The sequence below is a fragment of the Homalodisca vitripennis genome, chromosome 2 (genome assembly GCF_021130785.1).
Source record: "Homalodisca vitripennis isolate AUS2020 chromosome 2, UT_GWSS_2.1, whole genome shotgun sequence".
NCBI classification, from domain to species: Eukaryota; Metazoa; Arthropoda; class Insecta; order Hemiptera; family Cicadellidae; genus Homalodisca; species Homalodisca vitripennis.
In genome coordinates this window covers 97312101-97384189 of record NC_060208.1, presented here as the reverse complement: position 1 = coordinate 97384189, position 72089 = coordinate 97312101, and positions in this window count along the sequence as shown.

The following is a 72089-nucleotide window of genomic DNA, read 5'->3' as shown; positions in this document are numbered from 1 at the left end:
GGAACGTTTTATAAAAGTAAGTGATTTCCGGCCATATATGGATCAAATATACCAATTTTGATCATATTTCGTATGTAGAAGAAAATAAAAGAATAAGAAGAGTTTGATTTCATTATTGATACATATTTATCAAACAGCAACTTTTCATGGCAGAAACTTGTCATTATTGCCCTCTTTTAATTTCAAAGTAGTAAGGTGTATTGTGTATGGAATTATCTGACTTGTAGGACACCGAGTCATAAATGAAAGAAACTATTGCAAGAATAAAAAATAAAAACCACTTCAACAAAGAAGATTGTGTGAAGCTACTAAACATCTGACAACCTGTGGTAAAAGCATATTGATCATTGTTTTATCATACTGTTGGTTGATAGGTTAATCTTTGCCCAATCATGATGTAGCCCCGCCTCATTCAATTCACTTTAATTTAGCAGGTACTTTAATATTGGCAGTTTCAGTTGAACACTTTTTGACTGATGATGGGTCTTCACGAGGCCGATATATTTCAAGAATGTAATTGTGGTGACAATGTACGAGTATCGACGCGGTATGAAACGGGAAACTTTAAACGGGTGAAAATAATAGTATTTATATGTTAACCAGTTATAAGTAGGATAATAAAACCAATACCGACAAAATTACAAGACACTACAATTATTTATTTTTAAAACTTCAACATCTCAGGCAGGTGTTTGGCCTATAAATAGAGTTCTTATATATATCCTAACATATTCAAACAATAAAAAAACTTTAAATATGTAAAACGCGACTGAGACTGTATTCAAGGTAGTTATTAGAGTGGCGATGAGTTTATTAATCAAATCCTAGCAACTTCATTATCATACGAAATTGTTTTATTTAAATTGTGAAACTGAAGTAGCGTTATCATTCAAGAATTAGAATTACTGATGGCTTTATACTTTATCGTTTATTATATTATTAACATTATGTCAACACAGTTATTAGTCTATATTAACACATATAATTAGATCTACATTTCCTATAAGTAGATCTTATTTATATTTTTTGATCTCTGTGAAATGCTCTTTTAAGGACTAATTTAACGCTCCCGGTGGACTAATTTAACGGTGTCGATGACAGTGATGGTGTAAGAAATTGCACACATTTCTAGCTCGGAAAGTAATAATTTAATTCATCTTTTAATATTTAATATCCCGTAATGTTAGTATATCATTGCATTCACTGCTGTCTAAACTAACGATGTATGGGAATGTTGCATGTGTTTTCCTCCTTAGTGTATCATTGTGACAATATTTAATATCCCGTAATGTTAGTATATCATTGCATTCACTGCTTTCTAAACTAACGATGTATGGGAATGTTGCATGTGTTTTCCTCCTTAGTGTATCATTGTGACAATATTTAATATCCCGTAATGTTAGTATATCATTGCATTCACTGCTTTCTAAACTAACGATGTATGGGAATGTTGCATGTTTTTTCCTCCTTAGTGTATCATTGTGACAATATTTAATATCCCGTAATGTTAGTATATCATTGCATTCACTGCTTTCTAAACTAACGATGTATGGGAATGTTGCATGTGTTTTCCTCCTTAGTGTATCATTGTGACAATATTTAATATCCCGTAATGTTAGTATATCATTGCATTCACTGCTTTCTAAACTACCGATGTATGGGAATGTTGCATGTGTTTTCCTCCTTAGTGTATCATCGTGACAATATTTAATATCCCGTAATGTTAGTATATCATTGCATTCACTGCTTTCTAAACTACCGATGTATGGGAATGTTGCATGTTTTTTCCTCCTTAGTGTATCATCGTGACAATATTTTCGTCCAATAGTTGATGTTACGGTTTTTATCGTAACCTGCTTCTTGGTAATTGCGTGCTTGTGTGTAAACAAGCACAAATATTATTACTTATTAATCGCTATTAATACCTTATGTTGCTTATAAAAATTTCGAGAGTGTTATTTTAAAATTAAAAACTTAGTTTATAATCGCTGTTTCCTAATAATAAGCAAAGCTTTGACTCGATATTTCTTCATTGTTTTTACTATACGTATCGTAATTCTATTGATGTTTTATTATATTTAAGAACTTATCGCTAAATTTAGAAGTGCTTGAGGTTATTCATACTTTTAGAATTCTCGACCTGTAGGTAATATGGATTTTGTCGATATTATCCATGTGGAAGGAAGCTGGTTTCCTTGTACTCTGTAGCAATGAGAGTTTGTGTGCGTTGTTCCGAGATTCTAACTAATCTTCCCGATAGCATCTTTAATTGCTAATTTCCACATATAAACTTGTATAAATTGCACGATGTTAATTTATCACTGATAAAACAGATATTTTAAGATATCTACTATAAGATAAACTACAAAAGAATACGTGGCCAGATCTCTTGTTGGACACTATGAAATTGCCAACATTTTATGAGTATTACAGAAGAAACTATTTGTCATGAAAAGGTCATTCATATTATTAAAAGCTCCAATTGAGAGCATTATATTAATCTTCTTTTAGAAAATAACTTTAACTTCTGACATCGCCTTTTCTATTTGTTTCGAAAACAACAATGACTTCTAAATTTTATGTAAATGATTACAGGGAAGTGATTACAACGATCACAACATATGACACGATCAAATTCCTAGACAACAGTTACACATTAGTTTAGAAATATTCCGTCACATGCTATTCAATTATCTACTCGGTCTATTATAACACGTAATAACTCGATTTTTCGTCTGGTGTATTAGCAACGAGCTATGTGATTGAAGTTTAAATATTTTTGATTACTAAACATATCCTAAACTATACCAAATAGATAAATATTAATGAGATATGTATATTTTAACTTAATATAAAGTGATTTACAATATTCAGTACTATTGGATTTATTTATTAATCTTACGACTGAAGGTAGGAAGACTATGTTACCCTGATATAGTTTATACTGATACAGAACTGTAAACGTTTCAGAAGAAAAGTTACTCTTGGGAGTTTACGACTTTAGTTTTTACTGTGAGAGTACCATGCCAGGGGATCATACATGCCAAAATGTCAAGAAATATTACACTCCCGTCAAGAAAAAGTTTCGCTCTGTCTATCAACACGATACCTCGAAAACGAAATGACCTGACCTTACAGGCTTGCATGAAGCTTCATTTCTAAATAGAGACAACACTGAGTTCTACGATAGTGCATATCACTCCATGGGATTTGGCTGAGCGTTAGCGAATATTTTTATATTGGTGTTATGGATAACCATGATAGCAACGAGAAAATACCATAATACATAAAAGTGTAAACAAACTGAGTACGGTAATATTATTTTAACATCTAACATGTTTATTTATGGAGCAGAATTAAAACCGTATACAGTTAAAAAGTAAGTGTTAAAAGTTGGATTTTTTATTTTATTTCAGCGCACTCTTACGTTGTAGTACCTTCTCTAGCTCAGCGGAACTTTTATTAATTTAACACTGCTATGAAACCATACTTACTGTAAGGAACAAACATTTTAATGTATAATATTATGGCAAGATAACACTAATTGGATTTCATCAGTAAACTTTAATTTGGTATGAAACTTCATTTCTACGTAAACAAGAACGAGTTCTATGATGGTGCATGTTTCAATCGTGGTATTCGGCTGAGCTTAATTAAAGCCTATCACTCAGTATGTTGGCAAAATTTCTTTTTTGTTCACCGAGGGGACGTAAAACTGTAAATTCTGTCTGTCTATCTCTCCGCAAGACATCTCGAGAATTAAATGAGGTTTGAAATTTTGGATGGAACCTCAGCGGAACCTGTCATACTAGTACCTTGTAGGATGGCCTCCAATATAACTGACACTGTGTTATTAATGAGATAGATAGCTAAATAATCTGACCGTGCAGTGCATACTCTGATCATATTATTTGAGCAAGTGAAGGAAATAATGTGTTACATTTCAGCAACATAAACTCCATCTTGTTACCGAGAGGATGAATGCTAACATAGGGCAGCACTTTTAAACAAACAGGTTTGACTTATGCCCTCAAATCACCGATCATAAATTGCCAACATCCAGTGGTATCAGCACTTTGCACAAGTATCTCGCTGTCTCACGTGAACTGGCACGAGGAGCGCGCGCGTCAATATCTCGCCTGTCTATCAGCAGCTGCGTGGGCGGTGGAGCTTGTCCTGATTAGTTTCAGGATATTCTCATTCACAGAATAGAAAATAGCCGTGTAACTCTACAATAAAAAAGCAGTCTTTGGTTCTTCTGGTCTACTTAGCCGGTGGAAGTACATGTTCCCAACTGTGCCAGGATCTCCTTTTTCTTTCAAATGTAGCACTACATACTCTTATTACATACTCTATCATTCAATCGGAAATTGGTTCGTTCGGAAATGTTATTTTGTTATTGGAGTGTCGGAAGATACATCCATTATTGTGAAAGACGTATCCATACATGTGTAGTTTGTATTTCTACTATCAGTTCATATGTATATAAATACAATATTTTTTTTAGTTTTTTCACATTTTAAAATCTTATTATATGATTATATTAGCATATGCGATGGCTTTAAGAAGATAAACTAGTAATTTTGAAGTTCTAATGTGTCAATATTATTCTGTGCTATTTTAGTTAAAAGAACATAAATATGTATAGAGGAGAATGACATATAATAAGTATTTCGCCCTTGACTGTTTATAAAAGGATTGAGATTTAACCTATACAATACATACATTTTTGTTTTAAAAAATACCTTATTATCATTTTGAAATTTTTTTTGAAATGTTACTCTCTTTTTATGTATTTAAATATTTCGAATACAAGTTAATTTATTAAACCTTTACTAAGAATTTAGAGTCAGATTTTCAACAACATCAATGCAGAGATGTACTGCTTTAACAATTATTCATTTCATTAATACCTTTAAAATTTAAATTAATACCTATCACCTCTACGATATTTCTCCTATTTTCTTCTACGTAATATGATATGCTAGTCCGGTATGGCCCCCTTATTCAACTTTTGCCAAGATTAGACTACAAGTTCTGCAGCGCTGCTTCATTCGTCTGGTTGGGATCAGGATCGGCTGCAGTTATCTGGAGATATAAAGAGAGACTAAACTAAAAGACTAAAAGATATGAAGAACTAAATCTTCCATATTTTGCTGTGCGACTTTTTGTGTTGGATGTACTCTTGTAATGGAAGATTATGATATGGCCACGTGCAGTGATCGGATCTCCCAGCTGATATTAAATTTAAAATCCTTACAAAATCCAGATCCTGTGAGTTTCTTAGGAACAAATATCACGAAACAAATTTCGACTAAAACTAATCACCCATACATTGTGAGCATGAAACAAGGATATTAAGTAAAGAAGGGTTGTTTTTGCACTTATACTCACGCATGGTTTGCATCATTGCTCTCACAGGGACTTTAAGTAGCAGCCGTTACTCTGATTTCCACAGCTTCTTCCATGGCCCCTTCAAACTATCATTAATCTTCCCCACCAATGCACAAACTCCATATAGATGACACACATACGAGTAGGTGACCCAGAGTATTCTTTACTTCAAGAAGATATTACCAGTACATTTCCTTAAAAATAACCTTCAAATAATTAATACAGATCTAACCAGGGTTGGATTGATCGTAGAAGGGCTCGAATGTTGGGAACCTAAATCTTCCATTTTTGTAGATATTGAGTGAAGAGTGTGATTACGTTTGATCACATAAAGAGTGGTTGCACACAGTCACAACTTTAAACAAAAAAGTTATGTTTAAGAAAGAGGAATTTGTGTATGCTATTCTATCATTTCTTACCAGGACGAAGATCATTTATGCTATTTGGCTCCGGTTTTTTATAAGTAGCCCCATCTTAACCAAAACTAATTTCTAGTACGTCCTTGACGACATTTTCTTGTATGATGTATTTTTTAAATCAGCACTCTGCAAAATGTTTTAAACTTGTTGTAATATGTTACCTTAAATGTTGTATAAATCACTCTGTTCCAACTGTATACAATAATAAACATAGTAAGCCTACTACATGCAAACATTATGAATATTATAAACTGCAATTTCAAATTGCCAGATAAAATTCTGTCATACAACATAGCCAGTATATCAGTTACCTCATGAAGCATTTAGCCAACATGTCTATCTAACATAAAGCATCTACATTAGCAAAAGGAGATTTAAGGGATGGGTTTGAAGCAGGTAGTAAGCAAAAGCATTTTTACAGCATAAGCTTTTATTGAAGCGGGAAAGCGTTCGGACAACGAAGCATTGCCATACACCACCACCTGAAAATAAAATAAGTACGAGTTAGTTCAAACAAAATTTACCATTAATACTACTTTCAACAATTACACAATACGAGTATATACAATCTTGTCCTTTTCTTCATTTTTATCTTAATCTCGTAGAATACTATTTTGATAATTTACAAACACAGAGTAGTTTTTACTTCGATTAATAAACGTTAATTGTTTTATTCCGAATTTGAGGAGTTTTTACAGAATTTAGGGTTGAATTCACTTCTATGACCTGTTACATGTTATCAACTATTCTGTGTAAACATAGTTTTCTAACAATACAACCATATTTTTAATTAATTTAACCACAACTTTTAATTTGTGTAAAGTAATACCATTAAGCATTAAGTAAGCTGGATAATAACATCAGCTTCTTATATCAACCAGATAAGAAAATAAAAAATAAAAATATAGTTGTAACTGTACATCTTATATTAACATTTGCTCTGAGGAACTTAATGGCACTAACTGAAATGCGTAAGCTGATTTAAGTTGAGGCTTATATGTGATTAAATCACTAGAAACATTTTGTGAAACATAACTGATATTTTTAATGAGTTTCAAGTTAAGAAAAATAACTAGACCAGATATAATTTGTCAGACATTCCACTACTATCATTTATATGATAGAACTACTCATTCTGTACATTTGGTCATTATTTACTTCAGTTTATGAGAAAAACGATTATAGTAAGAATTGTCAGACGACTATTTACTGCGTTGACTTATTTAATGCGTTTACTTATTTAATGCGTTTTTCAACTCTTGTTAGACGCGCAGAGATTTGTCAAAATTCTCCGCTATCTGAACAATCGGGTGACGTTCCGTCGGAGAACAAATCCAATTTTAACGAACACCTACACAGTAACATGTGATATATTCTTGTTATTGAAAAGGCCAATTATATGTTGCATGCTTACGTGTTGGTAAACCACATGTTTCTACCCCGATTCACAAGTTTTTATTAATAATTTATTAAATTCATACTCGTACATAAAAAACCATAATTACATGCGTAATGTATACATAATATTAATCGTATAGCAATCGTATATATAAAGATATAAACTTGTGACAAGTCTGTGATCTGAACTGTTTCAGACTTCTCATTTCTGTGATAGACCCAGGTGTTCCATTGACGAATACATCAATTGAACCATTGAATGGGGTTTTATATGCCCAAGAAGAGCCAAAGCGTAGTGTGGAACTGGAATAGTTAGGTTTAATGGTGAGGAAAGAAGATATTTTTTATCAAGAGTATAATCTGTTCGAAATAAATTCTTACTGGGGTAGTTTATGGTCACTCTGCTGGCCCTGAGTGCTACGGTCACAGGATATATGGAAACTGATGCATGAGCGTCCTCTTCTGCTGTAACCATATCCGAAACGTACCACAAACTACATTGTGTGTGGATGAAATGCTCTTATTATTTCATAAGAGTTCTCAGAAATATTTATTTGGGCGAACTAAGTACAGTAGTCTGCAACAGTTTTTTTATGAAGAAGAGCGTGGTAACAATATTGTTATTATTTTGTTCATCTTCACTATTTATTTAAAACGTCCAACGAATCAATAATTGTAAAAGAATTCGATTTTAACCTTTTATTACAATACAATCTACTTGTTATTGGGTTTTCTTACAACGCGCTTTATATGAATTTTCTGTGAACTTTAAGTCTTTTATAACCAAGCGTCGGAGGACGAACGCTGTACATGAAGAGTCTTTAAACCAAACATTCTTTCAAAAATATAGTACGAATCCGTGGAAACTTGTAGTTCTGTAATAATTGAGATTGTTATATTTCATAAACTACGGTTGTTTAATACAGTGCTTCGATTCTCGAGGATAAAATATTCAATATTCCTTAATTCGCTTTACTGAATCTTACGACTTATAGGGTTTAACTACGGGAGTGAAATTCAATAAGGTTAACCTCATAAAACAATACTACAAAATCTGACGAAAAAAGTAAAAATGTACCATGGGTAAGAAACATACTATAACAGCAAATAAATCCAATAAGCGTCCATAGGGTAAGTAACACTACTGGATAAGATGTAAGAATTCTATTATGACGAAAAAATAATCAGTTTGGGGCATCAACTGAAACGACAAAGTAGGTAATGAAGCAGTTTAGTGACACCAACTCCGCCATAATTTAAAAGACTTGCAAGTTTTACTGTTGAAAGCCCCGTTGTGGCAGGTGGTCGATCTAATTAAGAACCCCAAATCTAACTCCATCAACCACGTTTCTCGGTGAAAACTATTTTGAACCACACACAAAATAGTAGTTTGACCTTACACCGGATAGAGCCATTCAATAAATCAATACTCAATCCCCATCGCGTAATCAAATAACGGTCCCTTAAATTAATCATTGTTCTGCCCTGCACCTAACAGAAATCGACGGGGGCCATCTTGCAAAATTAATCGGCTCGGATAATTGTTGCACTGAGAGGCCGCATCAGCCCGATCGGCCGATAGGGAATTGATTTAGATCGACCGGTCGATTGCACGATTAACAAGGCGGCCTGGACGATTATCGACCTGACGGATTGAGGCGAACGGGCGCCTGTTTATAGGACGTGTCCAGCCGTCCAGAGGACAAGTCAGTCGTTTTTGCGGAGCGGAGGAGGAGAGAAACGCGTTCAGAGAGATGGGGCCGTTTACCCTGATTGATCGGAGTCAGATACTCTGTAACCTGTCAGGAATGTTTAGAGATCGTTGGGAGATCGTTAGAGATCGCTCTTTTATGAATGAAACTGTCATTATTACGATTAAATGTTCGGCCAAATCTCCTTTATGTTGAAGGCAGTGTTTGAAGATCCTGTGCTTAATTTTTGGGTATCAAAGATTTAAAGTGTATGATGCGATATACGTTAATGCTTACTAAATGACATTAGTCATCTAAGGCATGAATGCGGTACAAATAATAATGCATGGTGATACATGATGATCGCTTGTGTTTTTCCTTCCTAAGATACAGAGAATGCATATCTGAAGTTGAAGGTATTCATTTCAATCTTATATTGCCGACGCAGGCATAACAATCTGGAAATGTATTACAGATGTTTGAAAGTACATCCCTAAAGTATCGAGTTTAAATATACATGGTAATTATTTTGGAACAGTCTGCGTACTTTTTGGACAGTGGTACAATAAACCAAGCGATAATCATTAAGGTAAGTTTTTTAAGAGTTTCTTATTTGATTACATATACGCCAGTGTTTAAATATATACATAATCAAATAGTTTTAAATAGCAAGTTGAGTCCACGATTTTGGATACACAAATAGGTAAATAAAATGAAATTTGTTTTATTGTATTAAGTTATTAACTTATTCAGGTTTTTTCAATCTTAAGTGGTTTTTTAAAGGGTTGAACATTTAAAACCGAAGTAGTTTCATTATCTATAGTATATCCTATAAAAGAGATAGCAATGCTACGCTCAACAGACTTCACTGAACATTTAGAGTGTATAGTTCACTTCGTTAGCGAGTTATCCTGTTGAGGGTTAGGCTTTGCTAATTTTCAGTCAAATACTGTAGAAAGATATGCAACATTATTGAAATCCAACCGGATTGTAAAAAACTTGTAAAAAAGCAAAAGTTCGTTCTAGGAGTCTCAGATCGTAGCCAGACAGACGTAAAATGAATTCTACCAGATCCCTGAGTGATCGACTTCGAAAACGATCACCCATATACTTCAATTATTACCTGTGTTATGTACCAATGTTACCTATGTAGTTAAGCTTTGTTGATACTTAATATTAAACGAACTGAGTAGATTGGCGGCATTTTTGCAATGAAATGTAAATTATGCGAAATACAGCAAAGAAAGAAACGTACTTACAACGACTAACAACGCCTTAAAACATATTATATTCCAGGAAAGTACGAAGATTAATAAAATTAAAACCTTTTAATCTCAATATTCTGCAATGGGACCAAATTCATATCTGCCCTCACCATAAACACTGCTTTACAATATGTACTAACGTCCTGAATTAAAAATGACGTCAATAATAAATTTAGGATTGAGATGATGTGAAACTTTAGCTGCTATCAAATTTATCGCCACGGCACAGGTAAGAAACTGCACTTGCAACGACGACAGTCGCACTCTGGGCGCGCGCTCGAGAGCTGACGACAATATACTGCTATCGGGAGTGTGTTGGCGAGTGCTATATTAAAATTAGCATATTTCACAGTAAGCCCACGTATCGGATAGCGGCCTACACGCGCGTGCCGTGTCATACCGCCTATACGAGTGTACTAGACCATGTCCGGTCCGGCAGTAGACTAATTGGCTTCTTGACTTCTGCATTTTATTGGTGCCGATACTGGACTCGACGTAGTACCGATCAGTATGTTGGATGGTTTGAGTATTATAGCTGACTGAGAGCCACTATTCAGTCTGGGTAGAACAAACCATAGTATGGAAATTTTAACCATCAACATTCAAATAAAGGGTGTCATAAGATTATGGGAACTTATAAACTTCAATGTAGGATATGCAATCAGTGACTCTTCGCCAACTGTGGGAGGAGGGGGAAGATAGCTGGCGAGGAGTCAGTGGAAAATGTTTAACCGTACGTTAGAAGAGCAGTCACCAAGAGTAATAATAAAGACAACGTAAGTTATTGGTACTAAAGGAGTGAGGTGGTTAAGTTCTTTGTACATAACGAAGGTAGTTTAGTAAAGAACCAGTTTTGAAGACTAGGTCTATTGCGACAACAGTAATTCTTAAAAAACTTGCACTAGAGCTATGGATAGTAACTATCCGACGGTCTGGCCTAGTATTACAACTGATAACTAGTAGAAACAAATAATACTTTACTAATACTCATAAATAAAAAATATATATGAGACGTCTAACTATGGATTGCTTTTCATCTCGAATACCACCCCGAATACGAAATGTTTCCTTTCTAGCTGAGCGTTAGAGAAGTCTATTACTTGAAAGTTGGCTAATTTGTTCTTATTTGTCTCTCTGACTCTTCGCAGAATAAACTGTGAACTGATTTAACTATGGACCTGAAATTTTAATTCATTTCTATATAGGTAACGTAGAGTTATATGATGGTGAATGTCCTTATATAGGCCTAAGCATTAGCAAAGTTGATCTTTCCGCAGGTTATCTCGAAGTTGGATTGAGCTACAGACTATGGCAATACATTACTCCTGAGGCAAGATCGAATTCGATTTTATATATATATATATATATATATATATATATATATATATATATATATCCGCCCATAATATTTGGCTAGGAGTTAAAGAATCCTATCTCTCATAAGGATATCTGAAGTAATCAAGCTACAAATTTAACATTTAGACAAATACTTTCTTCATACAATTTAAAGTATAAATAAATTGAATAACTTGTATCCAGTATTGAGTTCATTACGGTAAAATCTACACTGAATTTCAATTATAAAGCATTGGTATTATCGGATGATCGGATTTTTAATAATTCTCTACCATTGACATACTGAACTCTGTTTCTATAGTGAAACCATGATGGATTTGAGACTGTTTATAGCGCAGTTATAAACTTTAATCCCATGTCAAAAGTAGAGCATTAGATGCGTGGCCTTGTTCCCTCTTAAGAATTTTACATGGTGATAAAGCTATCAGCCACATTTTGGCTGCGGCTGTTTAATCTAAAGGTCCTGGGTTCGATTTCCGGGGGAGCTAATACAAATTTGAAAATGGATTTGACCGTTTACCCATAAAAATGTCTAGTATATCCTACTGAATTGTCACCCCTTTGAAAATAATAATAATAGGTAAAACCAACTAATAAAATAATATTTTAAAATGGAAAAGTCAAAAAAATTAGTTTTGCAATGCAATTGCAGTAAAAAATGCTATTGTTATTATTCACATTTTCACATTTGGATGAAACAACTAAATCGCATTAAAATGATTTAGTTGCACGTTTACTGCAAACATACATTAATAGCCGAGAACAACAGGCATCCTATATCATGAATACAAATAAATATAAGAACATCCCTTTTCTATAGTTTATTTCTGAAGTAAAATTTAATTTGAAATGAACAAAATAACTATAATAAAAGCTAAACTTGGTTTTAAGTACGTCTTAATTGTGTAAACAACTAACTTCAGGACTAACACTATGTCAAAATATATAATATACTACAAAAAAGAGTATAATTAATATGGTTGATAATTAATATAAGATCTTAGAGGAAATGAGCCTCTCCTTCAGTTAAACTCAGTGAGTAATATCAGGCACTTTTAAAAAGTTTTTTTTCGTTTAAATAAGCCAAACTGATTTTATAACTTTTAACATTACTAAAGTAGCTTAAAGAAATTTTTGAATACTTTACTAACTGATGTATTCCTTAGATTAAAAATATCAAATTATAATGTAGTACTGTTTAAGAAAGAAATGTTCAGGGTATCGTGTGTTTTATTCTTTGTGTATAAAGCAAAATAGTTTTACAAATGTACTCACAAAACAGATTTTTCTCTTATTAAATTACTTTGTTCGATTATTTATTGCATACGGAAAAAGGCAAATGTAATAAAAGCGTGGATTGTACACTATTTACTGAAAAAAAAATAACTCCTGCAAAATGTAAGGTTGGCTGAAAGCACCCTGTACGTATATTGCCGTTAGCGCCTTCACCAGCCGAAAATACACCCGATAAGTTTGGTTATCCCTTATATCATGGGAGGTTATTTGACACTTTTCAACTGATTAAAACTAATAACTGTTCATGCAAAGTTTGTTTTAGACCCAAAGACTTTATGAAACTACAGAGTTCGTCATCTTTCAAAAAATACCTATCTCAAATACTTATTTTCGGTTTCTATTAGAATGTACTTTTTTCTTACATTTATTGTAAAATTAAAACTTAAAGCACTAATTGTTTGTTGGTTAGCAGTAAAACATTATAATAATATACGACTGGCATGTTTTACAAAACTGGAAAATCTGCATCTTTTGTGTATCGTTTGTGTAAGTTATAAAGATGTTTAAGAGTGAACTAGTGGATCAATTGTATTAAAACTCGGAAAAGTCATTTTCTTAGTTTATTCGCCTTTTTAGGAGTTAAAGTTCTCCGCAGTTCAAGTTTACATTACGAGTAATAAATTTGCAATATTTCTTTAATGTAATAAACTTGAGAGTTTTATAACGCACTATGAAAATTTAATCTGTCAAATGAAACATTGAAAATCTGAAAAGTTTTAAAGTATAACACTTTAATGATTTGGCTACTTACAATTGTGCAGACAGTTTTTCAAATGTATTGATGATTTAAATTACGACAGAATTGACACTTGTACCTAAACAATATTATACATCCTCTGTTTAGTTCTAAATAAATACAAACTATCAATTATTACATATCATCGTTCACGTTTATTTTGTTCACGGCACTTCAATGCAAAAGAATGAATAATATACAGTATAATCTATGGAAACAGGTATTTTCCGGCCGGATTGCAGCCGGATATTTGCCATCGTTCAGTGATAAAACGAATTAGTAACACTACATTTCGAGATCTGCAATTTTATCCCATCTTCACGTAAATGGCTAACCTAACATAATTACAAACTAGGTTAAAATAAATAAATCATACCAGAGTGTTGTGACACGCGTAAGTTAAGAATCACAACCACCATGCTGTGTGTCAACTTCACTAACCCTAAAACATACACTTAATAAAAAGTTAAACACAACACTAATTATTAAGACTGAACTACAGAATACAGGTCAGGTCAAACGAATGCAGACTTATTGTGACCTCTTTTTAAGACACCCACAAATATTACTTTATTCCCTAAACTTCCAATTAAAATAATCGATCATTTCTTACATTTTCCCTCTCTTCATTAAAGATAATTTATAAGGTTGAATTAAAAGAGATGTAAGCAATTCGCTTTTTAATTCGCATGACTAAACACAGACTGTATCATATCATGTGTGGGGAAATAGGAGCTTCTGGACTACATTATCTACGTCTTTCAGCGAGTTTCAGGAACCCACGGGTGGTTTCTTGCAGCTGATGATTACATAAAAGAGACCGGCGACGCGACGCGATACAGGAGGCGGTGGAGCTCAGGAGTGTCTGCTGATGGTATCAGCTGTTTTCTCGCCCCTGGTCTGCGCATGCGCATTGGTATCTCGAACTTGACACAATGCTGGATGGTATCGTGCCCAAAATAACGCCTCATTTACATTTTTATGGCCCGAAAACGGGCGAAGGGGTAATTTGGGACTACCTTATCTTGCCGTCCCTGGCGCTGCTCAATGAAATCGGATCCGAAGTCCCCTTTTTATTATTTATGCAGCTCGTAATATCCGAATCTGGGTTAATATAAATGCATTAAAAATTTAAATAACAGTAAATTTAATAACTGAATATTAAACTTTATATATACACATGTTATTGCAAAATATATATATATATATATATATATATATATATATATATATATATATATATATATTGATTTGCATAGAATAGAAACTCATTTAAGTATTAATATTTATTTTGAAAAATACAACAATTGTACAGCAGTAAAACAACAATGACAGATCTAGTTTCTTTGGCATTTTGTTCTTAACTTCCAAACTAAGAAATATATATATATATATATATATATATATATATATATATATTACTTCACAGAAAATTGCATGTTTACTTTTTTTTATGAAACAAACGTTAATTTTTTTATTTTTACAAACTCCTCATTAAACAACAATTAAATTATGGAAATTGTAGCTAATGTGTTTGCAACATGCTAGAACCTTTTGAATTATTAAGATTTATTAAGACTGATGTAATTAGTTAAATCCAAATTAAATGCTGATTTAGGTTGACTGCTCCAGAATCGAAGTATAAACAATAAATAATTGATGAATTTTTATACCCAAGTTTCGTTTTTGTACATACTTCAAACAACTCAGATGTATAATGTGAATAATTTTTATGATATTATTTTAATGAATCTACGTCATTCTTTGTGAAATGATAAGAACAGTACGTATATTCAAACATCCACCGTGTTTCAGTCGAATTTCAAAATCAAATATCAAAACGCCAAGGCAAAGGTTTTATTATTGTCTATATGATTTTACAGTCAAAATAATTCTTCTCCATTGTCATCCTCAAAATGGAAGTGGAAGTTTAAAACAAGCTCCGATTGACGAGTGTGTGCATTAAGAGACATGGTTGTCCTTAAGACCGGAGGTTTAAAACACTTCATACACACAGCAAAATAATTTAAACTGTCATTGAAACCATCAAATATCTATCATAGAAGAACGTGTGTACTCGTTATTTTATTTTAGTGTTAATGCGCAGATAAATAATGATTAAAGAAGGATGTAAGAAAATGAGAATATAGATGAATTTGCGCTGATGTAAATTCCTTATATACCAGAATTGTTGGGGTAAATCAGAAGAGTAGGTATAAAGTAAAACATTAAAGTCGCGTATGGAACGCATAAATCTTGGATAAAGTTATATAATAATGTGCATAGAAATAGCAAGGAGAATTCAAAAAGTATGTGAACACTATAAAATTGAGTTGTAACATAGGTTTATTTACACATAGGTGAGACAAAGACCGTTACAATTTATAATAATATATACCAAACAGAAAAATAAACTATTGCTTATCAATGGTTGGTAAGATCATATTATGTATGGACGGTATGAAATAATACTTTGGGAACCTTATTTATTTGAAATAAAATTATTAGAGGTTTATGCATTAAATTAACGGACTAATCACACAGTAAGACGTTGAAATCAGGCCGCATTTGTTATAAAAAATTGAAAATTAATCAAAAGGAATAAGGAATTCAAATAAATCAACACGGAGGCACTATATGATTTTAAGAATTTACCTAGGACCAATCAATAATAAAAAGATCTATACATATTTCCTGGTTTCCCACCATCATTTATTTCGTGACGATTACTCTTGATCACTGGCACATGTCAGTGACTGACTATTGCAATCAGACGTAGTGTAACTCGTGTAATTATTTAGTTCAATTAATAATACCGTGCTAGTTTCATTAAGCGCATGATTTAGAGATAGTGTACATGTACTGGCAAGCAACATGTCTGTTGTGATTCATGACTTATGTGTGTCACGACCCGATCTTTTGTATGATTTGTTCAATTGAACCTAGATTACAGTTACGTTAGTTCTCCCTCTGAGAAGGAATTCAGTATTATTGATTGTATCACTTAACAATGTAAGTGTCAGACAAAATTATATTACCTCATATCTCCTACTGTAAAAACCTTTAGACAATCAACGTTTAAAATACAACTGACTATAACACGTATGGGCAGTGTACGTATGGTCTTAACTTATATGTAACCAACAAAGAGCATAAAAGAGATTTTGAATACAATTTGAAACATAACTGGTGTAATGCCAATGAAAGTGACTATAAACATTACCAGTAACCAATGCTCGTGTAAAGTACACAAAAATATTAGCGACTGTCAATTCTTCAACTTTTAACGTATTAAAATCTGTTTATATAACACTTTTATTGGCACGTGTAAAAAATAGCATTTGTTTTTCTATTTTTTCACGTAGAATTTCTAACAGGAGTGTCAATCTTCCACTATAGAAATCGAACAAACTTATAAATATAAACACATAAACTTATAATGTTACATAATGTTTCTGATCTTTGTATAAATCGAACTGGTAATCTTTCGGATATTAAGTTCGATATCTACATAACCTTGGGTAAGTGTCGGCATTATCCAAGGTTATATGTTCAGAGAAAATCTGCATGGAATCCATTACCACGGTAGGCTTTCAACAACTCCTGTTCTTGTGTCCATTCAGTTGCTAAAAGCATTTATTGAGCAAGCCTCTTAAAATTCCCACCGCGTGCCCAATTTACTTGTTAACCAAATTAGTGCCAAGACCAACTATCCCACGGGATTGATGGGAACTAAGGAACCGTTATCCAATAAAATTCGAGAGACGATTAAAAACGATCGCCGCTCTTGGAACGCGCGATAAACGTGAATTATCGCCGAGTCCAAATCAACGACCGCAAGAAGCCGTAAACAACGTGCAAAGACCACCAAACATAAAGAATCACGGGTAAGCGAACCGCTTATTATGCCCTGTTGGTAATGTTATTCAGTATTAGCCCCGGTGACAAACACGGCGGATAAATCGACTTGTATAATTTGACAGTTAAATATGCATGAGCAGGAGCCCGTAGCCTCGCCCTCACCCGCTGCGTGGACCTGCGCGAGGCTAGTGCTGAGGTCAAGGGTCTCCAGGAGACTGATGTAGATCAGGTAAAAGTGGAATGGAGGCTGGCACGCCCTTTGGAAGGATGTCAATCCAAGCGCTTGTGTAAATTAGATGGAAATTTCACTTTTATCAATCTCAAACTAATGTTTTGAGTCTTTAGCATCTGGTTGTTATTTAAGTGGAAATATCAAGGAAAGTGATTTCGCCAAGGCACTGCTAGAACATATCGAGGAGGTAGAAGTTGCAGGTGTATTTAGATCAAACAACTTATTAATAAGTACTGATAAAGGTATTTTTGTATGAATTAAATTTTTAAATGGATATTTAAAGAAAACTGACATATTTAGGTTGATTTTAATCATAACGTACAATTTTGAGAATTACGGTAAATTTAACTTAAATTTAAGCCTCCTTTTCCATTGAATGGCAAGACGATTTACTACTTTATGCGATGAGTAAAACTTTGTCTCATCTGCAATTAGTTATCCACGAGCTAATACAACATGGCAAAAACACATAAACTGTAGAGTGTTCCAGGATCACAAGTTTGGTCATTGACATAATTGCATTTCAAAATGTTCATTCCAAATATCATTTTCTTTATAACTCATTCAGTAAGGAGCTTATAGTCCATACTTGAAATGTGGTGTTGATCAAAAACGTAGAATATTCAGTTACAGTAAACGCAATAGCATTCTATATTCTGATCTTTATGTTGTAAATACCAATCAGGAATCGAAACCAAAATGCAGCAGAAGAGGATTAAAGTAAAACGTGTTAATCAGGAATTTTAAATTTATGTAATTCTTAAATTAAAACTGGATTTAACAGAAGCCAATTGGTAGATTTTATATATTTTTCCTATTGATTTTTGATGACATGATTTGCATATTATTTGTCTAAATAGAATTCAAAATGTAATCAAGAGGATTTGACGTGGATACCGAATTGAACAAACTGATTTTCCCGCGTCGCTGACAGGCTAAAAAACGAAACTCTTCGGGACGAATTTCATTAATCACTAGGCTTATGCATAAGTCAAAGAACAAACATGCAATTCGAAGTCCTCACTAACATTTTTAATTTAGCTTTTAAAAATTGATAGTGGCAAACAACCACCTGACTAGGAAACATCTGGGGTAGTTACACTCTCCGTGATAACTATTTTTTACTTTATCTTTTGTGTATAATTGTCAGAAAAATATTTAATTTGATAATCTTTAACTGCAGCCTCCATCGTTGTCACTCAACCAAGTTCTGTGACCGACATAATATTTTTTTCTGGAGACGTTACTGAGTATAGTTTACGACTTTCCAAAATTTAACTCGACTGCAACTGTTTGCTTTGCCAGCAGAGTTTAACCTGGAGAGCACGATAAGCGCCCCGGGCTACCCGTCAAGGCTGTGTGGTCCACTGCGGAAGCCAATAGGAGCGACCTCTTGGTCCCATCCGTCCAAGTCATGTCGTGGTTTCAATTAGTCGACTGGTCGGCGGTAATTAAGTTGTAGACTGGGAGCAGCAGCTGACGGATTGTTGCTGAGTGATGGATGACCCCCAGGTGCTGAGGTAGAGAACCGGACAGTCCCCGTTATGGGGAACCTGTTTGTGATTTACTGGATTACGGAAAGTACAAAGTTTCCCCACGGGGATACTGTTACCGTGATCGACAGATCAACTGATCTGCTCTCTTTCCCAGCTTCCTTATGTTGGCAGATATCTCAAACGTCCAAATATTTCCTTCATCCGACATTCTTCTCTTCTTTATATTCTTTGTATATATCTAACTAAAATCTAAGTTAATCGTATAAATACTTGTATTTCTCACAATAATAACCTATTTTATTACTTAAGCTGTAAAACATTGGCTAATGGTAAATAAAAATTCGATGTTTATTAAACTATCAATTAAATAAATTTGAAAAAATTTTAATCGAATTTACCTAGAACTTAATCATTTACTTATTTATATTCTAAATATTTTAAATATATCTCGAATACTCAATATATTTTACTACATTGCAAATAGTAATCATAAGAAATTTAGTCACAAGTTCACGATGGTAAGGTATTCAGTTTTGGTAAAATTTGGCAACGAATTACTTTTAATCAGCATTTAATTAAATATATTTTGCAATGCTTTAAAATGTTCTCACTCTAGAAGGTTACTGCTATTTTCTACTGTTAGATAGTAAACATTAATTACATTTGAATTAGGTTGGTTAAAGAATCTTGTAAACAAGCTACAGTTGGTATGGATTTTGATGATAGTGTTTGTTAGGATAGGGTTCCTACGACATCCGTTAATAACCTGGAGCATAGGAAAAGTGTCTATGAACCTTTGGGTGGTTAAAGGATGACATTTAGAATTGACAAGGTATTTTAGTAATATTCCGAGATATCTCAAAGACCGGCATTGGCATCCGAGAAGCTTTAAATGAAATCTGATTAGAAACAAACGATTTGTTCTTTATTCCGACCTTATTCATCTAGTCACTGGTCTTCATAAATTCAACAAATAGATGAAATAAATATTTTTTTCAGAAGCAGGTTTCACATAGGTCACGTAAGTTTTACATAGTTTTTCATAGCAACTGAAATCGTACATGACATCATTGTTCATATTTGAAATATCTCACTGATATTCCGTTACTGTAATAAGATTACTTAGAAAAATGTATTAGTTATATATTTTTAAACAGCGTTCTGGGGGATAAAATGCACCTTTGTTCTTTAATTTTAATTTAAAACCCCAAAATAAGTATAATAATATTATAAGCTTTTAAATACTTTTTAATAGATGAAACCAAAACAGTTATCATCCATAAAGCAACAGTTAAATAACGATTTTTAGTCCAGCAGTCAGGTAATCATTTTGAGGTATCTAGACACAATTCCAAATTAATGAAATTGTGAGGTATTGTTTGAGGATATATAGGTCTGAAGTATATGAATATTTCACCAATAATTCCTTGTGGAAACTTCTTAAGGGCAATTTTTTTGGACATTTCGTAGTGTTTTGCCTATAACTACGCATCCTGTGGATTTTTTCAGGAAAAAGTTACAGAATATTACATATTCTTCAAATTTACTAGACATGACTAAATGAAAATATTTAAGGCTTATTTGTCAGGTTGGAAAATTCTGGGTCTGAGCTAACTATATCGCGATTCTTCCAATATTGTTAAATGTGACGACTGATAGAAATAGTTTGAAAAGTTTTGATGATAGAAATAGTTCAGGTTATAAGTATAAATTGTTGAATAATCACTCTAACATGCATTTATGAAATAGATTTATATGATATTTAAGCATTCATATTTTTGTCCTTACATTTTTATTTCCATGAATCCATTCCACTGGGGAACCGTTGTCAATAGGTGGGTACGCTGTCGGGATGCAACCTTTGACCGTATATCTTCAAAAATAATTCTTCCCCCTATTTAGACAACTCTTCTTGTTTCTTCTAATGGGGTGAAACTTTTCAAATTTAAATATCAAGGTTCAGATATAAATTTATGAATTAAGTTTTTGATAATACCACATTCGATCTGCTGCATGCACCGCTGATAATGTCAGCTCCATACTTTCCATGAAAACGTCTCCTCACAATTCTCACGTGTGGTCAAAAGGTATCTGATCGAGCATGGATATATAGAAAACTGACACATCCCTATTCTTCAAAGAACACTAAAGTATTCTCCATGGCTAGATCATAGTAGAGGCACTCCCCAAACGGCTCCTTGATCTCCAACCTTTGACAAAATCATATCTGCTGGTCCTGTTAGTGTCACCTTTACTACATAATTATATCTTTTAGGATTTCATTTTGACTGTTTTTGTTTGTAATATTCAGTAATTCGTTCATCGCCTAGGACTCTTACCTTGTACCCTCCTTATATCATTGGAACTTTTATGAATTAAACATGAAAACCTAAATTAATGAACAAAACTGAGAATGTTTATTAGGTGGCAAGGTAGCTCGAGAAATATTTCATCTGTAGACTTTAAATTTTTCACGACGCCATTTCTACACAGACAATAATAAATGAGTTCTATGATTGCGCATTTTCAAACATGGTCATTGAAGCCTAGTGCTTAGCAGGTTTAATATCGAGTCTAGAAAAGTCATGTTTTTAGTTATTTGAATGATATAAGATAACAAATATATAATCCTGTTATCCTTTCAAAACCACAATATTTGGTAGCTGTAATATATGAATGCTAAATAAAGTTGTTTCTATTTTTTATTTTGTAATATACTGCATCGTATAAATGGTTACTAGCCGACAGCCGTATAATTCTAATAAACAAACTTTTTAGGAATGTGGTACGTTTGTGGGATTCGGAGTCGTGATGTGGGTCAGTAATAATAGTGTTGTGAAGGGGATGCGAAAAAAATGATGCAACAACAGACCAGAAGTGACTGTCAGGTGGGGGAGGGGAAGGGATCCATGTCTATAGTGACGTCCGGGGATGTCCTCACTTGTAGCGGAACAGCGAGTGTCAACACATGCTGATTTACGGGACACCCTGTAGTTGTAGCTGTATAATTAGCTGCCGGTTCCCACCCCAGCCACCCCTCACACCTCCCTGCTCGTCATTTTCACACCTGGGGGAGCGTGACTTGAGACCGTTATACGATTTGCCCATTGTTGACAGTAATGGGTTTGTCTGTTGACAGTAATGGTTTTGTCTGTTGACAGAAGTAGGTCCGATTTCCCTTTTGGTAATAGTATAATTTCTTAAAGTAATGTGCGTTGTTGTTGATAGTAAACATCTTTATGTTTTTGGATATCTATTTGTTACAACAATAAACTATTAATACTGATTTATTTGCAAAACAAGACAAATGTTTGATTTACTTTAAACTCGTTAGTGGCTTTCAGGAATCTCATGAAAAACTAGGTCATAAATAAAGTAATACAAATATTTATTTGACCATTATTTCTGTATATGAATTTATTACAAAAACGAAATAAGATGTTTTCTATAAACAGCTAAATTCATTCTTTGTAGGCAAACATTCTCCACGAAAAATCTTTATTATCTTTCACATCACCATGAACCACCAAGCGGAGAGGAAAAGGCAGTAATGTTTTCCTGATATGGGTGGAAACTTTCTGTTTTACTTCGACGCTTGCCAACATCTCCTAGTTTCTAGTAGGCTAGCTATTAACGTGATCTAATATCACGTTCTAGTGTGATCACAGTTTGGAGAATTCTTTACCAAAAGTGGAATAAAGTAAATTTTAGCAAAATGTTATTCTACATGTAATTCCTAATAATATTTGTAGGACACTGTCGTAGACAATGTTGTGATTACTATGATTACATATACGATGTTTGGTTTTTACTCCGAAATGATCTACAATGGTTACTGAAATAATTATTATTTATGCCTATCTAATTAATACAAAACTCTTAACTAACTAGTGTAGAGCACTCACAAGGAAAGTATTAATGACCAACTTAACTAAGCATCATACGTTTTGGTAACAGTTTACTACTGAAAGACCAACGTTTAAAACAAAAAATGTAAACAAATTGAAAAAATAATATTTTTAGAACACATTCCCTCAATTTATTCAGCTGCTAGGAACGTGTAAGATATTTTACTGATGTTGTGTAACTCTTGACATATTAAACTATCAAACATAAAGAATGAAAAATAAACTAGAGATTTAATGTTTTAAGTCGTTGCAAAACTTTACCATCCATACTCTCTTGTTATGGAACTCTTCCTCGCTCACAGGTTGTCCTAACTTCCAGTAACTATCAAATCGTACCAATTTTAAATTCAACAATACTATTGGTTCTATAATAACTAATAATTTAGCTCCACAAACTATTCAGTGCGGATTCAAATTGAATTTTATTCATTGCAATACAACATACTACGAGAAGAGTGGCTAACAAATTTTGTAACAGAAATACAATTTATAATACAAATATGAAAAATTATGGTAATGTGAATAAATTTCGCTAATATAAGTACAATAACAACGGGAGCGAACAGTATATAAATAAACGTTAATAGTAAAATTAATTTGTCACATCTGTTAGTTTGATATTAAACTAAAAATCCCCTAGCCAATTACAAACATGGTATCTTCTACTGGCAATCCTTGCCGTACAATAAGAAAACACCATTGCATGGTCTAAAAATTCTAATTATACATGCCTCCTCTCACAGCACCGTTTACAGTTCGATCACTAATTTATCATAAAATTAATAAATTTGTTATTTTATGACGTAAGAATCTATAGACTATAATCTAAATTATACGAGACGGCGGAAGTATGTATATAGTGTGTGTGGCCAGATATTGTCACAACAAGACTTTGTAAATAAATAAATTAAACCTCTTCTTACCTGAGATGCGGCTAGGTTTTCAACCTGAAACATAATAAGCGCAAATTTAAGTCTTTTTATATCGATTCACTAACTTATTTACATGATTACAATAATGTAAATTAAGACAATTGCAACTTATTAACGGAGGGAGTCGTTTCAATTGAATTATCTCTGAATGGATTCCAACCCCAATTTTCGGACTCCCCTCAACTGTTCTTCCGAAAAGGGTCTCTTCTGGAACTCAGTGAGTCCCTAACCCCTAGCAGATTAAATAATGGTTTAACCACGAGAACTGAGTAAATTAGCATTTCTTAGCAGGGATACAGTAATATTTGTTTTTCGTCATTAAGCTATAAAAATACCTAAATATTTAATTGTCTAATTAATTGAATACTTATGTTGAAATTTTCGGGTAATTATAATGGAAGAAATTAGTTTCATTAGGAATTTATTTTTATGTCATGAAAATGTAACTAAACTAACACAAAATATGTCAAATGCATTATTCTTGTGATCAGAACCAATAACGGAATCGTTTTTCTTAATCTGTTCACTATACCTTTCTCGTTTTCACTATCAAGCTTATAGCATTTATTAATCTCATGTAGAAATAAAAAATAGCTATTTTCATACTTAATCAATACAACACCGAAGAATTTCGATGTTACATGAAGTCTTTTAGAACGTTTATAAATGAACGTTGAACCACAGTTAATTAATGAATTAATTATATCAAACATGTATACAGTTTTAAATATTTATTTTATTTTTCGAAAATATTAGAATGCTCTCGATAATTGAAAGTTGAATATCATTACTGCAAGACACACTAAAATTGAAACAAAGAATTATAAGGGTGCATTGTGTGTATTTAAGTTCTTATATTATCATCGTTTGCGTACAAATATAGTACTAAAAAAAACTCCATCGTAAACAAATTTGAACTACATGTAGTTATATTTTATTAATACAACTTTAAATAAAACTGTTACGGAATAATTTATACAATAATCCATTTTTTACATTGAAAAGAAATTTACTAAGACAACATTTCACTTTTTTAACTTCTGAGTACATTACTAGGTATATAAACTATGAGAGACCTGTAGACTAACGGACCGAGCATCAAAGTGAATTCTTTGCGTGCCAAATTTATCAGAGAATTTTGATTATTTAATTTTGATTCTAGTACATATTGCATTTATATTTTTTGTTTCTCTTAATGTCTTCATATTTTTCTACTTAACTGAAAAAAACATGGTTAATTCCTTCAGGTTACTCAAAAACTTTTCTGTGCATTAATGATGATTTTATAATCCATTGTTAAGTACTCGTATCGCTCTATTCATCAATGCCTTTAAGTTGCGTCCAAAACTAGGAATCAAACTTTACTTAAACTTAAACTTAGAAATTAAGGTTAAGGAAACCTCCCGCGAACTTATTGCGAACGCAATAACGAACTAGTCACATCGCAGTCCAAACATGGTGTGGTCCTTTGTATTTGTCGAAAAACCCGCTTTAAATTGGCTTTAACAGTTTGAAAACTGTCCAGATTTAGGAAACCTATGTTCGCGAACGGTTTGTAGATTTGAATATACCTTTTACAAGTACAAGATTTGTTGTCGGTGTTACCACAAGAAGAGTGCATCAGTCAGATCTGCGGTGAACACAGTAGCGGCACGTAGGGCAATTGGCATTCATTTAGTCTTCCCTACGCTCGTGGCTAATATATTATAATTAAATCATTTTGAACTGAATTCCTAGGTGTGATTTGATTCACTTAATTCTAATTCCTGCCTTTCAGTATAATTAATTGCATTGCAATCTGCAGTTAAAAATACAGTACGTCTAAGTTATTTTTATATATTAAAAACATTAAAGGTCACAGTGCATTACCCCGGATGGCACCATATTTTTCAAACGACTCATAACTACATTTGTTATATTATTAACTGATTCTATTTATTATTGCTCAATTCCCTTGCTGGTGACTTCAACGCAAGGTAAGTCTGAATAGTGCTTTAAAGATGTTAGTCTACGGTAGGTTACTAATACAGATTAGTACTACTACTAAAGATATTTAAATAATCAGTTTGTATGTGTTTGCTCTCGATCTGGAGTCGGTATGTATATGTTTGCTTTGGATCTGGAGTCAGTTTGAATGTGTCTGAGCGAATGTATGAATTGTAAGTGTGAATGTGTATGAAGGTATAGTTAGGACTATTTATTTTTGTTTATGACGATTGCGATACAATGTTATATTGTTTAAAAAATGCAATAAAGAGATTATTATTATTCGATTGCATGTAACAATTACCCCATTCAAACAGTAACCACCTTTGTTAACATATAAATATACTCAAAGATACAACGTATATATTTCTCATACAAAAGCTATAATATCTTCAATGTGCAACAAATTTACTCGCTTTTGTTTATGTAAAGATTAGATTAAGGAGTTTCTTGTTTGTGGCTTTGATTTAGTAGGATAATATTGAATCTAAAATATATAATAAAAAATTATATACAATTTTAATAAATTATTGTACGAAAAATAAGTAAGTAAGTAGGGAAAAATAAGTAAGTATACAAAAAAGACAAGCGGAAAAAGTAGTTTATAAAAGATGTTTCTAAGTTTTTGTTCATTTCTAGTACGTACCAAAGTTATCCAATTGTTTAACAATGTTGTATGCTACACGAGTGTCACTAGTAATATTTTACAAAAGCTGTACAAATTTAAAATTGTACATGCAATTAATATTACCAATTTTGAAATTCGATTTCAAAAATGTATGTACAAAGTATATGTCAACTATTTTTATGAGAGTATTTTTAGAAACGTCTATAAAATATAGAACAGAACCATAAAAGATATGGTTGTTTAAGTTACGGATGTTTAAATATTGTGCCAGTTTACATACACATAATGTTTACTTAAAGCGTCCAGTTATTGTTAGATTTTATATCGAGACTTTTAAATATATTTTTATGAGAGTTTACGTTAAAACGATTAGTTGATCATGGCAGTCCGTGAAGGTAAACTCGCTCATTCGTACTGTAAATCTTCGGATTTAAGAAGAATTTGACATTTAATTATTAAATACTATTTTATTACTTCAGTTTTTTGCTAGGAATTTTTGCCTAAACAAAGTAAAATCACTTTTGAGAATGGCTGAAATAGGTCGTGCAGTGCAAAATCCATCCTGATAGTCCAATAGACGAGCCTTCCCTGCCACTTGTATAATTGAATCCGAAGGTTCGGAATCTGCATGACAATGGACCATCGACCCATTGACCCATCTAAAGCAATTCAACACCGGAACCTGAACGCAGCTGGGCGAAGCGCCTCAGTGAACATAGGCACATTTTTCGCTAAAACGTGTTCGAGTTCGGGTCCCGGAGTGTTTTCTTTCACCGGTCATCGGCAGGGTCTAGGGTGGTCGACACAGTCCCAGGACGGTTGCGTCTAGTTATACTGTAGTGCTTTAATAGGATAAAATATGATATGAAATCTCTCCAGGATCTTCTGCCTTGAAGCTATTTCAATAGTTAATGCCCACCACTAGTATCGGTTATAGTTCTATATTTTTTAATATTTATCATTGATTAATACAGTATGTTTAATCCAAAAGTGTTACATATAACAGTAATCAGATTATTAAATGTGTTTAGCAATTTGTAGGCTATTAATTTTAAAAAGTTTGTTATTATGTTAATACAACTGTATTTATATTATTATATTATTAAAATAAAGTAAAAAACTAAAAATACTTCAAAGATTATATCGAACTGCTGAATTGGGTTAGATCTGGCTGAATTCTCTTTGATCCTTTTATTTTACCATAAATTTAAGGTTTAGTCGAATTAGGTTACAAATTTAAAATAAATGTAGGGTAAAAATAATTTGATTAGTAATTACATTAACTCGCTCTACTTCTAAAACTACGCATTTCCTCTGATGAATATTCAAGACTAATTCAACTCGGCATAAAATTTTATTGAACTGAAACGAATACGTGGAGAGGTTGAACGCCGATTGAGCGATAAAAATGAATTTATGAACCGAAATATGAATCACCCCAAGGTGTAGTTTGGGCTCGATCTTTTTTCCCGCATGATCACAAACCGGGCGGGTCTCCGCATGTAATAAACTGTTCCGGTCTCCATTTAGGGAGCCCGTGGGGGTAGAGAGTACCCCGTCGGGGAGAAGAGGGGAGGCAGTGTAATGGAGAAGTCAGCTGTTGATTTCAATTCGTTAATTTAATGGGATCTGTAAACAGATCGCGGCATGTTGCTGGCTGAGGACTGGGCTGTGTGGGTTTTAATGGGCGCCAACCACTTCTCCTGATTACACGTTAGCACGGGAGAGTTTGCACCTGCTGGAGAAAATATCGGAATACCTTAAGAATGTTTGTAGGAGGTCCATCCGGGGGCCGAGTTTCTCATCGTCTATAATTTTAAGGGGCGATAATAAGGGTATTTACACAGATAGCCGTTACCTTTAAATTGAATATCAAAGTAATTGGCCAAACTATATGCTGTACTGATGTAGTTTGCTCTCGAACGTGAAATCAATAGTAATTATTAATGATGGTGGAAAATGTTAAGTATTTACCAATAATTAGCATAAATAAAATTAACTGAGTGAATCACGTATTAAAATTATTGTAATTTGGTATGTAACGTTCACTTAATATTAATAAAGTTATGTTGAATAAAGTTTTTTACATCTGCACGTATAAAAGATTTAAAACCACTTATTTTCGAATTATATTTACCATTTCGAAGTTAATTTCTTTGAGTTGTACATCACATTTTATCTTTACATAAATATTTAATTTTTAAATCTAGTATGTGAAAAACAAGCATCTTCATGAGTCAATTTTAATTGTGAACGATACTTAATATAGTTTTAATTGTTTCGTAAACAGTACCTGATCTTCTTATGCATATATTAATTTTAGATAGAATTGTTTAAGAATGTTTAGGCTAAGATTTTGTTATGACAACCAATTATTGGTGTTCCAAAAACATCGCTTGTAATTTCACCGAATGGGATACAAAGTAAGACATGGTGGCTTTCTTCTCACATTAGCTTGATAAAATATCTATTTTTATCTAAGTAGAATAATCTAGATTATTTATGTCTACTCTAAAAACTCAATATTAATTAAAAATCTAAAAACATAAAAAAATTTCACCAGTCTGCTTTATTCGAACTAATCCACAACATAGTATTATAACTTTACCATTGATAAAAAATCTAGGTCAGTTTGGACTTTCACAGAATTTCATTAGGGCCAATCTTTTCTAGAAACAAGGAAACGCCGTGCTAAATGTCGAGAAGAAATGTTTCCAACACTGAAGAAGCGCAAAAAATTCGATTAATTCACATAAATAAGTCAGGCCCGAGCGATACCTTACTGAAGACAAGTAGCCGAGATGGACATTTTCTGCGTTCTCTTGTTCACATTCCTTTCTTCCTTCTTTTGCCTAAAAGACAGGAAGGCCGCTCCAGACCTGTCCGCAAGCTGAGCTAAAAGCTCATTATCAGTGTGGAGCTAACAACATTGCTCAAACTGGTTTCATCAATCGGAAATACCCGTCCTATTTTCGGACAGAACCACTTTAGAAATTGCCGATTTTAGGGTAAACTGACAAATTAAACGTGAAACCACACAAGGCGATTCCGATAACTGCACAAAATTCTTGGTCATCAATTCCTTGTAAATTGAATGCATAATTGAATTTTCGTAATAAGTGGGTAGTAACTGGTCTTGGGAGTTCCATCTACACACCTTTGGTATGTTGTTATAAGACATACTATCACTTCTATTTGACAGGGTAACTTTAGTACATAAGAATCATTATTTTTTTTCCGAAATTCCACTGTGTATAAAAAATTCAGATCTCTTTCTTATTTGAATTTTCAAATCTCGGATCTTTACTCCTATATTTTTTTCGAAATAATTTTTTTAAACTATCTCTATAGAAAATGCCGGTATAGAAACATTTTGCTAATATTATCGTAGTGAATACGATATTTGGGGTAATGGAATATAGTTCATATAAAGAAGGGGAATTAAGGACAGCCTGAAGGTAAGCCATATTCTACCCAAGATTTCTTACCGGATCTTATTTTATTTCCAGCTATCTCCAACATACAGGATAGTAAAGCGGGAGCTGAGAGAATTGAACGCTCGGTAAGCCGCAGGACAAATAAGCGCACCGCTGATTGGCCGATACCGGAGCCGGGGACGATTTGCTCCCGCGGATCGTGGCAACGACACGCGATTAATCTCGGACAAAACGAGAAACCGGGAAAGAAACCGGGCAATTAGATGGCGTCGCGGATAAGAACGGGTTGCGATACAGATGATCTGTGGCCTGCATTGGGCACACTACAATACTGTGATTATTTTAATTGGAGGCGACTGTACAAGGAGGGAGTGCCATAGATCACCGTTTGACAAGGAACGCGGCATGGACTACTTTGAGTCAGGGGTCAACTATGGATGGTGCGACCACCTGGGCTAGCTGAGCGAGAGAGGTTTTCTGATACGTGTATAGAATGGCAAGATCTAACATGCAGGGTAGAGTAGGTGTGTCACGTAAAGATTGCATTTCTGTTACAAAAATTTAAACTCAGAACGAATGTATTTATACTTATATACTCGTACATACTCATACATATAATCAAACTTTGGTCTACAAATCTCGAAAGTTATTACAAGAGGACAAAATATCGACAATACGACAGTGTTATGATGTACAGGAGTTGAAACTTCAGTAAATCCATGTATGGTACAGGTATCTGACCGTTGCCAGATAGACTTGCCAAAGTACACAACTAGAATTAGTTTATTTTGTCTCCGAATGAGTGATTCTCGTTTTAGCGCAATACCATTTATCACTTTCCATATCTTAATTCGCTCCATCACTTAATGACCATCACTTATTATTGAGGAGGTGCAATCGATTTTCCTCTGAAATATTATTATTTTTAAGAACATTTTGATTACCGTCCTTTAAGGTACCACTTCTGAAGACAAGAAAAATGGAAACTAGTTTTAGTATCCTTCAAAGAGTAATAAGAATTTAGGGTAATAATAAATTACAAGTCATGTACTGTAAAATATTTGTAATATATTTATATCTTCAGCCATTTTATATTAAATTAAAATATACCAGTAGTCGTAAACCATCCGTCCAGCACACGCGGACATGTGGCTACCGCGTGGTAGCAATTCATGTTTTGTAATTTTTTTTAATTATTTATATAAGTTTTATTGTGTCGTGTATTGTCCTTTTTTATTTTAAACAACCACGAAACGCTAATGCGTGGATACCTGATGATGTCACAGTGTTAACAAAACGAGTCGTAATTTTGCAGTATTGAGGAACGTCAGGAGGTAAATTCATTAATATTGTAAATGTTCCAGTACTTCAAATTATATAAAGCTTCTATTAAAACTCCCTCCCCTCCCTTCCATAAGGATTTCTGGTGGAATAATATTTATGTGTGTTTGCAACCGTATTTACTTGTTTAAATTTACAGATAATGTAAATACAGTATAAATCAAGAGTTTTTTTGTCAAATTCTTAATTTGTAAGTAAAAGTTGTGATTTGATGATTTCAAATCTTAACAATAAAAATGACAAAACAATTAAAAGTTGGTTTACACTTATTTGTGAACTAGATACACGTGCTCAATTTCGCCTATACCAGATTAAATACGATTCGAATTATAATTATACTCCAAATTGAAATGTAATCCATGATAGCTTTTTAACAAAACGTCTTATTTGTAAACACGTACATACAAGACTAGTAAAAACATATAGTCGTAAAAATAAAGCTAGAAAAGATGATTATTTAGTCAACACTGCTAGGAAATTCCTTGGCAAATTTCTATCTAATTTATACTCGGGCTAAAACTCCGAAATTTTAAAAAATCATACAGGTGTTAACTTGCTTTCCAATGCAAATTTTGGTTAAAAATCGGCAGTTTTGTCACAGTCAATGTCTATGCTAGCATTTTCACGAGAACTATTTTTCGAATCATGGAGTTCTATAGAGATTAATTTCTTCAAAAACCAATAGTATATGTTAGACAATCTTAATACTTGCTCGAATACGTGGAATTGAAGGTGTACAGTACTAAAAACAATAATCGTAATACTTAAAAATCCAAGATTACGACTTATCCAATTAAAATATAAATATTAATGGTCTAATATCTGAAAAACATAAAATAGTTAAGGAATATAATAATTAAGAACTCGGATTTATTTCCTTTCAGGCAGAGAAACTTTAAAATTCTGGATACAAAACACAATGTAGGGTCATGATTTATCCCTGGAACTGGTACGCTCCAAAGAGGTAGAACATAACTTCCTAACCATTCACAGAAGCTCTCCGTCTAAATTTTATGAGGAATAAAGTTGAGCCTCCCCTATAAATAATAGTCCAATGTGGCGACCAATGCTGCAGCATTCCGAGACTGAAGCAGTGCGTGTCGCTGCAGCGCACAACCCATTAGTTACAGTATTAAACCATTAACAGAGCGCGGATTAATGAGGCCGTGGCGCAACAATGCCGATCAGCTGATCTATGAGGACATAACGATCGGGAAAATATCGGCGCTAAACTAGCCGGTATAAATCCAATGTCCGTGCTGCTGGGCCGGTCTGCACGCCGCGCCGTCTACTACATGTAGCTGGTCGTGGCTTATCATCGTGAGTCACGAGATTACTGAAGGAACAATTTTGGATGGCCGGGGGTTCAGAGATAAGGAATGTATAAATATACTTTATAATAATTAAACTTGCCTAGAGTCAGCGTAAATTAAAACTAATCGCCAAATGATTAGTTTATTGATACGACGGTTTACTATAACATACTTTTAGGTCAAAAAATAAGATGTGTTTTTGGATTGCGTGGTGAAATTAGCACTTTGGTTCAATTGTCTAGGAAAAGCTAAAAGAAATCTTCCTGTAATACAGTTATACATTTATTATGGATCTTAGATATATATACACACACACATATATAAAAAATATATGGAAAATTAAACCATCCAAGGACAAATATTGTATCACTGTATAGGATTCAGCAGCCTATTGATGAATCCAAAACCGGAATCTCAGTGGATCGTGTTCGAATTCTACTTAACTTTTAGGACGGCTTTTGTTGTTATTATTCGACTATGGATACGTACTAAGAAACAGTTCATACTAACTATAATCAAGGTGATACCTCATTCTTATTACAGCTATCACTATACGTGTAGTTAAGTTTATTCTTGATTGTCATAAGAACCGACAGTACCTTATGTTAAATTTCAAACACTTTTACTAACTTCTGCTTAGTCGTAAAATTATAGGAGATCACACATTTTAAAGAGATAACTAACACATTGACTGCAGTGAACGCAGATTTATGATATTCTGGTAGTCCTAAATACATGACATGCGAGGCAGTGAAGGCGTTTACAACGTATTTTTAGCTAGATATGTATCATAGTTTATAACACATTGTCGGCTGCGGGTGCAGGTTTCCACTATTCCTGCTGTCCTAAAGTCGGTACGTGACTCATGTTGCCGTGAATGTGTTAATGTATGTGCTCGTACATCAAATCGATTTCCAGTTTTCTGATATTTTTACTGGTTAGTCAGAAAAGATATTTCAAACGTTTTTCCTTCATCGTAAAAATATTTAAATGTATAAAAAACACTTTAAAAAACTAAACAGCATTAAATTCCTGTTCAAGCATTGTTCTTGTGGGGTAAAACTCGGGTTCGTTTCACTTATCCGGCTCTTAAATTACTTACTTCAGTAATTCGACATTTAAATGAGGCAAGTGTTAATTAATATCAGCGTTAATGCTATGGCACTTTAATGTCAGAAACAGGATGTTTTTCCTGCCCTCTCGTGTCAATCACACAGCTGTCAAACAACGTTATTAAGACTAAAAAGCCATTAAAATTTAAATTAAGAAAATCCTACTCAGGTTCTGATTATTTAATTACTTTTATGAGGAGAAATTAGTTCTAACTATACATTATTTGAATACTAAAGAATGTAACAAAGGGCACTACATGTTGTCTTTGTTATATCGCTCTTACTAAGACGTCACCGAAACAAAGCAGTTATGTCAGGAGCACTGCTGATTGCGAATAGAACCAGATAAGATATATGTTTAAAAGAGGCGTACCTCATAATTTCACACCCCGCGTACTCTCCATTTACAATCCGCTGTGGCAATCGATAGCGCGGACTCAGTGCAGGTTTACCGTCGGTTATTAAACCTCCCATGAGCCATCCGAGTAATTAAATCGTAGCAGAACCACATATGGGGGACAAATAGCGCATTAAATAAGCCTAATCGGTTTCGAGCTCTATTAACACGTACGCATCTGTACCGGCGCAATAATAACCGCGCTTTGCCGCGCTCTGATTGATAACAATCGCGTTTTCTAATAAGCGCACGTAAAATATGCGCGGTCGTTCAACTCGTAATACATATTAATTAGTGGTTTAATTTGTTAGCTCTCAGCTCTTCCAAAGCCCATCGCGTCGCTCGACCAGTCAGCTGATCGGCCGAACAGGTGTGCCGCAAGGTCATCGACTGTGGCCGGGTTAGGTTAGTTTTTATAAACGACGACCATCGCCCCGCCTAATGAAGACGGAACGTTCCTCCCCGGGCCGGCCGCAAGGAACGTGTGAATTTTAGATTGTTGTATTGAGCACTTTTTATCGCTCTGTTGGTTTTTTACTTCCGCACGCATGGGGTGTAACCGGTCTCAGATAATTGTGATTCCCCTTTCAGTTTACTTCATTAAGCGACAAAAAACTCGCCCGGTCTTTACAAATAAGTGATTCCTCAGCTCGAAATCTAATCTGAGTTTAATAACAAATGTGTTGATATAAATTTATATGTAAAGAAGAAGCAATAATTTATAATACATTTATAATACTAACTTTAAGTAAGTTGCTGTAAATAGTACCTGATAATTGTGTACCATTCTTTAATGTTCCGATCTCATACAAGTATAATAGCTTACATACATTTTAAGGGCTCGTTAAGGTCATCCGCTTTCATGGACATATAAAAATATACCTTATTAATTATATGAATGCCTATAACTTTACTGATGGTGATGGTGTTGTTCTCACATGCCATGATAGCGTTCTTAAAACTGAACCTCTAATGTGCAAGAGCAATCCCTCTATTTTTAATACTTTGCCAACTATTTGAATTATAAAAATGTTAATGTTTTTACATAAGTTTTAAAACGGTGATTTTACTACACTTCTTTTGAAGGTGCATAAATTTCATATCATAAATTTAATCAAATCCTTTACCCTCAGATTAAGCGCACTCATAATATTTAATTCCATTAATACCCTCATACAAGATATACAGGAGAAAACTTTTTCATTCAAATATTGTTATTCAAGACAGTTACTTAACAATTTTCGTTAAAGTCTCTTTAAAATAGATTGATTATTATTCCACTATGTTTCTTTACCAGTTACTATAATAATTTTAGTATTGGTAATATAATAATTGTAGTCAATACCTGTCCATCATTTATACGTCACAGACTTTAGAGATAATATTTTTCCATTCCGTATTAACCTTGCATTTTGCATTTCACTACCATTATTCTGAATATTTTAAATGTAATATAGATTATTCGACACTTTTCTATAAAGTAAAACTTTGTTTCCTACTTTAATAGTAGAAACAGACATCCAATTCGATCAGAGAGGCGACACAAAATCTGAGGGCCCGCATTGACAGGATTATATAGCTGTATGTAAATTGACCCATTTTATGCAAGAGTTTCGTAACTAAGTGTTGAGAAATATTTAAAGATGCTCTGGGTTCTCAATCTCTAGTTACGACACTGAGCGATGCAACGCAGTTACTCAGCCCGGCAGGTGAGTGCACCTTGGCCCTACACGGTGTCGGGTTGCACCATCTCGATCATATTTCAACATGAAACGTTCGATCATATTTCAATATGATATGCTATCCAGTTCAGCACACTTCCCAGTGGATATTCTGGATTCGTCCTTTCCTAAAGTCGTCCAGACGCTCTCTAACATTGCATTAGGTCGGCAGCTGGGACACAATTCAAGTTCACCGTCAATTTCTCTGAGAGACTGCAAATACTATTCGTACTTTACTTAAAACAATCTATGAGTCTCGTGTTTGTTAAGATATATCTAAATTAGCACTCCTCAATTAACTACTATATTGTCTCATAACAATCTTCAAAAGTATACACAACATAAACTATTTCATTTACTCTTATCTCATTTACAATCATTTTCTACAAACCATTTTCAATATACAACGTAGCACTAGCCGAAGCGTTGGGAGAGATAATGACTATTGACTTTGTCTAATAAATCGAGCGCTATGGTGATCCTAAAATGGTATTTAGAATAGAATAGATATATTGTGCGACTAACCAAAATCTGTCCAAGGCATTCAATTGCGTTAGCCATTCTGTTCTTTTGGGAATACTGCAGATACACAGGTTTAAAGATCGAACATTGCCTTTTGTTTCCTCTTATTTGGCTGTGGGGCTTAGTTATTGTGTTGAACCAAGAAAAACACCAGGTTAGTTGGCTGCCAGGTACTTTGGGTATATCTTAGGGCTCGATACTGGATCCTTTTCTTTATATAAATGATTTTCCAGCCAATAGTGACTCAAATATCGTATGTATGTATACATACATCCTATCCATCTCTCGTAACCAAAAAGATCTGTAGAATACTATAAGTGATACCTATTTAAGTCTTGACAGATGGTTTTCGTTATGTGTCCTCCACTTAAATGAGCAAAAGGAGGCCATTATGGTGTTTATACCTCTTGTTAGTACATCTCTTTTACAGTTCATGGGAAGAATAAGCCCTTTATACTCTGCTAAACTTTCTAGTGTTATTGATAGTGAAAGGTTGATTTGGTGAAACTAAATCGAAAAGCTTACATTACTTGTTTTTGCCTTCAGAACCCTAGATTACATAGTCATGCAAGGAAATATGATTAAATGTGTCTATGTTTTTAGTAGAATAAATATATGTTTCAGGCTTTTGGGGAACTTCCTCTGCCTCTCATTTAAAAACTCGAAAATAAAATTGTATGTAATATGTAGAGCCAAATACCGCGATCATAGCAGGGTTCTCTCAAAGACTTAAATATATCAACCATTCCAAAAAATTACATTGAAAAAGTATTACCATTCTTTAAAGCCTCATTTGTGTCAATATTACAATGTTCCGTATTCTTGCAGCACTCGTCATGTGTGGAACAAGGTTTTCTTTATTCGAATGCTGAATTTTAGAGAAAAGGGCGATCATTAATCTGTTCTACGATTGTACTGAGAGCAGCAAATATTCCCCATTACAGTATGTCTCCTAATGGCCGTTTAGCATTGTATAATTTTGTATAATTTAGCATAAGGAAAAGATTTTAAGAAATAGAAAGATATTCCTGACCATGACCCCGATAGTTAGTGAACACTAAACAGGTTTTATAAACGGCTAAACCTCACACTTGCGGCGTACCATTATCTGCCAAACGCGGACATCTAACCCCGGGTTACAGCACACGACTGCCCGGGCACTCCGCGGGTCACAGAACAATGGCGAGAACCTCATATGTAGGAGTAGAAACAATACACTGTAACTCCCACCTTCGGGTCTCCACAGCGCTCGATTCATTAGGCAAAGTCAATAGCCATTATCTCCCTTCGCCCTTCGGCTACTGGCTCCCGAGGATATAAATGTTCCCTGCGTCCTTGTGTCGGTTGCGTCCGGGCTACAGCAGCACGTGGTCATCACCAACGTGTAATTACAAACACAACAGTCACTGCGTCCCGAGGATATAAATGTTCCCTACGTCCTTGTGTCGGTTGTGTCCGGGCTACAGCAGCACATGGTCATCACCAACGTGTAATTACAAACACAACAGTCACTGCGTCCCGAGGATATAAATGTTCCCTACGTCCTTGTGTCGGTTGTGTCCGGGCAACAGCAGCACATGGTCATCACCAACGTGTAATTACAAACATAACAGTCACTGCGTCTCCGCCTGTGCTTTGTTCTTATGTCATAAGTGATCATTTTAAAACTATATAATTTGCAACATCATGATTGTGACTGACCGTTTTCGACGTAGAATTTAAAACTGTACTCTGATTTTAAAATATCACCACTACTGTACTGAAATTCTACATAAATCCAAAGAGCGACGAATAAAAGATATCCTGATAAAGGTAAATGTTTTTATATCGTTTTAAGGATCGGCTATTGATAATGACAAACTTGTCTTTCTAATGTTTTCATAAATAAATCCCATGACATTTATCTAAAAGGTGTAGAAAGTGGTCATCATAAAAATAAATTCATCGTGTCGCATATGACTCTTCAGATCAACTACTATCAGAGTCTTTTAACTAGAAGAAGCAGAGTGTTTTGAATTTCAGAAGAACTGATTTGAAAAACGGTTTAAGTGCGAAGCTGAATTAAGCTTCTTAAATAAAGGTGCATTTACATAGTTATTAGTATTATTACATGATCAACATAACCTGTTATAATCCAATAAGAACGGAACAGATTTATACACGGTTTTATACTAGCCAACATCAGTAAGCCGAATGAATAGTCAAAGAAAGTTTATGCATTTAATATCTAGTCCAATTTACTATTTTGTGTTCTTAATATGAATTCTTGTACATTGCATTTGTATACACAGGGTCTATAGACCTCGGTGAACAATATTATGTCTAAAATCCTAATGTTAAATCTAGTAAAACTATTATAGGCAAACTTCCTATACTTAATAATTGTTTATTGTTGTTTGAAATATTATCGGATTATCGAGGGGTCTGACATGAAGTAGCAAGATTCTTTACCGAACTAAACGTAACTGTTACCCGAATTGTTGAAAAAAATATTACCGAAAGCGCTCTGATTTTTTTTAAAGAATACTTTGCTGCCCTTTGACCATTTGAACCCAAATCAATATAGTTCTTTCTTGAACGAAAAGGATTCTATATACCGAATTTCAAGTTTATATTATGACCTTTGACCGAAACTTTTCGCACAGATGGACAGACAGATAACGGCACGACTTCAAGAGGGAGCTGTCAGGGACTCTAATAAACAAATACAATTTTCTTTTATGAGATTTTACACTATCTCAGTTTAAATGTCTCCTAACCACTTAAATGATACATTATAAGAGTTAGTAGAATTTTTTGTCAAAGTATAAAATCCTGGAAGATAAGTTGAAGTTTGATTCCCGACAGAACAAGTTATTTGGAGATACTAAGTCTTGTGCGACACGATGAAAAAAATCTGCCTCTGTTAATTTAATCGATTTTAATCGGGATCGAAAGGTTGAGTGTATTTTTCCTAGTGAGAAACGTAATTCCACTGAAGTAGCTATATATTCAGAGGCCCTGGGCCACAAGATGTATCGGAAGCTCCTTAGTCACTAACATTAGTTACGTTAGTCCTACGGCCGTTTCTCCCCAATAAACATTTTCCATGAAGGGAAAAGAGCTCCAATCGTTCAACCACAGTTCGTTACCTATGACCAAGTCACATTAAATATACTGGAAGTTATCCAATACTGAGACCTACCGACCTTGATTTAACGAGTTGCAATTCGATTTGCGTTATTTAAGATAGAGTTGTCACGGCCGGCCGCAGAACTGCTTTGTATCAATCAAAGACGATTTTGCGGTCAGAAGCCGTGAAGTGTACTGATTAGTCAACTGAAGACCGTGAAACATCTTATCCGTCATCCGCAACCATCATATTTCATCGTTGTTAAAATACTACACAATGTTAAAAATGGTAGTCTTCCAGCTTACTATCGATTCTAAAGTTGATTTGTTTTAAAAAATGCTATATTTTTCTTCACCTGAGTTTTACTTCTTGTGGCTACTTCTAAAGATATAGTAATACAACCTGAAACAATTAATTGTCACTAAACTAGGAAGATTCGCTGTTATTTATTGTTATCTGTTGTTGTTATTTCTTTTAAAGAAATTTCTCTGAAAAATTTTATATTTGGAATATCAATTAACTGAACTTTGTACAAATAATAAAACTTGGTTAAGAATCTAAATTTAACAATTTTATAAATGAATGGTAAAATTGCTTACATATCCCTTAACACTAATCATCAATAAAAAGTATCTTGTATTTCTGGATGTGTTATTCAAAGATGCACAAAAGATGTATTTATATCCAATTTTGATTATTGTGTTTTTTATTATATATTTTGAAGTTACTTGACTTACGCATTGTAATGCCGTTAGTATGAACTAAACGAATATGATTTTGAACTAGTTCTTTTTAACAAACACATCCTGGTAGTGACAATACAAATAAATCTATTTTAATTTCCATGTAATAAAATATGCAAACTTAAAATGATGTGTTAATCACGTAATCTATAAAAAAACCTTCTCGGTCTTTGTTTATTTTTTAAATTGACAGCTATTTTAGACCTAGTAATCCTAAAATAATATATTTGGATATTAGATTATGTGTTTTATGTTTGTAAGTATATAAAATGTATCGTATATTATATCCTATCTATATAAATAATAACATACTTATTATAATTTGTAAATTACAAATACTACTGAGATAAAACAGTAAATTTGCGAGTAATGTTACTTTTGTATCCTCTTTTACATAAATTGTTGATTACAAATATTTTAAGAAAATAAATCTTCTTTAAAAGGTAAATTACCAAACCACTGATCGAGAGTCATCCTCAGGAAAAGTATACTGAAGAACGTTAGCGTCAAAGGTTTATGTATTATCAAGGAACCAGTAAAATCGTGTGAAAAAATACATAATTTCATCATTCTAAAAATTGCTGGATCTCGGATCTCTGTAACTGTGACAAGAAAATTTATTAAGTTAAGTTAAGTGTTACGGTGTGTAGGTTTGCACAGATTAAGTGATTTGAAATCTGATATGATTTGATGATTGCAATACAATGTTAAATTATGACAAAAAACAATAAAGATGGTAGTATTATTATCATTATCACTAAAAAATAACAAAAAATTGTTTAGAGATTCACAATTGTTTTTGATATTACATGTGGTAATATCATAACAAAGTGGTAATATCATTTTAACCTAATTTGTTATTATGTGTTAGGTCAGTTATTTACCTGAAAAAGAGATCAGATTGCAGTTCTCGAAACGTAGTGTTACTGATTTTTTTTTGTTTCACTTAACGATGGCAAACGTCCGGAAAAAAATCCTGTTTCCTTCATAACAAAGTGGGCCAACATCCTCGTTAAATATCGACTTGAACAAAATCAATGAAGTCTTAAAAATCATAAACACGCCAATACTGTTCTTTCAGGCAGTGGTAAGAACAGGAGAGTATATGTTAGTCATTATTTCAGTGATTTTAATTTTCGACATTTAACTTAATCCTATGTCAAAATCTTGGTGAAGGTCTCAGACACTTTGGCAGTTGACAGAGATCCGGCCAGAGTTCATTGATTTAACACTCGAGAACTCCACCCTTGACAGTGACGAACCATTACAGGCTGTCAATTAGACCAACCTGTGGGCGTGCTATGCGTCCGGGGCAGCGTCTATTGCGCACTTGTGTAGTTACAGCGCATGCGCTGATACACGCATGCCCGTAACGCATTTTATCTATTTGGTGCAATAATTAATTATTAAACAAGTCAACAGTACTACGTAATAAACGTATTTAATGAGAGTTATTCGATCAAATTGCAAAAGTAATTTCAAAGGTAGATTTCTAAACGGACTGTTTCAGATATTGGATGTATTTAACGATGGCTTGTTATTAAATATTCTTTCAATGCTCATTGCTTATACTGTATATTAAGAATGTATTCTACTTTCCAACTATAATGAATTGTACTTGCATAAGCAATAGTAAATATTTTCATTAGAATATTTTTGCTTAATGTTTTGCCTTAAAACGTGGTCATATTGCACATAACCGTATTCCAAGTATAAATGAAGTATCAAAAAGGAATTTAACAATAGCACTCTATAGTAGATTTTATAATATAGAATTGTAATTTTAGAATCTCTGTCCTATCCTTGTCTTTCTACTTTTCAAAATATTTACAGGTTTAATATGTAATATCAGATATTAATTGATGACAAAAATTTATTTCTAGTTAACTACATGGTTTTATTGTCCCAGGAGCAATGTTTTGCTAAAATTTAACTAACACAAAATTTGCGTTACATACATTATTGTTTAAACTGTATTACTTGTGTTCATTCATTCATTCACCTATTACACTCAATAACTGGCTGAACAAGGTTAACTAATCAGACATAATTATATGTCCTTATATTCTGTCATGGTTGTTTTCCAGTTAGAGTTTCTGATTTATCTATTAGCGGAACATAATTTAGAAAGCCTATGCAAATATATATATATATGCTTTACAATGTTACTTTACAATATATATTGTAAAGTTTTATAAGGTCTTCTCAAATTATTATGATGGCAAACACGGAATATTTGTAATGAGAAATTCGCATCAATAAGAGTCTAAATAAATAACTTTAAACGTTTCGCTACCATCGAAGAAAGTTTTTATAATTTATTGTTATTTTTTCTTTAAATATTTGATTGTCTATTAATAAACCAGGTGTAATTCTTGTGGCGACATTGAATATAGCGATTGTTACCTAGGATTTTATATATTAAATCAATATCGATAGTTAACAACTTCAGGATATTAATTTTATATAATCATTCATGCAAAATGTATATCTTATAACTAGAATAATATATAGTTCTCAAAGCTTTTTAAAAACAAAATATTTTTACCCCAGTCTTTACGACATATATCTATAACAGTTAAATATTTCTCATTTTGCATTCATACAGTATTTCTTCCATGTTTTATATAAGCATAAACTCATATATGATTAAAAAAATATAGATTGAGGATTCAAATATTTCGCTGTTATATCGTAGACTTTGACGCGGGAAAGAAAGGAGCTCCGCGGAATTGCCAGACATGTTAATATTACTGTCCGGAGCGTTCTGCGACTCGGCGCAAGTGCATTCTATCAGCCGAGTACACCAGTTTTATTATTAGGCTAGCATTCTAATCAGCTGATCCGGCCAGTATCAGCGCATCTCCATCTGGTCTCATATGTTGTAAGTAGAAGCATGCGTAGTGTTTATCTGTTTAGGAACAGTGTGTTATGACAAACAAAATGAAACCTTATCTATTGTGGGACATAACCTGGTTGTGATGTTTCATGTTTCATCAATGTTGAACTTGATTTAGGTACGTTGTTATTGGGATAACGTCCTTACTTGGCACTATATAATTAGTAACAATATTAAATATTGAGTAGACACAATCAGGGTGATATATCTAAATTGGTAAATGCTTTGTAAAGTGCAAAGTTTTATACATATTTACGACATCCAGAAATTTTAACCCCAGAAATAATCATACTGTATTATTTTACTTATTGGTAGAAGTAAATATATGTTCTTGTATTTCTAATATTTTTTTAATATGAAAAACAGAAATCATTATCTTCAACATTTAGAAAACGAATACATAGAGGTGTTCCGGTTGTTGTGCGACAATCAACTATAAGGGAATCGCTATTTTATAATTTTTTATTCCATGTTGACACTGCTTCGAGGAAAGAGCCCTCAGATGTTCAAAACGCCTATAAGAGGATCCCAATTTATTATTCCAGACATATATTCCATGTTTACGTTTCCTATATGATACTGTTCAACAAATAAAAAAACGCTTGACGAGGATTCAGCACAGTGACTAAAAAACCACACAACCCTCATAAACGTCTCTATCTTTTCATATAAATACACACATTGTCACATACACACATTTTTTTAAATTTATTAACTATGCCCACATTTCTATAAATATTCTCTAACGCTAACACTACTTATCTTGTAGTGTAATGCTGCAGTAAGATATATAGGTTTTAAATACCAAGTCTATCTTTGAATATTAGTTTGATTTAAGACCCTCACAGCATAGTAACAGATTTCCTTTTAATGATCACAAATTCGAGTTCTATTCAGGATCTTCGCGAACCACGAAGATAAATTGCAAGTAAAGAGTATTACTGCAATGATCCAGAATCCTCAGCGTTTCCTGCGGTGATCTATGGAACCATTCTCTATTGTCTGGACACAATACGCTGGCGCGGGCGGTGATTTAAGCGCGGCTTTGCGGAATTAAGCCGTAATTGCTGCCGAGCCCCCGGTGAGAGATGGTATCTGGTGCAGGTAATGTTGGGATATCTAGATAAATCAACCCCGGGCTTCACCGGTTCCCTTAAATTCTTGGGTTTGGCTAGATGCCTAAGAGTTTGTTAAATTAATTATCAAAGTAGGGATTAATTATCAATTCCCTTTTTAAGTTTATTGGGACATCTTACTACAACATTGAGTTTCCTTTAGACTGTATTGCGTATAAAATCAAACATGTTTCATAGAGTATCAATATGTATCAATATGTTTAGTTAGATTTATTATTCGTCAACTTGATTGAAGGTTTGGAACCAGTTATTTGAAAAAGATATTTCTTGTTGTTACATTTTGTTTTGAGTGAAAGATATATTTATCTGCAGAATGTATGTATCTTAGAAGATAATACCTATATTGCTATCTAGAGACAATTCACCTGACTTAGGTAGAAGTTAGGACAATTAATTATTACACTATTATTAGTTATTACAATTATTAAGTGGTCACGATACCACCTGAGAAGATTCTTCTAATCCCAGCGTGTGAGGTGTTAAAGTGCCTAAACTTTGATACAACAATTTCTAGTAGGCCTACTCTGGGATGATGTATGAGTGAAATGTGCTTGTACAAATTGCATTAATCAAATTCAGCCAAAAAGTGTAAAAATGCAGTCGTGTTTGAGAAACTCTTGATTACTACTTGCTATAAAGTTCTTTAGTAAATTCTATGGTTTGTGTTAGCAAATCATTTTCTACATATTATTGGCTGTTGATTGTTACAAAACTCATTTTTCCATTACATTGCCTCCTTATCTCTCCAGATAGAAACAACCTTTAGTCCAACAACTAGGACTGGACGCCCTATATAAAGTCAGTCCAGTGCAAAATAATGGGAAAATGTCTTTAATCTAATCATGTTGAGGAAGTAGCAAATCTTCGATTGAAAATAACGCAGTTTTTTTAATGTTCTAAAATTGACCCTTCTGTGGTATATCTTAATAAATGTGTTATGCCTTTTTGTAATTGTGGTTGTGAACTTATGGGTGAAATTCTCCAAAAACTATAACTCCTTTTTGAATAAATGTGTAAGTACAAAAATAATAGTTAGGCCAATATAAAGTTTTGAAATATTTTGTTTTATTTTTATACATAATATAAAGATCTGTCTACACCATCAAATGGAGTAAAAGTCATAAACATAGCCTTATGGTTTTGGCACATGTATGTTTCGCTTTTTTCCTTATTTGGCAGTCCCTTTCACGGACTAAGAACGAAGCAGTAAGGAAAGGAATGGGAAAGTCGGAAGTGTAAAGAGGTTTATAAAGTACCATGAGTAAGAGGTTTGATGAAGATGGACGCATGATGATCGTGGATTGACGCAGGTGTGTCCACTAACTTGAGGTGGGGAGATGTCAGGCGGAGTCTGTCTGTCTGCTGTTGTTTCTCCTGACAGGATCAATCGTTAGGCGCTAGGAGTCATGTGACCGAGTAAATATATTCCATTCGTGAGTACATACATATGTCTACGACAGTATAAATCAACGATGTTACACTCTCGCAATTAGAGCGTTGTTTCTTGCGACTAATTCTTTTATTTCCTCGGAACAATTTCCTTCTTTAGATATCATCAGTGTTTCTAGAGTTATAAAACTATTAATCTAGTCGTAAGTGCTATTCTACTTATAACCAGCAACATCATTGTTCTAATCCGTAATAATATTACAAATTACACATTAAACTAATAACAAAATAACTATGATAAGGTTGTCTATTAGACACCTTTGGACCGATAACATTAATGAATTTGGGTTCCAGTGTTGTGGAACTACTAAGTTATGTTTTGAATCTAGTGCTTTGTATATGGTTATGTACAGTACTATTTATATTATTACTGGTGTATAACATAATATGTGAACATTGGGTTAAGCTACACAGTTCAGGTTCTAGTGCAGCGTCTAGACTCTGACGCAGTCGCAGACTTAGATTACACTACATTTTGTAGTCTACGCGTCAACATCAGAGATGATGTAAATTTTTACATTGTTTTATGTTGATTTTTTTTGTTTTTCTTATTTTTAGCTTCTTTGTTGCCGACTTCTTGGATTTCTCTACATGACAATGATTCAAGATTCCAGACGCTGCACTAAGACGAAGGTGACTGGAACTAAACTCAACATTCACATGTAATCAACCCTTTCTACCATAGCCACGTTATGTATATAAATATATAGCAACAATACAATTTTTATTAAAGCTAGAACCAAATTTGGAAATATTTCAAGAAAACACCGCCAACTAATATCTAGTTTTTGAGTTTAAGAAATGTAAATGTATATGTTCGTGTTATTGCGTAGATTCCATATTCCACTTTAGACAAAACCTTCAATTATAGTAAAACATATCTGCTCGGTGAATAAAATCTATCTGGCCGTTTTTAGATCTTTAGATAAATATTCCAAAATATCTTATATTTAAAATTCATAACAATACATAGTATAAATTAAAGTCGCTTTTTGTTTGTGCATTGATATTTTTAAAACTATCAACGGATTTTGATACGATGTTCACTATCGGCTTATTTATGAACTAGGGCAGGTTTCTAGGTATGATACATCAATATTTTAATAATATAAAGTAGATCAAATTCTGTATAATGCAAAAATTGATATGTTTAAACGATTTAATTGTTATACTGACTAAACCTTACAACTTATAACAAAATAATATACTATGGAAGTTTACATTTCCAAAAGCACTGCAAAAATGTCCATGGTGGCATATATCTATCTCCAAAGAATAACATCAATAAATATTTTTCTCTTTTAAGGTTTACATTTTATTAGCATATTTGAAGTTATTTTCTTGATCGGGGTGAAAGCCAATAATACTTATAGCAACAAAAATTCGCAGAACGCAGATAAACGCTTTTAAATCTGGTGTATTGGTTAATGCAACATAAACTCAACTGTGGAACCGTAAATATATTAGAGCGGAAATGAATTTAATTGGTCGTATCTGACTCTTTCGGTCCGCAGTTAATTATCGGTAGTACGTAAATTAATATGGTTTCTTTATCATTATAACTCTTGAAAACTCTTAGTTAGAAAGTAAATTAAAAGAGCCACAAGAGGACGCTTTTTAATCTAAGTTGGTGTCTGTTGGTTTATACATTTTCTTGATCAGGGCACAAGCCAAACTCAACTATGGCACTTAAAAATCCTTACATAGAAAATTAATCTAAACTAACGTAAGTTGACACTTTTTAACCTAATTAAGTTTTTGAGACTTATGTGGCTATATTTATTCATACAACAAAACCTAAAATAGAACCATTCAAAATTATATTTACGTTTTGAATATCTCAACAATGGGTACTGAAGTAATATGAACCTGAAATGTCTACTTATCTTTAAAAACAAATGGTAGGGCTCCATTATATTACATCATAAATGCTTTCACTAAACACGCTATGATCTTCGAATTTAAAAATTGTGAAGCCGCGGGTAACTGCTACTTATTAAAAAAAACAAAAGATCGGTTTCCACTCCCATCTCCCCTAATAATTACGAGATATAAGGTTTCAGTTCCCCAAAACTCAAATTTTGGTTACACCTGATACAGAAGTTAGTAAAATAAGCAAATAGAAACCTATAACTTGCTGAAACCTCATAAGAGACGGAAAAGAACCACCCGCAAGCATTATGCAAAGTTTATTTTAAATCCCTTCCTCAATTTGTCCTCTTTTCTTCAAAAATGTATGCCAAATTGCTACCAACAATGTTTTAGTAGCATAATTAATAGATTATTGTTTTGATATCGCGAACATTTTGATCCGCTAATTCTAATCCGTATTGGAATTCATGCTTTATAAAAAAATCATAAATATGTCCATTAAACTCACAAATGTTCTTCAACAATATTTACATGTTAACGCTAATATTTTTGGCAAATAAAACAGTGCTGATGTGTTGTTATATTCAAATTGACTAGGTAAATGTGTAGTTAAGAATTAAATTAAAAATCAATGTTTATTCGTCTTTATCCCTAAAATTCCACTAGCATGCAAAATTCAACAGCCAATAAATGTTTATAGCAAATTTTATGGTACTAATTACACTGATTTCTGTTATTAAAATGTCTTATGTTGCTTGGTGAATTACACTTTGCATAAAATACAAGAATATTGTTTTAGAATCGTAACATTTAAAGGTGTTTGCATTTTTGTTTTGTTTTTTAATACACAATCTTTGACCTTATTAGACTTTAGTGAGTTACGTGTCTATGTTTTCAGAGGGGAAGTATCTGAGCATTGGTTCTGAAGTAGAACCAATCTGACAACCCTTCGGTTATCGGCATACTCAACGCATTGTGGTATTTTGTCATCTCTAGCTCAACAAAATAGCACAAACAAATGAACAAATGTTGATAAATATTTGAAGTCAAAACCCCACTTCAGCAAGAAAGACTGTTGCAAGGTGTCCTCGAATAGCTTTCAAATAAATATTGTCGTACAAAAAACATGTTAATTGAATATATTAGAATTTAATAACAATAAATATTCTCTCCAGTATATATGTCAGTGTTCAGGATATTTATTCATCGTAATCCAGCTTATAACAGCAATTTAATATTTGTAGTCAACTTAATCTAACCAAAAAGACCACGACGACCGGTGAAGCCCGGGGTTGATTTATCTAGAGCGATATTCCAGAACGACACAACCAGAACCAGATACCATCTCTCACCGGGGGCTTGGCAGCAATTACGGCTTAATTCCGCAAAGCCGCGCTTAAATCACCGCCCGCGCCAGCGTATTGTGTCTAGACAATAGAGAATGGTTCCATAGATCACCGCAGGAAGCGCGAGGACTGGGGTTGCAGAGCTAGTAGAGTTGATCGCGGAGGAACACCGCGGGCTGTCTTCGCCACATCGACAATTGATATTTGTTATATCAGTGATTTTCTTATGCAACCCTAACTAGCCTAATTTCACATTATCAAAATTTTGGACTCCATACCAATCTGAGGTTTAGTTTATTGGAATTGTAAAGAATAATAGCAATTCATTAGACTATCTAAATAAAAATTCAATTTTAAAATATGTAGACTATCACGTGTGAAAACTCATGACAAATTTATTACTGTATTTGCGATTAATTTTACAAATAATCTACCTGTCATACTTTATCAAAAGGGATTATTTTATATATTGAATACGGTACAGGACGTGTTTGTTGTCACTTGATTCACACATCAAACAGGTTTTCACCACAGAAAAGAAACTGAATAGCTCTCCTTAAAAGCGACCGCTAAGGAGGCTTCAGTAAACACATACAAAGGTTTTTATCAGGAGTCGAGATGACATTCTGCACATAAACATTGCGCATGCGCCATGTACGGCGAGACCAGCTGGAGTGTTGCTGTACTCTCCGGATCAGCTGATTAGAATGCTAGCCTAATAATAAAACTGGTGTAATCGGTTGGTGGAATGCGCTTGCGCCGAGTCGAAGAATGATCCTGACACGAACTAATGGAGATGTCTGCCAATTACCTCGGAGCTTCTTTCTTCCCCGCGTCAAAGTCTCTGATGGAGTAGCGAAGATTAGAGCCCTTTCTCTACATTTGCAGGCTACTTAGCGCTCTCCGCCGATGTAGATAGGTAATTAGCTTATCTATCGTTTTACAAAGTAGAAGAGATACACGTACAATGTTTTCCTTCCACTTGTTGATCAGATGGATCGACAGATTGCACATTCCATTGCTTACGAAACAATTTAAAGTCTTCGACTTTCGATTCGAACGTAATCCTAATTTACAAATGAAACAAAACTATTATAGTTTAGACGACATTTAAAAAACGTTCATGTGTTAAATTAATGGTATAGAAGGTTACAACTGTTTACATACATGTATTTCAAACATTTTGTATTATAAAATACCGAATAAATTTATTGGTTATCTTAAAAATTTTGGCAAATCTTTTCTTAAGTATTTTCAGTTTATTTTGTTCATTTCAAAATTACAACTAACCACACTAACCCGAGTTCGTGTTTCTTGTGATTCAGATAACTACTTCACAAGACTATCACTAAATCAGATGATATCAACATATGGATTAGCAACGTAATTGTATAAATTGCCACATCTGTTTAAAAAAGTTGTTTCGTGGACGTTCAAAGAGTTGGTTTATATCTCAAATAAATTACTATCCGAAACATTATTCAACGAAACATATATTAATGTTTTCTTTGATAATTTAAAATTTTCAGCATCAGTTGCACAGTAAGATGTTTTACCTATGTGAAAAAATTTCAGCAACTTTTAGTACGAATATCCTAAAACGTTCTGTAATCAAAGTGTTATTTTTGACTAACACTTTAATATGTAATATTCAATAATAAAATCTTCATCAAGGAACTTGTTTAAAAAAAAAACGCAGATTATTTTACATCCAGAATAATTTTAAAGGATTGTAACACGCTGTCCGAGACAGGAGCGATCAACTTGAATTTGAGTAGTTAGCGAAAACACTCGGTGGTTCTCCGCGTGGGAGTTGTTGCCTGTCTCAGTTCCCTGCCCTGTTTATTATTAAAGTCATGTTGAGCGGGGAAGGCCGAGCAATGCCAATGACTCCTGAGAATGTCTTAGAATCGATCGAATATTTCATCCAAGCGTTTCCCTGTTAATAAACCAGTTACCAGAGCGATTCCTCTGGATTCCGATATCTCCCTGAGATCTGTCCTGCAGTCATATGTCTGTAAGAGGATAAGGGGACACGGGAAGCGTTTTAATATATCCCACTATTAAACCCGACGGGGGTAGAATTTTGCAGCAATTATGAGCGCAGGCGAGGGAGTTGTTCTCGAGTATTAATTGTGGCTTATCTCGCAACCTGTCAGAAGTATTAATGTACCGGGAACCCGGTCCGCGGTTGCGGTCCATGTAACGCTGGACCGTGGCCACTTAATAAACGAACGGTTCTGAACGCTTCCTCGCCCAATCTTCTGCCAACATTCGCTCTTTATGGCTTCCTCTGATTATCAGAACGGAAATTGCTGGGAAGATTTGGGGTCCGGCACCAGTCAGCTGCCAGGTAAGTTTCTCCATGTTAGCGTCCTTTGTTCCACTTTTTCTGGCGATTAAGAAATTACATTATTTAACTCCAAACATCAGTTTTTACATTTGTTGACGCATTTTTCTGGAACTTTTTCTAATACGATATTTTGATAAAAAGAGAGGAAAAAGTGATAGGCTTTAATTCTTTTTAAAGTCTGTCTGTCTATTCCTAAGGAATGTAATGTATATATATACCCGGCAACTATACAAGTAGATCAATGAAAAAGATTTCTCAGTCATCCTAGTCACTTCAACATTATTCTCAAATAGCACACAGGTTCATACGAGGATCAAAAAGTTTGATAAACAGTTCTCACGATTAAATAAGGAATTTATCGTCCACTAATTCTAATCCAAATTAAATATTGTGATACCTGTCAATCACGAAGCAATTTGGGTTTTTCTTATCTATGGCCACGCCTCTTTCCATCATCAGATAAATTAAAACAGTCCTATTACATGAATAAACTAAATCTTGTTTTTTTTTGAAAGTTTTATGCGAGTACATATTGAAAATAAATATTCTCGAAAAATAACAATTTAGACTTTTTTAGATAGCGTTACCTTGCTTGCAACTTCCGAGATGATTCGTGTAGTTGAATATAGAGGCCGAAGTGATACTTTGCGGTATGTTCTGATACTAAGGTGCGATAACAAGTTAGTCATAATTGGGACTCGTGCATTTCATTATTTATCAGAATTTTCTTTCTTTTCAATATAACTCAGTTAGTAGTTAGTTAGAATTGTATTAAAATATTAGAAATTAAATTGTAAACTTATTATAAAGTGGGCTGAGTTTAAAAATTTGTGTTAGACAATCTACAGGAATAGGGCTTGACGAATTTTCCGGAAGGTATCATCCTCTTATAAAGTTTCGTACTTAACTTAGAAAATTAAAAATAAACTATTTGTTGTAGTTATATTATTGCAATAAAGTTAACAGGGATGAAAGAAGGCCACTTTAAAGATCTTTTTGTGATTTTTTAAGTTGTTAAGTGTTAATTATATCATTTAGTTATGTCATTAGACTTTACAACATTTTAATTATATTCGTTAATTTCCCTTGGAATAGATACATAAACCGGGGAAATTTATACCGATGTATATTATACAGACTTTAACAACATATTTTACAAACTATAAACTTAAACGGATAATAAATAGTTCATCGTAATAGTGTTCATCGTTTAAAAAAAGAACTATAACAGGCAAAGAGCGACCATAGCGCAAGCGCACATAATGAAAACAGTTACTTCGACGTAACTGGTGAGACTTTCCTTAGTCAATGAATTTCCAAGAGATATTAACTACGTTACTGTGTTCGTACAGTTTGTTATTTAACAATCTCCATTGTCTTTTTGTCATTAATTTATTTGTCAAGGGTAGGGAGATTCTATTTCAAACTCTATCGTTAAATATTCCTTTATTCGTTTATTTGTCTCGAACGTTATATTTTCATATTTTTCTTAAATAAAAAATGTTTGAGATTTTTTTCATTTAAAATTCAGTTTCTATTCGACTGTCTATAAAAAAACACTTTGTTAATTTAATATTTCGTTCTTCGACGATTCCCTGCCCTGTTTATTATTAAAGTCATGTTGAGCGGGGGAAGGCCGGAGCAATGCCAATGACTCCTGAGAATGTCTTAGAATCGATCGAATATTTCATCCAAGCGTTTCCCTGTTAATAAACCAGTTACCAGAGCGATTCCTCTGGATTCCGATATCTCCCTGAGATCTGTCCTGCAGTCATATGTCTGTAAGGGGATAAGGGGACACGGGAAGCGTTTTAATATATCCCACTATTAAACCGACGGGGGTAGAATTTTGCAGCAATTATGAGCGCAGGCGAGGGAGTTGTGTTCTCGAGTATTAATTGTGGCTTATCTCGCAACCTGTCAGAAGTATTAATGTACCGGGAACCCGGTCCGCGGTTGCGGTCCATGTAACGCTGGACCGTGGCCACTTAATAAACGAACGGTTCTGAACGCTTCCTCCTCGCCCAATCTTCTGCCAACATTCGCTCTTTATGGCTTCCTCTGATTATCAGAACGGAAATTGCTGGGAAGATTTGGGGTCCGGCACCAGTTCAGCTGCCAGGTAAGTTTCTCCATGTTAGCGGTCCTTTGTTCCACTTTTTTCTGGCGATTAAGAAATTACATTATTTAACTCCAAACATCAGTTTTTACATTTGTTGACGCATTTTTTCTGGAACTTTTCTAATACGGATATTTTGATAAAAAGAGAGGAAAAAGTGATAGGCTTTAATTTCTTTTTAAAGTCATCTGTCTATCCTAAGGAATGTAATGTATATATATACCCGGCAACTATACAAGTAGATCATGAAAAGATTTCTCAGTCATCCTAGTCACTTCAACATTATTCTCAAATAGCACACAGGTTCGATTCATACGAGGATCAAAAAGTTTGATAAACAGTTCTCGATTTAAATAAGGAATTTTATCGTCCACTAATTCTAATCCAAATTAAATATTGTGATACCTTCAATCACGAAGCAATTTGGGTTTTCTTATCTATGGCCAGCCTCTTCCATCATCAGATAAATTAAAACAGTCCTATTACATGAATAAACTAATCTTGTTTTGAAAGTTTTATGCGAGTACATATTGAAATAAATATTCTCGAAAAATAACAATTAGACTTTTTAGATAGCGTTACCTTGCTTGCAACTTCCGAGATGATTCGTTGTAGTTGAATATAGAGGCCGAAGTGATACTTTGCGGTATGTTCTGATACTAAGGTGCGATAACAAGTTTAGTCATAATTGGGACTCGTGCATTTCATTATTTATCAGAATTTTCTTTCTTTCCAATATAACTCAGTTAGTAGTTAGAATTGTATTAAAATATTAGAAAATTAAAATTGTAAACTTATTATAAAGTGGGCTGAGTTTAAAAATTTGTGTTAGACAATCTACAGGGAATAGGGCTTGACGAATTTTCCGGAAGGTATCATCCTCTTATAAAGTTTCGTACTTAACTTAGAAAATTAAAAATAAACTATTTAGTTGTAGTTATATTATTGCAATAAAGTTAACAGGGATGAAGAAGGCCACTTTAAAGATCTTTTTGTTGTATTTTTAAGTTGTTAAGTGTTAATTATATCATTAGTTATGTCATTAGACTTTACAACATTTTAATTATATTCGTTAATTTCCCTTGGAATAGATACATAACGGGGAAATTTATACCGATGTATATTATACAGACTTTAACAACATATTTTAACAAATATAAACTTAAACGGATAATAAATAGTTCATCGTAATAGTGTTCATCGTTTAAAAAAGAACTATAACAGGCAAGAGCGACCATAGCGCAAAGCGCACATAATGAAACAGTTACTTCGACGTAACTGGTTGAGACTTTCCTTAGTCAATGAATTTCCAAAGAGATATTACTACGTTACTGTGTTCGTACAGTTTGTTATTTAACAATCTCCATTGTCTTTTTGTCATTAATTTATTTGTCAAGGGTAGGGAGATTCTATTTCAAACTCTATCGTTAAATATTCCTTTATTCGTTTATATTGTCTCGAACGTTATATTTTCCATATTTTTCTTAAATAAAAAATGTTTGAGATTTTTTTCATTTAAAATTTCAGTTTTCTATTCGACTGTCTATAAAACACTTTGTTAATTTAATATTTCGTTCTTCGACGATTCCCTGCCCTGTTTATTATAAAAGTCATGTTGAGCGGGGAAGGCCGAGCAATGCCAATGACTCCTGAGAATGTCTTAGAATCGATCGAATATTTCATCCAGCGTTTCCCTGTTAATAAACCAGTTACCAGAGCGATTCCTCTGGATTCCGATATCTCCCTGAGATCTGTCCTGCAGTCATATGTCTGTAAGAGGATAAGGGGGACACGGGAAGCGTTTTAATATATCCCACAATTAAACCCGACGGGGGTAGAATTTTGCAGCAATTATGAGCGCAGGCGAGGGAGTTGTTCTCGAGTATTAATTGTGGCTTATCTCGCAACCTGTCAGAAGTATTAATGTACCGGGAACCCGGTCCGCGGTTGCGGTCCATGTAAACGCTGGACCGTGGCCACTTAATAAACGAACGGTTCTGAACGCTTCCTCGCCCCAATCTTCTGCCAACATTCGCTCTTTATGGCTTCCTCTGATTATCAGAACGGAAATTGCTGGGAAGATTTGGGGTCCGGCACCAGTCAGCTGCCAGGTAAGTTTCTCCTTGTTAGCGTCCTTTGTTCCACTTTTTCTGGCGATTAAGAAATTACATTTATTTTAACTCCAAACATCAGTTTTTACATTTGTTGACGCATTTTTTGGAACTTTTCTAAACGATATTTTGATAAAAAGAGAGGAAAAAGTGATAGGCTTTAATTCTTTTTAAAGTCTCTGTCTATTCCTAAGGAATGTAATGTATATATATACCCGGCAAACTATACAAGTAGATCATGAAAAAGATTTCTCAGTCATCCTAGTCACTTCAACATTATTCTCAAATAGCACACAGGTTCATACGAGGATCAAAAAGTTTGATAAACAGTTCTCGATTTAAATAAAGGAATTTTATCGTCCACTAATTCTAATCCAAATTAAATATGTGATACCTTCAATCACGAAGCAATTTTGGGTTTTCTTATCTATGGCCACGCCTCTTCCATCATCAGATAAATTAAAACAGTCCTATTACATGAATAAACTAATCTTGTTTTGAAAGTTTTATGCGAGTACATATTGAAATAAATATTCTCGAAAAATAACAATTAGACTTTTTAGATAGCGTTACCTTGCTTGCAACTTCCGAGATGATTCGTGTAGTTGAATATAGAGGCCGAAGTGATACTTTGCGGTATGTTCTGATACTAAGGTGCGATAACAAGTTAGTCATAATTGGGACTCGTGCATTTCATTATTTATCAGAATTTTCTTTCTTTTCAATATAACTCAGTTAGTAGTTAGAATTGTATTAAAATATTAGAAATTAAATTGTAAACTTATTATAAAGTGGGCTGAGTTTAAAAATTTGTGTTAGACAATCTACAGGAATAGGGCTTGACGAATTTTCCGGAAGGTATCATCCTCTTATAAAGTTTCGTACTTAACTTAGAAAATTAAAAATAAACTATTTAGTTGTAGTTATATTATTGCAATAAAGTTAACAGGGATGAAGAAGGCCACTTTAAAGATCTTTTTGTATTTTTAAGTTGTTAAGTGTTAATTATATCATTAGTTATGTCATTAGACTTTACAACATTTTAATTATATTCGTTAATTTCCCTTGGAATAGATACATAACCGGGGAAATTTTATACCGATGTATATTATACAGACTTTAACAACATATTTTACAAATATAAACTTAAACGGATAATAAATAGTTCATCGTAATAGTGTTCATCGTTTAAAAAAGAACTATAACAGGCAAGAGCGACCATAGCGCAAGCGCACATAATGAAACAGTTACTTCGACGTAACTGGTGAGACTTTCCTTAGTCAATGAATTTCCAAGAGATATTACTACGTTACTGTGTTCGTACAGTTTGTTATTTAACAATCTCCATTGTCTTTTTGTCATTAATTTATTTGTCAAGGGTAGGGAGATTCTATTTCAAACTCTATCGTTAAATATTCCTTTATTCGTTTATTTGTCTCGAACGTTATATTTTCATATTTTTCTTAAATAAAAAATGTTTGAGATTTTTTTCATTTAAAATTCAGTTTCTATTCGACTGTCTATAAAACACTTTGTTAATTTAATATTTCGTTCTTCGACGATGCTAACGTTCCTGAATATTTTAACTTAACTAGAATGGTTTACTAGGTAACAACGAAGGACTAGGTAACATTACATAAGTGTGTTATGATCCTTTAAGAATCAGGCAGAGAGGGTGGCCGGGGGGAGAGAATAAGAAAGGGAGAATTTCTGCTCTAACCGTATCACAGCCACATTGACGTACAACTGTTGTTAGTGGCGGAGATAACTAACATTATTAGTCAAATCAATAAAACTAATTAACAACTAAAACCATATATAGTTGCCTATCATTAAAGCATATTTTTCCAGGAGTTAAAATATTTGTTTATTTTATTTTATCAGTTGGCATTCAACTGTGTCATCAGACAACCTCTAGTGCACGTTTTCCAGGAGCCAACTGTGAGGTGACATTAATGTTCAAGTTTTACATGTTGTATGGTGGAGACCTTTAATCAGATGAATACAACTATGTACTAGCAACCACTGCAAGATTACATGAACTGTTGTGGTGACCTCACCCGACAGGCGATGTGACAAGGTGGAGGAAGAACACGATGTGGAACGTTAACTCAATGAATCAAAGTGTGAAGGTTTTGATTGGGAATCGTGAATATTCTGCAGACAGTAAAAATGTGTTCTCACGAGCGGAATATATTCTGCCGAGTCACGTAGCTGTTTCAGCTAACGATTGATTCTATCCGCTGCAACACGGGCAGACAATGCCCTGACAGACGAAGTTAGGGGACACTCCTGCGTCACTCTGCAACCATGATGCGTCCATCTTCATCCGACCTTCTTCGGACGGATGCTTTATTATCCTCCTTACACGGCTGTTTGCTCTCCTTCTTCAACCACTCTTCCATCTTCATCCACACTCAAGTCGACTGCTCTTATTGTCTCTGACACACAAGGAGTTAGAGATTTTACCGGGAAAATTCCAAACTAGTGCATGTTGTCGCTTGGATTTTAAAAAAGGAAAGACAAATTATATATGTGGAATAGATGAATGTAATTGTCTTCGGTGTCAAGAAACAAACAAACATATTCTTTTTATTTTACATTTAATTAAAAGTAATTAGTTTATTTATGTTAAATGACTACAATTTGTAATAAACTTAAAATTTTGCAAGAAACTTCATGTCTATCTAGACAACACGGAGTTCTAGAATTTTGCATGTCACTCCATAGGATTTGGCTGTGTCAGGCGAATATTTTTACATTTGCATAATGGGTAACCACGATGGCAACGAGAAAATAGCTAATGTATATAATAACATATAATATATAATATAATGTATATAATATACAGTATGTATATAATACATAAATTTCTAAACAGGCCGATAGCAAAACATATGTGATTTGAATATGTGATATTTTTAAATAGGGTGAAACGATGAAATAATACAGTGGGAAGTCAATGCTAAAAGTCAGTGACAAGATTCGATTTCAGCGCACTCTTGCGTGTAGTACCTCCTAGCTCAGCGAATACTTAAATACTAATATTGAACCTAACTTAAAGAATAAAAATGTAAATGTATTATGGGAAAGATAACTCTAGAAATAATTGTTAATAAAAATAACAAAGAAGAATATGTTATATCAAACCGTTTACAAATTTTACGCATATAAACATTATAAGAGTGAACAATTTTAAGATGAGACCTTATGTGCTTATTGCGACATAAATGTTATTTTGGTACTTATTTAAACAGCACTTATTTTACTTTGAAAAATATATAGTATTAAATAAATTCTTTATGCAATGTACAAATTTTACAACATTGATTGTTTCTTTTAACAATATCCATCATTTTAGAGTGTGTTTGCAGTGTTTGACCATCCTATCAACCCCACCAATTTAAAAAAACGAGACTATTTAAACCATTATAGTTTCATTCATTCGGAACTTATACTAGTAAAAGAATGAATCAATGTAGTAAAATATCAATTAAAACGATAAATTCAAAATCCTTCTTGAAAAATATCTTCAAATAAATCACAGTTATACTTTCAAATCCTTCGTCATTGATTTTACATTTCAACAAAGGATACGATATAAAAAAGGAATTATTAAAAAAGAGCTATTCAAAGTTTGTATACGTTTTAGGCGTTCAGTATCAATTTTTATCCAAGCAAGGTTATTTTTGTTGAAACATTAATGCGATTACCACAAATCTAGTTTATAGAATCTGGAATTGAAGAAATGCCATTTCAAGACATCGTAAATTGAAAACTTATCTCGTAATGAATACATTTTTAGAAATGGTGTAAAAACTTTGCCATTGTTGTATTATTTACTTCGCAAGATTGTTGCTTAAGATTTTGTCTAATATTTATTTAATTTTTTTACATTACACTACACTGTTTAATGCAAGATCAACGTTAGTAAAAATTAATTTAATTTTTTGATCAATAAATAAATACATTTTGCGTTTGACTTTAAAACGCGTGCAGCGGTTTCTATGTGTGTGCCCTTGTTATAAAACTAGCACGCAATTTATATAGGAGTATTTATACAGGGAGCAACAGTCACCACAGATACTCGGGGCAGCATGGCAAATAAAATATCCGAAAAGCTTTAGCGATTCGATTCTTCGTATCTTACAACTTTGAGTCACCAAAAACCCTTATACTTTTCAAAGACTTTATATCACCGAGAAATTTTTATATAATCGAGTTTGAAAGACAGCTACCTAATTCATAATAAGCCTGGGCATGTTACAGCAATAGCAAGCAATACACTGCATCACTATCAGTTATAGAGTCAATACGTTTAGTGGCAATCATTTTGTAGAGCAAAGTAATATCATCAAGAGTAACGTCGAATAATGTTTGATTTCTATGAAACTTGTTCAGGTTACCTTTTTATATGTTCTAGTCCTTTTAAAATATTTTGAAATAAATTAGAAAAGTAAACTAAACAACAAAAAAGTAAATATTTATTGTTTCTTTGGTAATATCTTCGAATATACTAGTTAGTAATATTTTGAATTATGAAGAAGGGTGTAAAAAAGCACGGTTTCTGGAAATCTCAGTTTGAAGTTTTAATGATCTCTTCCACCAAGAGAGCATAATCTAAAACACCTCCCCTGCATATACACCACTTTCTTCTTCGTTGTCTCTTTGTTCTCGATCAAGGCTCAACTTTCTTCTAGCTTTTCTTTATTCTAAAGCTTCCAGTTTTCTCCGTATAGGGGACTCTTAAAATCGTCGAACTATTTCATAGAATTCTCAAAATATTTTCACAACAGTATACGTATTTAAGAACTCTAGAAGTTTATATATAGCTTCTTTTCACTTATTATAAACTATGTTAGACTCAAAGCCAATTATTTCAACAATATTTTTTCAGCAAATTTTGTTGTTCTTCATAAAACACTGTTACAGTTTCCATTAACATTCTGAGTTCCAGTTACATGTATAGGTTTTAAGACTGGTGAGTCTCCAGAAAAGGTGAAAATGCCTAACCATCTAGAGACAGTATTAGTTTTGTAGATTTGTTAAATATTTAGAATTTTTATGAAGTTGCACTAAAATATTCGGAAAAGACGGGAAATGAGAAAACCCTTTATTAAATCAATTTGTGTCATTTTGAGTGTTTCGGCAGCTCAAATTATGTAAACCCGTTCGTTGTATAACGACAATGAATCCTCTAACAGACAGAAACTGTATCGTACTACATGATTTTCTGAAGTAGGCTTAAAATTACACTGTCTAAAGTGTTAAAGGACCAGTAAAAATCTTTGAATTTCATTGGTAGGAAAAGTGAAACATCTAGTAGTAGATAGTATATATGTAAGTCAGTTGTTTTATTTGTTTTCATTCGATTAGAATTATAAACAAGGAGTTTGACGAGCATCTTCCGATCTGATACAGTTTAAAACAAGACTGATTCAGACAGACGTGATCGATATCGTTGGAATATTAATGATATCGATTTGCATATATTTTTGAATCAAGAGTGTTAGTGACAGTGAAAGAGCAGGGCTGCCAACAGGATACGGAGCAGTGTGAAATGTCACAGTGACAAAATACCTACAGGTGTGTACTCCACCTCTCGATTAATTCACTATTCTATGGATATAATTAAAAAGCCCAACAGTTTAATACTTGATCTGGACGGCAGTGGCATAGTCAGCTTTAGTAAGCTCTAGGAGAATACGTGTTGTATTGTATGTTGTGAAATAGAGTTCGTTTTGAGCTTCTCGTCGCCGACTTTTTTTTATCTCTTAAGACAAACATTCCAGGAGTCTGCGACAGGGTCAGATTTCAGACGCTGCTATGAGGAAGGTGAACTGGAGCCAAACTTAACATTCACATATGAAAGATAATTATACTGAAAAAGTGGATCTTTGATAGTTGCTTGTCTCTCTTTAATGAAGGAGTATATGCCAGTTTTCATTTTAGAGCAGGAGGATTGGAATTCCTCGGTGTGTTCTTTTTGCACCTCCCGACAGCACTGCCTTCGAGATCGCCATTGGATGTAAATTATAATGCAGATGATGTCCTGCTGATAGTTCAAGCAGAAGGTCAAACGGAGAACAAGATCATTTTTCTTTTGGCTGTTTCTAGCAGGTTCGCCATATCATTAGAAACTCCTGTCGAGTAGAGGTTCTGACATGTTCAAGATGTGATACATAACTTTGAGCATTACCCCATTAAAAAATCTTCTTTTGGCTATTTCTGGCAGGTTCGCCATATCATTATAAACTCCTGTCGAGTAGAGGTTCTGACATGTTCAAGATGTGATACATAACTTTGAGCATTACCCCATTAACAAATCTTCTTTTGGCTATTTCTGGCAGGTTCGCCATATCATTAGAAACTCCTGTCGAGTAGAGGTTCTGACATGTTCAAGATTTGACACATAACTTTGAGCATTACCCCAATAACATATCTTCTTTTCGGCGTTTTGGTTTTTAACACGCATTTATATAATGTATACAGAAGTGTATAATAACCTTAAGTAACCTCGTTTCGTTTTACTCAATGTAGAACTTTATAAATATTATGATGTATAAGAGATTAAACTTTATTACAAAGCAATTTTAAATTATTAATTCATGTCATTAACTCCCATCTGCCCACCCCTGTTTCCATGCGATACTGACGACTAAAGAAATTTAATACACTATACCGAGGTGTATTACTCGTATATTTGGCTGGGCGAATATATTTGCATTGGTCTAATGGGTAACCATGAAGAGATACAAACATGTAGTACAACTACTCCTCCATATACATAATTTTATAGTGACTTGATGTGTATACTTTTATTACTTAAACACTGATACTAAAACTAATTGCATACAAAATGTGAATGTATCATGGTGCAAGATATTGAAGAAATATTTCATACCTATAATATTTAAACTATATTTTGCATGAAACTTCATTTCTACAAGAACGAGTTCTATGGTGCATAATTTTAAATTTATGAAATGAGCTATACGTAATTAGAAAATTTGCGTGCAAGTGGTGTGGCGTACTATGTATATATTACATGTAGCATAACGTGAGTTTTACTGTTGTCATACAATTTTATAATACTGTTGCCGTACATTTTTATAACTCACATCTGCATGCAGACCATTGCGACACTAACGACTGAAGACAGTTAATACAACATTCCGAAGTGTACTATAATATTACCAGAAGGATAATATCAGTTAATATGTCTAATATTATTAAAATATACAACTTACGTTACACAGTTATTGAAATACACTATTCTGTTTAGTTTTTATACTGTAAATAACGTTAACTTTTCATGTTTGGTCGCGCTGTAACCAGAAATAGGTCAAGAATCAAACAAATTATGAACTAAATCTTGTCAACAAGAAACAGTTGTCATTGATCTACTGTTTTTATTTTTATTTTCATAGTAAGTGGGATTTCAGACAGAAACTAAATACAGTTCTTATTTATCTCAAATATGAGGTGACAATGTTCCTGTTTGTTAGAATTTAAGCAATTTTTACAAAAACACATGTCTTTCGGTTAATGCTTGAACTGAAGCTGGGAACAGTTTTGCACCGGATGTAAAATCTATGGTACGATAACCTATGGTGCAGTTAGAGAACGTTGACTTGACCGCCTATGGTTGTGACCGTTCCAATCAGCGTTGAACGCGAACGCGGTCACGGTCCCACACCATTAGCGGTTACATTCAATTATACTGCGACTCGTTGGTAAATATTTATCAAACACGGGGAGGATCGGCCGATTACAAGTATTGAAGTAGGCGCAGCCGATCTCGCTTGCGGTACCGGGACCACTTCCTACGTCGCCGACCGCCGATCATTGCCGCCGCCTTGTAGGGCTTGGCTCGGCAGTCTCAGTCTGCTAATGGAATACATTTGTATCTACGGTATGTTTACAGGTGTCACAGCCAACTTTGTTTTTGTATTGTCATTTCGTAAATCCAACATATGGTTTTCTATCAATTCGTCTTCAATCAAAGGAAGTTAACCTTAAGGATTTGTTAGTGATGAGGTTTGTTAATTCAATCTGTTGTCTTCTATTCTATACATTACCGGTAGCCTTTCAGATAATACGGTACAAAATACAGAATCCAGAACAATAGTTGAAGACTCATTTTTCAATTACCGTCAATAGTATCCAATAATCTAGCTCTCTCTTATGATCCTTTCACACGCCATTACGATATTTTTTTTTATTTTAAATTTCCATTGTATATTTAATCTTTCACTTCTTCTCCCTCATTTATCCAAGCTAAAATATCGTTAATGTAGATTTTTAACAAATCACTGTTCATTTTCTCCATCATCCTTTTCTTTTTTATTTTCTAAGATCTTCAACACCATTTCTTACTGTATTCACGTTTACGCCCAAATACACGTTTGTTTCGTTTTCTTGAAGCTCACCTACTGTTGCCCTGTTCTGTTTCTTTGCACCTTTTAACTATTCTTCTGCTCTTTTTACACTCCAACTTTTCTCGATTATAACATAATTGTCTTCATGGCTTTTCTCATCGAAGATCCACACACTTTTCATAACCTAACGTTATCCTTAAACTTTTATAACCATCACGTTCCTTCTCCACAGCCAGGTCTGAGATGTAGACATGAATGTCTGGGAGAGGCTGTCAGGGGCCAGGCTACTGCTGAGCCAGTGGGGCAGTCGCCCGGGACCGTAGTGAACTCTTCTCTAATAGAGCGCGGGCAGATGAAGGGGCCGGGACAGGTTCTAACCCTATATTCAGATTAATCTTGACAACTCCTTCCACATGCATCAACACGCACCAACTCGAAGCTGGACGTTCCTCAGTGCATCTGCGTGATAGAAGTACATCCGTGATTTACATCTCGTGTCACCTCGGTTTCTCGTTGCAGTTGGTTTTTGTTGTTTCCACATGGAGGAATTTTCCAGACTTTATGATAGAGTTACAAGCTTTCTAAAGGTGTTTACAAATATGGTTACTGGCAATACATTAAAACTAACTTAATTTCCTTTCTCTGATTTATTTCCTTTCTCTTTTTTTTAAATGTGTTGAAATTCATTACCATGAAAGATGTCATCAGTTTCCTCGTCACAAGAAACACTACCGCGCATGCAGTTCAGGTGGAATTGGAACCTTAATAAGTCTAAATACCGTTACATGAACATAACTTACCCTCAAGGTTTTGAGATGGTTTTGAGATCTGGTCAACACATTCAATTATTAAAAGCAATTTGACCTATTACTTAATGAAAATTTTCAAACACGATTATAGAACACGGTCAATAACACAACACAAATAGTAAAATCACTATTAGACAACTAATGAACCCACCGCACTTTGTAACAGATTAGGAGTTACCTAAAATAAATCATCGAGAAATCTCGGGATTAACTTTTTCTCAGAACTAGACCAGAGATTTAATTGGGATCGCCAGAGTGACCCCATACATCCACAGTATATTAACGGAGCCGGGCGGCCGCGCGCACGCAGTTAATTTACTGCCCGTTAATGCCCAGTATATTAACAGTCACGCAACTCATAATTATATACTTTATTAGGCCCTCACAGCTCGCGTGTCAAGCTGACAGTTATGGACGATTAGGGCTGTGTCGGTTGGTTTATGGCTTCTTAATCAGTGCCAAGACTAGCTTGGAAGGTGGACATCTTCCTTGTCCCGGAATTGATAAGGGAATATTGACAAGATACGAAAGTGAGATACCAGTTACAACTCTGTTAGACACGCTTATTCGTACTCCTGGGTGTTTTATGATAAAGAAGCACAAGCATTGCTCACTGTGTTGAGCAGCGAAGAGTGTCTAACGCGGTCATTGGTTGTAGTTTTGAGTTCTTTTAAATCGTTTGCTTGAAGGTCGTGAATTCAATCAATCTCCTTAAATCGAGTTTATCCAGTGAAAAAACCTCTTACGTTAACTTTTCTTTGATTGAAATGCCAAACAAAATCGTTTGTTCGATAGCTGTACTAATACAGGTAGCTGTTTAAATTTGCTCTAAACTGTAATAATATATTAAATACATTAACTACAGGAAGATTTCGTTATGATCAGAAATAATATTAAAGATATGTCAGTGAAAACCCGCATTGGAAGATGATACACTTTATTTTCAAAATTAGGAATAAAGCTGTGGTAAGGAAACGGAAAATAAATAATAATATTGAAAACATCCCTCCTCCCTTTGGGCTTTGAGAATATGAAAATCACTTAACAGAAATCAGTAATAATGGGCCATTTACTTTGTTGGAAAAGAGACCTAACGTGTACATATGAAATATTTAGAATGTATCGAGGTTTGATAAAATTTTAACATACAACATATCAGGAAAAAATGTTGTTATCAACTTTTATCAAATAAGTAACAATCGCTATTTCCTGAGAGATATCACAGTTATAAAACATCTATTTCATGTTTTGATATTTATAAAAATTGGTAGGCACATAATTCTGGTTCTGTGGACCAATATTTTTATACATGTTTTGATTATCAACATTTTGTATTAAGGAACCTCGTATAACTTTAGAAACTACTTAATATATTTAGGAAGCGAGATGGAAAGAGAACAATTTTTGTATCCAGAGAACAGCGAGAAATGCGATAGCCCAAGACTTCTGAGAGAGGGTTCGACTTTTTTGTCTATGTAGTAAAATAGAGAGAGATCAAAAGTTAACAGTTTGTCGTTTTCTCAACCGATTAAGCCGCCATTTTTAACGACCAAAATGACCTGTTTGTTTAACGATTAAGCGCTACAATAGAAGTATCCCACGCAAAAATAGCTGCGCTAGATAATGAAATTAGTCCATTGTGTAGTGTGCAGACCTCGTGTAGCGCACGGCCTACGAGACCGGTAACGCGCGCGCGCGAACACGAGTGTGCGTGAGTATGTGTGTTTTTCCACGTCAATGTGCTCTCCATCAGATAAGCGCATTGGCAGTTTCACACCTCCCTCCTTCCTCCCACCCCCCTCAATATTCCGGTCACGAAGATGAAGGAGTGAAATCTCTTAATGCGATCGCCGTGAAATGCTCCTTGATTTCGAGCTTTCGAGCAACGGCAAGCGGCGCGCGGAGAAAGAGCAACTCTTGGAACTAATAATTTCCTAATCCCCGACGTTCCTTCTGACAACTCACTGCTAGCCAAGTGTCCCGCTCCACCGTTCCTTTCCGCTTCTTGTGTGTGATGTTCGGCTTACACGTTGGATTTTTATTTAATTTAACTCACAAAATCTAACCTTATCACGTCCGCCTACAAATACTTTAAAATCCCATTATATTTACACAAGGCTATATCTAACTTTCGACCTATTTCTCTTTGCGGATACTATCAAACTGTTTCAAAAGTTTTTTCGTACATTTTTATTACAGTTGACATTGCTCTAATTTATTTTTATATTATCCAACGCGAAAATAAACAGTTTTCAGTTGTAAATTTAACTATTTGAGTTTCTACCAATGAATAACACCGAAGAATTAAATAATACCTTATGTTACGGTACTGGAATGAAAATATAGTATTCACAGTGGTATTTGTTGGTTTTTCCATCGCAAAAGTGTCTCAATATATTTTACTTTAATTTTACTCCACCAACATTTTATTAGTTCACGCATTGTGTATTATGGAAAGTATCCTTCTTGTATCGATTGTATACAGAAGGAAATTTCTAAATGTAAAATGCATAATTATCTAAAACATGGTTATGGCTAGATAACCATAGATAAGTCTCTGATAATAGCACTATAGGCACGTACATATACCATATACGCATTATACACAATACATTAAACCAAATCATGTATTTTGGATGCATAATGACATCATTGTTAATATTTGAACAGAACTCCTAAAAATATTTTAGAAACTGAAGGTGATTTTAAGATTTCTTATTGGAAACCTATGTAAAAGAAATCTGTTAAACTGTAAATGGCATTGATTTAGAGCGAACCCTTGTTTATCATAACAAACGCATAATATACTATTTATTGCGTTATCAAGGAATAAATTGCTTCAGACCAACGACCTATAAGATTGCCACGTGGAGCTGGGTAGCATGTTTGGTGGTGGGGGAGGGGTGGAGAGACAAGCAGGGTGGTGACGTGGTTGTTGTGACGTCGACTGGGGAGTGTGAAGCCCTCATGGAAGATCTGGTTACACCTGCTGAAGAAGAGCCTCACTTGTTGGTCTGGTTGACGAGTTTTTAATACACAATTTAACATAATTGCTTTAATATTTAGTTATGTATTTTTTTTAAACATAGAATGCTTTTAGAAAAATAAACAATTCATTTATCCTCTTTTATAACTTTATAATTAGTTAAATTTAAGGCCAACTCATAACCTGTAGCAGGCAAAGACTAGGAATGTTCGCTTTTTCAAAACATGGTTCATCCATTAATTATTGTGTTTATTTCTTAACCATGTACCATTCTAATAAAGACATAGCCAGGGAAATATAATAACCGACTGAAATTAATTATACTCGGTATAGACTCGATGGTTATATGGTTTGAGATGTTGTATGACATTTTCTTCTGTTTCTTCTTTGTAGCCTCAAAAGTCCGTTCCAGGTCAACCCCAAGTTTCGGAAGTAAGTACTATTGGGAGTGTCCAGTGTCCAGGCTGAACTTGCGAATGTATATAGATAGCCCTGTCTCCAGTTCCAGGCCTCCAGCACTCCAGTCTCTAGCGAGTGGGTGAGCCAAGCGACCGGATCCAGTTACAACAATGGTGAAGATCTTATCTTCCTGGATCACCTTTGGACTCTCCTTAGACCTCCGGCTGGATGACGTCCTCAGAATACCCGAGGCATAGAAGAGCTGACTATGGATTTGCTCTCCTCCGTGGGTGGTTTGCTCAATTGGATCAGACCAATTAATTTGTGAATTAAATTCACTGTCGATTCGCAAATGCCTTAAAATCGTTTTGTGTTTATTCTTTAAATAGAGGGTTTTAGACATAATAGATTTGAACTTCTTAAAAAAACTTCAATTCGGCAAATAACTAAACAATAATTGAACGTAAAGCATCTCCTTGTTTAAAAACCTCAAGAATCCGAAGGTACTCGTACAATGCAGCGATATCACTGTCTTATCCGATTAATCTCCAAAGCCCGTGTTTTGATAAAGGAAGCTTACCAACTGGTTAGTTACTTAACGGTGTGTACAGGTGGATATAAATAAAATATAAAAAAGGAATTCTATATTAAGTTTCAAGCTAATGTAAAATGCAAAAAAAAACTGAGAATTCTGATAGTCTTTCAGTAATAAAGTTAGAATCGAAAACCAATATTATTTGTGGTTCGTTTTTATATCTATATTTTATATCATTTATATACTTTCATTTGTGATTTTCAAAGTCCTCAAATTACTGAACTAAAACTGTTATTTACATATTGTTAACTGATACTACAAGGAAGAACCTAATATCAGAGACAGTTCTGTGTTTGGTTTTTCTCCAGTGAAGGGAATTTGCAGGTGTTGCGGTAAATGTCGTTCTGCCAGACCACCGGGCATTGCTCGGGGACATGCGCACTTGGCAACGGTTACCATTCATGTCTCGTGGTATGCTGGACTGGCCACTTCCTGTCTCCAAGGTCTTTCAACGACCTTTGCCCTACTTCTGTCTTCCTGTTGATTCAGAACTACCTATGATGCTGGTGCACCTTGGATGACCTTGGTGTTTTTGTCACTCCAGTTTTCTCCAAGGGGTCGTTTATATTTACTGTCAATATAAACTCACATAACACCCAATTGCACTGAATATGCTTAAATGAGGATTTTTATTATCTTGAAACTACCAATAATGGACATCGTACTTGAAAGATGTTAACTCATAAAATTAGGCGTTTGGGAGAAAATAATACAATTGATGGTAAATGTGTTTTCAACCAACAGTAGGGCATTTACGTGGATTAAAATACCTAGTCTTCTACAGGAGAATGATTGGATAAAAACAATGTTTTTTTCTATATTCTTAATGTGTATAAGAATTTAAAACTAAAATTGGATTAAGTTAGAAAATGCTTGAAGTAATTCTAATTTATAGAATACAATATTACATGTATATTTTTGGTTGAATTTTATTTAAGACTGAGTTTTGAACGAGCAAATATTTATTTCAACTAATACGTATAAACAAAATTCGCAAATGTATAAATCTCTTAACCAACCAAACTCTCTTGGCCCTACTTACGCGCGCGCGCGCGCGCGTGTGTGTGTGTGTGTGTGTGTGTGTGTGTGTGTGTGTGTGTGTTTTATCCAAGATTAACCCTTTAAAAGAAGGTGCCGTCCGCGTCACGTTCTATGAGTACTTCTCAATTATGGATATCAAGTAACCTATTACTAATGATTAAATCTCCATTGAGCATTTGACAATATGCCTACAATACATATAGTAGTACTTATGCCACTGATACTTTACGGCAATGTATTATTTTAAATTGATAAATGTTATCTCTTATGAGTATCTCTTGGAGAAAGTGAGATTGTCCTCATTCAACAACAGGCGACACTTACACTATTAAATGTAGACACTTTATCCAATGCAGAAAATACATCTTAGCTGTTCTCAACTGAGCCATTGCATATAATTCCTCAGCCAGAGCCGCAGCCAGTGCCTTGACCTTTCCCTGCCCTACATTCCACGTTGATATAGGTCACCAGTACCAGCTGGAGTGATATGTGCCTATTGGAGCGAGAACGTTGGATACACTATCGTGTTTAGGTAAGATATACTGTCGATTTGTCGACATATCTATGGTTCAATGATAGTATTTAATGTATTTCTTCTTAATGAAGGAGATTAAATAGTTTCTGGTTAAACATTCCAACGATCCAAGCGTTGCATCTAACAAACTAGGCCAACTCAGCTAACTTGTACACAGTGGCCGCCCTGTGTATTTTTTTATTCTTCAGGTATGGGCGCTTGATGAGTGCAAAACTCAAAAGAAAGCTAGTCAAAGTATTTGTTTACGTTCATAAGTTTTTGTTATGCAATTACTGTTAGTATGATTTTTTATTGATGGTCATTTCTTTATAAACAAATAATATTTAGGTTGGTCCTCATTTTAATATTTGCGAGTTGAGATGGTTCAAAGAAATCGACCTCAAACTTTAATTATTTGAGTAATTTTCTAACAAAATGCACTAATGGCTGAAATTATCGTATCTCCAAACAGTTTATCCAGAATAATGTTTTAGATATTTTTATTTTATGATAGATATTTTTTCATACAATCAAAAAATATCATATTTGAATCACATTTTCAAAAAGATTATTGCAAACATTACATACTACTTTTTTGGAGATTTATCATTTCGCATATGTTGCATAACTTTACATACAGTTGAAGTTGAAGTTGTTATGAGTTCAGTTCCAACTAAATTAAATTAAAAGAAACAACAGAAGCTGTATTTGCATTTGTACACCATATGTTATTTTAATATTAATTATAACAAACAATATGTAAATATTTATTTGTGGAGTTGCCTGAAGATGAAACCTTTGGTTTCGAAAGGCCTCGTCCAAAAAATAAATAATTTGGAAAAGTAGTGTTTTTATTAACATTTAGTAATATTTAAACAACAGAAGGTCGGTATTTCCAATCCTCCGATCACGTCAGTCGACTAACCTTTGCTTTACAGTTCCGTTCCCCATAACAGCCAACACGATAGTTACGTATTAGGATTAAACATCTGTTTTAACACTATAAAATGAAAGTGATAAACAAATAAATCCCAATGTCTCCACATACGTTTCCTTATTAAAGGTAACTAAATTCAAGATTCCCCTTTAGAGTAACTACGGTACTGAAGTAGGAATTTGACGAAAGATCTAGCAAATAATGTGAGGTAAAACACTCTTTCTACATTTACCTACAGCGAACCATTGTTACAAGGAACAAGAGAAAAAGACTATCCACACAATAGCGTACCGGTAATGAATAAAAATAGTGTATGAAGTTTGAAGTACACGCACGCTCTCGTTATGGCGCGGAACAAGTGGTTATAGATTCTACTCGCACATGGCGCCAATTTAAAATGTTCAATACTACATTGGTTCACTAAAAGACAAAAAAATTGTAACTAAATTTGTAACTAGATATTTTATCCCAATGGTCAATTAGTCTTATAATACTCGTACAATGCCAAATAAATATTTACTCGTTGAATAACTCAGTCAAAGGAAATTCAACCATAAATATATAGTACGTGTGACTGCATTCTATAAATATTAGAATTACTTAAGTAATGTAAATGTCAAAGAGATAAGAGAACAACACCTTATTTTTAATACGTTAAGAATACTACTTAATTACGTTATCATGAGTTTATTAAAAAATAAAAATATATAAAGAACATGATGAAATCCTCAAACTTAGCAATTCATTTACCACAGGAAACATTTTAAGATTTAATTTATAGGTCCTCAGCAATTTTTATTTTTAGTCCTCTGCCATCCTAAAATTACCTCAGCTAGTGCTTCTTTC